A 60,948-nucleotide genomic window follows, 5' to 3' on the forward strand; every position below is an offset into this window, starting at 1 on the left:
CTTTACGCTATTTTCTGTTTTGATAGTTTTATCGTCAATTGTTAAATCTATGTCACTATTATTATTTTTGTTCTGTGTGATTATAATGGATTGAAATTTTCCAGAATTAGCTATCATTTTGTTATATTTCAGCCACTCTAAAGCTGTGTTTGATTCACTTTCTAACAGTTTTATTAAGTTTGTAATCGAGTTAGAGTAAGCGGAAAGGGAATTGTCATCAGCATAATTGAGAACACTAGCTTTTTTAATAAAATAAATAAAGTCGTCAATAAAAATATTGAAAAGAATAGGTCCTAGAATCGACCCTTGCGGTACACCAGATAAAATTAATTGAAACAAGCTTAAACTGTTATTTATTCGAGTAGCTTGTTTTCTATCCGAAAGGTAAGAAAAGTAGAGATTCATTACTAAAACCATAAGCACTAAGTTTAGCCAGAAGTAAATCATGTGGAACACAATCAAAAGCCTTTGACAGATCCATTAAAACTGCACCTGGGGCTATTTTTTTATTAAAAAAGTGTCGGACGGAAAAATCGATGAGGATTCGGAGTGTGAATCGGACTTTCTTGGACCAAAATCAAAAGTAGAACACTGTTCACACTGACTAGACGCACATTTCTTTAAAGAGAGGTTACATGCAAACTTCTCGACTAAATCGTGGGGATTTGAAGGGATTGGGTTTTCCAAAACTTTATTCAATGCCTTAGCTAGGAGAGTTGCATTCTCGCATATCTCACACAGGCAAGAGCCGTGTGGAAATTTTTATTAAAGGCGTATTCTTTGTGAGCTTTTAAAAAAAAGCTGTGAGAATGTTAATTCTTTTTCAAATTTATGAAAGAAAGTGTCCGGGACTTTGATTTTACCGGATCCATTAGCGATATTAAGAACGTCTTTCATGTTCCATAGTAAGTAAAGCTTCTGCTTGAACACTTTCTCGCCGTCGACTTTACCTATGTATACATTGTCCTTTCGTCCAGGATTAGTGTAGGTGAGATCTGCGCGGGAGAGAAAGTCAATCAACCATTGCTTTTCTTCTTCATCCAAGTCCTTTCGAGGTCTACCACGTGAAGTTTTCTTGAATTGAAATTTCACCTGATATTTCTTAGCTAATTTCTCGATGACTTCAGCTTTTTTATGTGGGCTTTTTGGTAGGAGGTTGTTCACACGCGATACGCTACGGTGAAGCGATTGCTTTGTGGTGAAGGAGCTTGGGGAACTTGAGGTAGATGACGACGATGGTGATGAGGAACGACATGATTGGGAGCTTGTGGGACTTTCTGAGTCGATACCATTTGTGTTTTCGGTAGAATCGATGTCTTCTATAGAACTGGTGCTCAGGGTCGAATCGTTACTGCTGGTAGGTTCGATAGATGCGTCTTCAATTTGTTGGGCCGCTGTTGCTTGTGCTTTCTTTAGTTTGCGATGACGTTCCGATACTTTGTAACGTTCATAGTCTGAAGGATTGTTCTTGAGATTTTGGCGCCAAATCTTTTTTCGTAGCGCCTCGGTTTTCTTCTTTTCAATTGTGTTACTCTTTGCTCGATAATTTTTGCATTTTTGAGAGTTCGTCATGGGAAGCTCACCCTTTCTTGGACGACCTAGAAAAAAAATTAAATTTATGAAAAAGAGAACAATCGAATCGCGACAGATTCATTATGACACACATAATGGTATTTTAGTGTTGGACGGAATGAATAAGTCTTTTCATCATGTTCTGATAGTAAAACAGTTAAAAAGGATTATTTGGTTCAGCAATAAATAATATATAATACAAGAAATCTATGATATCTAAGAAAACTTAGGCTACGTGTTTAAAAAAAAACTTACCACGTTTTTTTATAATGGCTGGTGCATTTTCATTGGTCGTAGAAGAATGAGACATTGCTGACGAGACAGACGACGCATTTTCGGTTGGCTCCATTTTAAATGTCAGCAAAGACGTGAATGATTTAAAAAAATAAACATTCGATCATTCGAACGACGTTCGAAAGTTCTAAAATAGCTTAAAGAGCAATGGAGTGACATTATTTATTTTAGTGTCGGACGGAAAAAAAGGAATCGCTTTAAAATAGTCTTCACATTGAAAAATCTTGACAAGTTATGGATGTATTATCTGTGTTTCTTTTCTCCGAAAGGGTTTAATTGATACTTAGCAACAATTTCGGTTTTAATAAGCTTTCTTATAAACCGTGAAAAATATTCAAAGTTTTGTGTTTTTAGAAGTTCTTGAAAGTATTCATTTTTATTGGACGCACTTTAATTAAAACAGCTTTATTTCAATCTATTTTTTTAATTATTTATCTTTTTTGGACAGTTTTTTAATCCCTCCTCCAACTCAAACAGATTTGAGACGTTCAAAAACTTCTTTTTTAAAAAGAAACGCCGGTAAAAGGCTATAATGAAAATTTCCGTCCGACACTAAATTTTTCAAGAGAGTTGTACAAATGGTGCAAAATGTACGAAAAAGTAGGACCTGCCTTGGTATTAAATGATATTTTCCCATAGCATAAGCCTAATTAAAACTAAATCAAATGTTAACGGGTGTTTTTGTAGACTTTTTATTTTTGACCTAAATGATGACCAATTCTCAAATAGCCCCTCTTTTAGCTCCGTCTGGGAAAACAGAAAGACGAATGCTGCTGTTTATTGCATTTGTTATGGGTTTAATCAAATAAGGCTTTGACAATTTAACCATTTTTGCTGTAATTTTGTCTTCCCCAGAAGCCACGCCCACTTTGATGTCACTAAAAAGTTTAGAGACTTCTGATTCACTCACTTCTTTAAAATAAAATAAATCATCATTTTTGTCACTAGGATGAGAATTTTTGATTTCAACAATACTCGAATGATTTTTAAATTTTTCTTTTATATCATTGATAACTGTGAGCCTGCTTGCCAATCTCTTGTTGTTTAAGTGATCTGGTTTAATTCCACTACATTTTTCAACAATATTTATATACTCGTTGGTTAAAACTTCAACAAGTTCACTATCATCCGTTATTATCTTATCATTACGAACAATCATTATTTTCTTGTTACCTGTTCCAGATTTATTCGTAATAAAAAGTTTAACTGTTTTCCAAAAAGTTTTATTAGTTATTATTCCATTTTCCATTACGTTGTTAAAATGTTCTCTTATCGCTTTTCGACTCAAATTAACGCATTTGTTTCTTTGCTTTGTATACTTGGTGTTATTTTCCTTCGTTTTATTTTTATTAAAATTATTTTTTAGACGGGATCTTGAATAAATCGCTTTTCGTAATTCTTTATTCATAAAAGGAGCCTCGTTTCCGCGCACAAATTTAGTTTTTAATGGCGCGTGCTTGTCAATGACTTTTCGAAATATAAATACAAGTTCTTCGTAGTTTTTATTGGGATCTGTTTGATCACATTTAAAATCGACCATACTTAACTCTTCAAGAAAACTTTGCTCGTTAAAATTTTTAAAACACCTATATGATATCTCTTTTGCCTTAAGTCTCACTAAATGAGTCCTCATAAACGTGGATATCATATGGTGATGGTCACTCAGACCAGTTTTATCACATTGTTTATATCTTTGATGGGACCTTGCAATAGCATGGCGTCATACTTCGGTTGCGCACTAGGATAAGAAGGCATTGCATTGTATCCTTATCTAACGGTAAAATTCCGCATGAATTCTCATCCAAAAGTCGAATAGCTGCATTTAGCTTCCCCTACCGTCTAATGCCTTCCTCATGTCCTTCAAACCGTCCTCATGAGGAATACTGAGATAAAGTCCCACAACATCAATAGTACAGAAAATGGCATCGTGAGGCAGAGGTGGCAAATCTCTCAATTTACATAAAAAGTCATTCGTATCTTTGATGTAAGATTTAACTTTCCTAGAAAGAGGCTGTAGGTGAAAGTCAAGAAAAGAAGAAATTCTCTCTGTCAAATATCCACAGTTTGATATAACTGGCCTACCTGGAACAGAAGATAAACGTTTGTGTATTTTAGGTAATAAATAAAACCTACCTAACCGGGGTTATTTGACCATAAGATATTGAAGTGTCTTATCATCAATTTCCCTTTTAGCCTTTAGACTTGTAAGTGCATTAGAAATCAGTTTCTGCAGGCCAGGTAGAGGATCTTGGCTTCACTTTTCGTACACGTTCTCATTGAATAATTGACTCCCCGCCTCCTTAAGATAATCTTCCCTATCCCACCCCAGATCCTTTATCAGCTGGTTTGATAACGATAGACATGTCAGAACGCAGACTTCTAAGCGCTTCTTGTTCTGCTAATGAAAGATTACTATAATTTGATTTCTCAGCTTTTATAGACCTTAACTTCTCCTCAAGAACAGTTAGATAGATCTCAATAGCAGTATCCACATTTTTGGGAAGAAACTTAAAAGGTAACCTAAAGCATTTAGAAATTTTTTCACCCTCTTCCTCCGTAAAATGCCAACGCAACCTTGAGCGTCTACCGAATGCTTCTAAGTGTTGTTTTAAATGAGCTCTATCAAGTTCCTTCGGAGTGGATGAAAATTTAAGCCCTTTGATAAAATTTCGGCGTCTGAAAGTGCTCTTTTAGATAGGTTAAAAACATTAATAGACACAGATTTTCCTGTAATACGTCCATCACTCGAATGGTAGAGAGGTACTGCAGGCAGAGAGGCACTACTGAAGACATTTGTGTATTTATTTATTTATTTTTGCATATCTTTGGCCTATTAAATTAGGTTACTACGGTGAGTAATTCTTGTTCCGCTAACTAAGTTTCTTTTGGCAATGTTTTTTATTGTGTAATTAGGCTTTTTATTTTGTAATAAAGGTTTTTTATTGTATAAAAAGAACTTTTTGTTGAGAAAAATATACATAATTGTATTGTTTTAAACTTTGTAATTATTGTAAAGTAATAAACTGTAACCTTTTTTATATATATTCTGGAAGGAGACTCTTTTTGTACACCTGACGAAGAAATGATCGAAACGTAACATATTTAATAACAGAATAAGCACAACCGATCCCTGACACAGCGCCCAAATTTCTGGCTAATTAGTGTGTATAAATTGTCATACTGCAGTATTTAAATAATAAAATTATATAATAGATGGCTGAAAACTTTTAATGCCATGCCTGCAGCATTTAATCAACAAAGAACAATAGCGAAAACATGGCGTACTGAAGATTTGGTTGTTGAAGAGCTCCCATTTACTTTTCCCAATAAAGAAGTTAAGGGCTCATATGTAATTCAAGCAGCTCCATGGGGGTACCTAAAGTCACTTCCTTATCAAATTTTCAACCATCTTGACACTATGAAGGAGTAAGTACCATACAAAGTACAACACAAACTACAATAAGGCTACACATGGATAAAATATACATAATATCTGTATAAAACACAGAAATAATATCTACATATATCATTTATTACTCTCTATTTCCACAGTAACGATTTAATGGTTGGTCATTAAAAAATGAAATCCACGTCAAGTTGGGTGGGGACCATGGTGGCAAATCATTCAAAATGAACTACCAGCTATGCAACACAGCGAAACCAAATAGCAAGGACAACACTGTGGTATTTTCCATGTTTGAAACAAAGGATTACAGACCAAAATTAGTGCTAGCGTTAGTGGCGATAATGAACTTCTTGGTTCTATATATGGAATTACAGGAGAAAATGGTATGCAACTAATTTATCTTTTTTTTTTTATATTTTTTGTGACTAATTTTTGTTTTTACTCTTTCATTTTATTTTAAACAATGGCTGCTATTTTAATACCAATATCTCTGTTATGTGTGGAGATTTATTGCTGCGAAAGTTACTGGTACTTATTATTTTACAGGAAGACATAACTGCTTGTTTTGCCATAAAACATCACAAGAATTGAAAATTCCTCGACAAGAAAGATTAAGTATAGCACCGCGTACATTGGAATCATTATCTAATGATCTCCAGAGATTTAATGAGGATGGTGGCGATATAAAGTGGAAAAAGGAGTTTAACAATGTTATATGCGAGAGATCGTTCAATGTTCCTATTGACCAGGTACATTTTAGTTGATCAATTTACAAGGCTGAAAACCTTATATATGCACTTAGTTACACTTTCTAATATGCATTTTAATTTTTAGATAGCATTGCCTGCCTTACATATTTCCCTTGGTACATTTCTGAAATTTTTCAACATGTTGGAATCAGAATGTATCAATCTCGACATCAAATTAGCTGCCAGTACTGCTGTTTGGAAAATCAACACTAAGATTTTAAGCTTTAACGACTCTATTGCCATTTGCAATAAGATCAAGGATTGTGAGAGAACTGCGAAAGATTTTGAAGAAAAATTGGCCTTATTCACGAAGCAATTGCACTCAATATCCTGAAAAAACCTGAATTTGAGCATCATATTAAAGATATTTAATATCCACGCATTGACTTTCCATAAAGAAAAATGACTGAAAAAGTGAGTACACAATTTAATGCAAGTTAAAGCATTCAGAGAACTTTATAATGTGCATATCCTTCCGTGCAATCAGTTGTGTCAGTAACTCTTGATGACTATTTTTCTGTGTTTTTTATATTAGATATCTGAAGCAGAAGGACTACGAAAAGAACACAATTTAATGCAGTCAAGTGGGCCATGTTTTGGAAAACTTGACGATATATTGAAAAAATTAAACGTTGAACGACAAGCCTACCATGGAAAACGTTTTGTGGGCAACCATGTCCAAAAAATGTTGAAGGTATATACTTTAAATGTCGCAAGTCAAAGAAATCAAGTTATTTCTATTAAAGTAGAGATAACATACATATAAATATACCTGTTGGATGTTTGTTTATTGCCAGCTACACAACAAAACATGATCTATAATGAAAAATGCTTATACCAATAAAAAAGGAATATGTTCAACATATATCAACTTATATTTTTGTAGGATGGTAACATAATACAGCTATGCAATTCCATCCCGAAGCTAGTGTATGACATGGGACATTAGGGAAATGAAATTCACATGGAGTCTGTTGAAATTGGCAGAAAGTACAAGCAACTGTTCTCCTGTTGAGCAAAATGTCACAATTAGATGAACAGTAGAAACGATTTTGGCCCACAGTTAATTTCTGAATTAGGCACAGTTAAAAATATTTTTAACAATAACTGTCTAGTACTGGTAATTATTGACTTTTTCTGACTTTTTGTCACATCACTGCACCAAAGAGCTAATTTTTAAAATTTATGTACAGAGCAATCTATTGAGAAACTGATGGTCTTCCTGCGTACTAATTGGCCAGATGTTACGATAACGCCAAAGCTACACACGCTAGAGGACCATGCTGTAGATTTTATGAGAAAGTGGGGTACTGGCTTTGGATTTTATGGTGAGCAGGGTGCTCGAGAGCATACACCCTACCTTTAACAACTTAATGAGCGCATACCAACACATGAAGCCAGCAAGCAGACGTGTCGAGGCCATGCTTCGAGAGCACCTCACAAGGATCAACCCCAATGCCCAGAAGTTACGTCCTACAATAAGAAAGAGGAAACATGAGGAATAATGAAAGTCGTGTTGTGTAAATATATACTGTTTATATATAATCTATATAGTGTTTATATAAAAGTACTGTTGCATAAAGACAGTTTCTGTTATCTTTAATAAGAAAATAGTACCATTTTTGACGTCTCAGAAAGTTCAAATTTAAAAGACGATTCTCGTAATAAAAAAGTGGCAGCTACAAACCTTAAATGCAGTCTGGTACAACAATCCATCACCTTTAAGAAAATGTAATTTTTGAAGCATAACTTTGCGTACAGAAGGAGAAATCGTCTTCTTTAATTAGCAGCCAATTCTAGATAGTCAAAACACACACCCCTTTTTTGCTGCTATACAAGAAGAAAGCATGCGATCCAACAAGTCAATTTTGATTTTGTAAATGGTCCAAGGCCTACCCTATTAAAATAAAATGTATTCTGACAGAGATCTCTATCGCAAAGGCTTAAAAAAAGATTTTTTTTTTTTAGCACAGTAAAACTCATAAGTTCGTCGCCGCCATCATGAATTTACCACGCGGAGAAAAAAAAATTCACTACGTGGATTACCGTGTATCACGTATTGGGACTCTGAAAATAAGGAAGTGACTATTTTCCCGTATTAAAGCAAATGTGAATACTGGCGTATACGAGCATATCCTAATGCATACAGAAGTTAAGGGACTACACGCTTTCTCACAAATACGGGATACCCAATTCCGTATTTTCACTTATACCGCATAATGAAATCCGTATTCATATGGATGCGACAAAATAAGAACCGGTACTCTAACTAACACGGGATAATAAATGCCGTATTATTATTAATACGACAATAATAAATCCCGTATTACTTTTTATATGGCAACTTCGACTCTAGCTTTTTTCGTCTTGATGATAATTTAGGACAGCGAGAACAAGCCTTGGAGACAAAGTTGTACAACTACGACATAATATCTGTATTTCAGGAAATACTGACCAATCAGCCTGGGTTCCCCCTTTGTCTCAGCCTAGTTCATTATGTGTAAATATAACTGATGTATGTGCATGGGTTAAGGATGTATTAACAATCATGAAAGAATAACTTTATTTATTTATATCCGCTATGTACCATCGTTTTTCTCCCGGTTAAAAATATTAAAAAGAACTTAATAAAGAAAGACCACCGATCCATTAAAATACTCATTAAAACAAGCAAGAACTGTGCAACAACACTATTCTCAAACTATGAAAAAAAACTGAAGATTGCACCTATCAACAAATATTATAAAACATGTTAAAAATATGCCATTAAAATGGCACTATCCGCAGTCTATATTACTATCCTGCTTAACGCATATGTAACATATTAACATATCAAAAAATGTTGTGCAATGTAGTAAAAAAAAGATTTTTTCATTTTAAGACGTCAATGGTATAGCAATAAAACAAGCGGTATTTTGTACATGTCAATTTGTCACACGACGATGTCAATTTGTCACACGACGGATCATCTTCAAATAAAATAAGTCTCATATATAACAGACGTTAACTTTAGTGGAAAAACCTGCGTACTTATATATTTCAAAGAAATTTACTTCTAATGTAAAAAAAAACAAATAAAAATTAATAATAAATATTTACATTTAGAAGTAGATAAAAATATATAAATAGTTGCATATGCTAATATACTTATGCAGCCAAATTTTTATTTTCAATAAATCAAGCATTTGGCTGCATATTTTCATTATTGTTCAGGTTCTGGTTAACAAATTCCAAACAATGAATGTTAGGTTCCCTTCATGAGGGCTCTCCATAACGCCTAATAACACCAAGTGCAGTATCACATCTTCTAATTAAATCTGTTGCCAATACTTTCCCGTTTCGAAGAATAAAAAAAAATCATAATGGTAGCTTTTTGGAGGGTAAACAGAAAAAACAATGAACAATGAACAAAAAAGCAGTTTCCGCTGATGTTTTAATTTTTGAATTGGAAAGATCAAATTCCCACAAGCAATAATCTCCCTTATTTACATGAAGTTACAGACGAACTAAGAACTAGGATGGCAATAAAAACACCAGTTACTATTTTCAAATTGAAGGGCAAATAGGTTAACAGGCCGGTGTCACCGGGAAAGAATACTCCCTTAAAAAAGTACTCTCCAGTACTTATTTCCGGAAAATAAGAACTCCCCAGTATATATTTCCTACGTAAAAAGTACTACCAACAAGAGTAACATTTGGAAATATATCGTCGGGTGGCATTATTACAAACATTGAAAATTTTTGAAAATAAAGATAAAATTTGAATATTAAAAAATGAGCTTTTTTCCTATTGAATTTGAAAATGTCATTTTCATGGTAAAAAAGCTTTAAACAACGCTGAATTCGAGAGAGCAATTTATTTTTAACTTTTTTTTTAATTTATCTTTCATCAGATCATCAAAAACTCAACATTAAAATCTATTAAAAAACGCCACGTCAATCGTATAAAGCTAAAAAAATATAAAGTATACATAAAGCTTTACAAATTTTTAAAGTGGGCAAAATATAAGAAAATTATCGGTTTAGCAATGAAACAAAAAGAAAAAAAACAAAGTAAGAAAGACGAACATTCGATATAAATTGGATTTCGAGATACTACATACTACGTACTTATATGATAAACTAAATTAGTCCAAGTTAAAAGTCTTAAATTTTTTTTTCTTTTGATAATATATTTGTTGAAAAAAACCATCAACAAACAAATTTCGGTCTATTCGACCACAAGGAAAAACAAAAGTGAAAGTGTAAAATTAACAAATATCAACATAACAACAAATCATATTTCAGACACCTAAGGGAAGAGTCTTAGTTTTTGTTCCTCCAAACACGATATAACATGTGCTCGCATTTTGTCCACCACAAATATGACATAAGAGGATGACTTTCCTTCTAGAATCTCAGCTGCGAATGTTATCGCAAAAAGCCCACAATTATAGCTATCAAGTTGCCTTTTGCTTCAGTAGAAGATATCACCTCAGTTCCTAGGAAGTAATTTTTGTATAAAGACTGGATTGCTTTTCTAGAGGAATGTGTTAGAGTATCGTTTAAGCTGTCACAAACTTGAACTTGACTGTTGGAACAAAAGCTTAAGATCCATAAAATAATTGAAATTTTAGCTATTCTCCTTAATTTCTCCTTATTTCTTTATGTTTTCTGATCGTAACTTTTTTGGAAATGTGTTTATGGATTGGTCATCACCAGTGAAATAAGACATATTTCTCTTTTACCTGAAATCCTATATTTTTTTATATTTCAGGGCATAATTTATATGTATATTTGTATATGCATAATTTTCTTATCATAGAACATAGTATGTAACATTAAGATGGAGAACTTAAATTGGTTTTCCCCTTAATTATCCTTATTTTTTTATTTTCTTATTCTCGTTTGCAGCAAAATATCCTTAAAAAATGTCAATTTGTCTTCTTAATTCACCTAAATATCCTTACTTTTGTTCTTATTTTATTAGTGGTCACCCTGTTGTAGAGGTCCAGGCACACCGATGGCAAGACGCTATTCTTTTTTGGTTGGATGATTGCTCGGAATCTCGAACAAGTATTTTTAATGGATTCATAAGCAGCGACATCATTCTTTATTGATAGCTCTAAAATCATGAGGACTATCAAGGTCAAAATAATTTTTCTGTGCTTTTTGAGGAAATTGTACAATTTTTGGGGTGTGATGCAAGGTCTTCAGCGGTTGTTGCGGGTTGGCATGCGGGATGATCGGCAGTCGCTGTTGGTTTGCATGCAGGTTGTTCGGCGACCGTTGTTGTTTGTGATGCAGGATGTTTGGCGGTTGTTGTGATGGGGCATTTCAAACAGTGCGTCACTTTGCAAAAATGCAGCAAAATGGTAAATAACTACTCAAGGAGAGGAACATTTGGAACAGGTAGAAATAACTATGTGAAATAACTGGAAGACTATAAACAGAATTTATTAAATGTGCTTTCTTCTCGGTAAATTCTATTAGTGATGTAATCTGTAACTCCGTAACGTATTTCTCCTTTGCATTTTTAATGTGGAAACAGCAACTTGTAAAGGAGATTATATTTCATGTGAAGATTATATCTGAAGCATAACTGCCTTAGCTCTTTGCTTACAATTGCAACCCATATACAATTATTATGAATCAATTTATGTTTAAAATGGGAATCAGAATAAAATTTATTTGTAACTTCATCAATTTTGGTCTGAGTCACTGTTGCATAGTATTCCATTAATAATTTATGAAGTGGTTTCCAATGATGCTCGCCAGAGCTACTAGTGTCAAAATAAGTAGGTAAAACATGAAACTCCTTTAACATAAAAAAAACATAGTGCATCTAACTCCTTTTTACGCTCTCTCCAATATGTATTGGTGTTTGGTAGGTTTGCGGAGATACTGATGATCTTTCTTGGAACACTTTCATCCTGTTCTTCAAAGTTTTTGTAATTCCTCAACTGTTAAATGTGCATCATTGAGTTGCTGAGCATCAACAAAACTACCTTGAGTAAGTGCTTTTTTACGCAATCCAAGATTTAACAAGTGAAACTTTAAAAATGGGTGCTGTGTAACCTTGTTATCACCTGTAAAATATATATGTTCAACCCAATCAAAATAGTCTAATGAGTGTAATTGCTTAATTGTGATATCGCAAGTTCCATTCACAAATATCTGAGGGTAGGAAATTGTGAAAAATCAGGTGTACTTAACTCTCTAATAGGTGTATCTTATTTGTTTTGGTTACAGCAAGTGGAAGCAATATTTCCTTGTTTGATAACTTACTCTAGCATATCTTGATCATCACCTAAAAACTTTTTTAACATATTTTTAATTTTTTCCTCAAAATTTTGTAGTGCCAAAGGGGTAACTATGCCAGACCATGATGCTATCTCTTTATTTGGATCTAATTAATCAAACTGGTTTTTTGCAGGACCTTTATCTTGTTCATCACTGTTTGTTTCAGAAAGATGTACCACTGGAATCCCCTCTATCTCACTCCTTCCCATTGGCAAAATATCTAATCTATTTTGCTCTATCATGACATCACTATAATATGGATTGGGTGTCACTAAAAAGTACTTTCCATTTAATTTAATTCCTGAACAATGGTTAAAACCTTATACTTATTATAACCTGAGACCAGTGAATCTACACCATATGTGGGATAACCAAACACAAGTCCTTTTAATGCTGTCTCAATTTTTGTACCTGAGACAAAGTATTGTTTACTAGAAGTGTTCTTTTTCTTTAACAAGGATATGCTGATTTCTGATGGTAACAATGGATGTGAGGTTGCAATCTTCATATTGTGTGGTATAGCAACAGCATGACCTTTTGATGCTAACATACCATATTTTAATGAGTGAACATACATTGCTACCTGAATCTTTCGAATCAAGTTTCCATGAAGGTTAACGACTTTAAAAAAAATGGAACCTCTGAGAAATGCATGTTATTATGGTATATAGAATCTAAACAATCAAGGTGTGGTATGTCAAAAAATATACCAGAAAATTTGGCAGCAAAATTTGACTCTCCTTTTCTCTTTCGTGCAAGAAATATACTATGACAACGGGAACATTTATTATCTGCAAAGATTTTCCAATTTGAAATTATACGCCCAGTTCTGTGTTGAAACAAATCAGATGGCTCAGTTTCATAAAAAAATGGTCTAGTCTCCTTACAAGTTGCATATTTTCACCCTCCTGGAATCTCTCGGTCATGTGATAAACATTTGGGCCACTAATATCTTGACCTACCGATCATTAGTTTTTTTATCATGGGCTTGAATATCATTTTTTAATTTTCTTCTCCTAGCCTTTCTTTTTGTTTTGTTCTCATTCACATCACCTGCCAGTACAGAGGCTTTCTTAACATATTGTCTTTAACTTTCGTCTTCTGGCTTTCCTTTCTTCCTTACTTTCTGTAGAAGACGGATAGTTTATTTGACATTCATGTTTTAGCTTTTCTTCCACTTAATTCATTTCCAAAATATTACTTTGTCCAATTGTTTTCAAAACATTCTTTCTTTGTTTACCAGAATCAACATTAGAACCTACAGGAGCACTTGTAATATTATTTCTTTTGTCAGATTTAGCATTGCTGTTTGCTTTATTATTCTGTACTTCACTTTTAGGTTCGGTTTAACTTCTTATTGGAGATGAAGAAGTAATTTCAAAATAAATTTCCTGTTGATTTTCTTTTAATTGTTTTGACGGTGCAAGGACTTTTACCCGATTTACATACTCATTTGTATTTATGGAATTTATAGGATTATAGCTTTTTTCGACAAACCGTGGTAAGATGCTGTTTAGTCTTACAATTTTTGATTGACGTTGCCCAGAATTACTCGAAATAACCCTGCCACTAGACTCTAGAAGTTTACATCTGCATATGTTCGTTTTATATTATTAGGTTTATCAATTCTGTTTATGAATATTTGTTTTGCCAAGGTACTTCACAGGAAAAGAATAAAGATTGAAAAATTTTGTTTTCATGGCCCAACAAAATATATCGACCAGTGTATTCGTTTAAATCGGGCGCTATGTCCATAGAAGATAATAATGGCCAAAATATGCTATAAGGATACTTAGGTGTACTGTCTGCTTTAGTAACACTAATCACTGTATTGAGCATGATTGCAGTTGCATGGATAAATAGTTCATTTGCATGCACACCTAAGTTAAACTGATCAAAAGTTGACTGATTGGCACTCTCACTTGTGTGTGTTTTGTCCCAGGTTAAAACAAAATCGTCATAACGGTATTGACGCACAAAACTTGATATTTCAACTCGTAAGTCTTTATGGGTTCCAGCAAAATTTGGTTCAAAATTTTTATAAATTATTTCCAAAACTGCATGATAAAAACATCTCCAGCAGTTAGCCTTTCATAGTACACATTCAGTCCAATAGATCGTGCCTTAAACACATTTTTTTGCAGCATTCTGACGATGCAAACTTGCAAACGCATTCACAATCGAGATCACCATGATGTCTAATTATTACTGTTAAAAAATATATGAAAGTAAACTTGCATTTCTGGTGCCTAATAAATACACTTTTCCAGACCCTGGACATAGCTAGTATTCTAAGTTCCTGCTATTAGTTAATTGACTGGAAGACATTAAAAAACATATTTTTCATGGTTACCTCAAGCACCAAAGAATAGTTTAGGTAGCAAGGTACATTAAACCACAACATGTAAAAATAAAAATTAGGTCACCCAGACCGTCACAAGTCACTATTCTTCTGTTGCATGAAAAGGATTCCACGTAAATATACCAATGTAAGCTGATAATTTAATTTTTTTTAAATCTTTTTATTAATCAGCCGATAAGTACAACACGTTTTGGCGCGTTATAAACGTTCAAATTAAAAAAGTGCACCTTCCAAGAAAAGGTGCAAGCTTTACAACTCAAAATTTTAAGCGAAAAGAATAACAACAAAAAAGCGGGAAGATTTAAACGCTTATTGATTATTATCAGGACTTGCTAAAAACTATATGAAAAATTGAAGAAGAAAAATTATTACAATCATTTTGTATGCAAATACAATCCCACATCATGATACAAATATAAATACACCAGAACTAACAAGATATGTGTGTTTTTAATTACCTAAAATATGTATTTGGGTTAGGTCTGTAAAATACACGATAATTAAAATTAGCCGATAGCTGTTTGATGATTGCTCAAGTGATCCTCCTAGTCTTTCGCTTTCGGCAAACGGAAAATCGGAATATAAGGGGGGGGGGGGGTGGTACAAAGCCAACTTATTGGCATTTTTAGCTTACTTTTATTACAGTTGCTCGATCCAAACTTATGTATTCTAGTAGACAAAAAATAAGCTACCTTTTCGTGAAAAAATATCACTCATATTTCCTTACGCTGATTTTATATGATTTTTTTTCTATCGAAATTTTGAGAATCTCAATAATTCTCTTGGTATACTCCGCGTAGCAAACGTGCTTCACAATTTCGTTTCTCTCGCGAAGCTCAATTGCTTCGCAAAAATGGCTAGAGTGTAAACCTTAAAGACTTGTCTCAAAATCCCAAAGGTTATTCTGATATTATTATAAACCATGGTTATCAGGTCTAATTCATGAAAACAATATTGAATATATCATTAAAACCTTACTCACTAGCATTGTCACTTGTCGTATATGTTACTTAAATGAATTCAGAAAGGGACTCCAGGTTTTTAAAGTTAGTACTTGTCCACACCTTTTCGCTCCTATGTTAATGACACAGATATCTGAAAGATAAATGAAACATTCATTGCGTCGTCATTAAGGCCAATATATTAAGAGAAATAATCAAGAAAACTCTAAATTGAGGAAATGATAATGGACTTAGTTAAGGATCTTTTTTCAAAGTAGACACAAAAGAAATTAAGACTGCTGGTTCTACAGTTGCATTCAGTGTCAACAGAGTTGATGATATTGAAGAAGACACTAAACAATTTAAAAACTCACTACTACTTTGTTTTAATGTTGGTTTAAAAATGTTCTTTCTCTGCCCCTTGATTAAGATGTCCGATTTTGCTAAGCAAAATATCTTGCCCCCCCCCTCCCCATCCCCTTTTCCTCCCCCACCCTATTTTTATCAAAATTATTTCTTACACACTTGTGAAAACCATTTTCTTGATCCATTAAATTCTTCTACTTTAATTCTATTATGCATTTCATTTTAAATAGAAAATGTAAACAGAGTATGTGTACGTGACTTAGTTGTTTCGTTTACAGCAAAAGTCCTTTATTATTAATCACACTTTTCATATTGTTGTACAGTTTGCCACAAAGTGTTGGTTGTTTGAACATGACGATCCTAAACTTTTGGTGGATTTCCTTGGTCGTTTTAGTTAATTTTGTCAAATGGTATAATTGTGCATATTATCTCAAGTCACTCAAAAATATAAAATACAAAATAACAACAGTGATACCTTCCTGCAGTTCGTTGTTAACATGCGTCCAAAAATGCAGTTTCAAAAATTTGGATGCTGTTTATAAGGGTGAGATATGTAACTGCGTTATTGTTGATACAAAGAAAGATGAAATTGATGAAATTGAAGAAAAACTGACAGAAGTTTATTTGGCGATAAAGGATGTAAGTTATCTACTTTGTTTTTCTTTCTCCTTCTTCTTTTTCTGCTCCTCCTTTCTTTTCTTTTTTTCTTTTTTTTTTCTCCTACGGTTATTTTATTTATTTATTTAGCCTTCGAGTCATTTGGAGAAAAGGCATCAACCAGGTATGACATTATTTCTGTACTTTCTGATGTACCATTTGTCAATTTTGTATTGATTTAAATATTTAGGGCAATAATTCGACAAGTAACCATGACTTTGTCAGCATTTTCAAATAAGCATGAACATTTGTATGTTTAGCCTCAATTAATCTCTCGCGTGGAAAACCAGCAAGACAAATAAGCGTAGAAAATCACTTTTGGAACTTAGACGCATCACTTGGAGTGGACGGAAATACAAATGGTGATTTTAATGCCAAATCATGTTTTCAAACAATTAATAATAATGAACTAAACCCATGGTGGGAGGTCAACCTCCTTCAAAACGCTGTTATAACAAATATTGTTTTATATCCTCGCACTGATTGATGCCACCTCAGAGCAAATAATTTAAAACTGCTGGTGAAATCTGCTGATCAGAATTCCTAGAGTTTATGTGCATTTATCGAACAACTGGGTCCGACACCATATGATCAAAAATGCGATCATCATGTGGTTGGACGTTTTGTTCGACTTGTACAACACAACACAGACGTTTTGCACTTGTGTGAAGTGGAGGTATTTGGGTATTTCTTGTAACTAACAAACTGCCTGAAAATGAATTTTACCTAGCTTAGTTACGAAGTAGATCATTTTTGTTGTTTATTGATTTGAATTTTTGTACATAAGAATGTATTGAACTCCCTCATGTAAGAAATTTTGCGCATTTGCACTACCAAATTTAACTGAACAAAAAGTACAAAAAAAGAAAAAAAAAGAAACTATTGGATTTTGTTTTGGAACAAAAAAGTCTAAAAATAAAATAAAAGATTCCAGCAAACATTGAACTACTAAGATTCTTAAACAGCTTTAAAAATTTATTATTTTATCTCATTTTTCTTAAACATCTCAAATTTCAGCGCGTCTGAAAAGCACTATTACTTTATTTAGTAGGATAAAAATAATAATTCTCAAAAATGAAACTCAGCGGTTGGTATTTTTATTTTTTCATTTTTGCCGTTCATCTTATAGAACTGATTCAAAAAATGTTATTTCCTTACAAAAGGCTTCTTCTATTGAGAAACCAATAGACCTCTGTTTTATAAAGTTTTTAAAATGTTGGTTGAAGATACATCTCAGTATATCTTATATGTGAATACAATTTAGATATCATCTGGTTGAGTTTTTCTCGTATTTTGATTAATAATCTACACGAATTATATGCTATGATTTTATTGTCTATTGAGAAACGAGTGCAATTTTCACTTATTTTTCAATTCCACAGTGCATTATAAATTGTGAAATTTCTTACACGATCCACATGCATTATCTTGTAATAACTTTATTGACTGTAGAACAAAGAACTTTATGAAACATGCCTGGAACTGAGTAATAATCTACAGAGTATACAATGATTTTACTCGGTTTATATAATAAACTAGCTATTTGCCTCAAGGCTCGTGAAATATGTAAACGGGGACATAAAACGCTCAAGAAATAATTTTCGAAATTTTTTTTTCGGCACTGTGCTATGACTAATACTATATCTTCTCCGTAAAACATTTGTAAACTTTAAAATATAATGAATAAAATAAACATTACACTTTTTAAATTTATTCCACGTCTCTCTGCGTTCTATTTGTAATTATTAATTTGTTTATTCAGAAGTAGCCACAAAAACGTATGTGTTATAATTTCGTTCGACAAGTATCTTTGCATGACGCAAAACCAACCTTAGGTTCAGGGCTTGTTGCGTGTTTTTTTATATGAGGATGCAACGAAAAAAAGCAAGCTCTCACGTGATAAACTAACGTTCGCGCGTAAGTGCTTGCTTAATTATTTAATTATTTTCAATACATCAGATCCACTTCGCAGAGTATTTATATGTGCTAATATATCTTTATTTCAGGGAAACCGGTAACAACAATGCAATTCAATATCAAGGGCGAGCATTCATGTGGCCTTAATTCATTATTACGTAGATGAAACATTGGTGTCTAGAACCTTGTAGTAACTTAGTTAAAAATACGTTTTTAAGTTAAAGGTTTTTTGATGACGCCATTAAACCGTCCAATCCGAAACGGATTCGGCGACCCAGGTTTGTGAAAGTTACCCAATTCGCTCCCAGGGTGTCCCCAGTTACCTGCGCGTTAAAAAAATGTCTGGCGTCACCACCTCGTTTTCAAGTTATTTGGCCTCAAAAGTTTTAAGTGCATTGTAATGGCTTCATTAATTTAAAGTAGGATATTGGCGTTGCATTGAAGTTATAGCGTCGCGCCGTAGCGTTAGAAATTTTAACATTTGAGACATAGCTTTTTCAGCTAGATCATAGGAAGATGAACACATTCACTTTGCCTATTACAGACAATGGCTAGAAAACGCGACAATATTTTCATCTTAACATGCAAAATATTAAAAACCATAATACTAAGATTTTAGAAAACAAGAAGGTCAAAAAACAAACTACAAACTTTCAAACTGATTACATTATATCGTCAACTAAGTACGCCGTCATCGTCAGAACTTTGAAGCATACGGGGACAACCTCGTTCCCAGCGCCTGTTGTCTCTCTTTTTATCCCGGGACGGCGAGACAAACATGGTCCTGGAGGAGGCCTCGTCACGTGACCCTCCAATACATATTTGTCTCAATGAACCAAAGTTTTATACTGCTCGTATATTGCCCTTGAGTGTTTTCTAAATACATAAATATACAATCATGTTATTTAGGCTTTTGTTTACTTGTGTTTACTTGTAGACTTTCATGCAATTTAGTTATGTGTATTTTACTGAATTGGTTGGCTAGCAGGCACTGGGTTGCAAAACTAACTTTTGTAGCTACGGGTGGAAATTGGTGAATGATTTGCCCACCTGACCATAGCACTTCGTTGGTTCTCTAAGGTGCAAATATGGCTACATAATTTTCAAATGGTGTCATTCTAGGTGCCTGACTGAAGGTAGCTAGGCAGAAATTTAACTTTATATTAACATTTCATTTTTTATTCATTTTGGCGGATTTGGCTCATTTACTGTAAGTTTATATCTGTGTCTGCATTACTGCTTTTATATGATGACCAAGATTTTGCTGTATGAATCCCAAAGTTGCTTTTTTATTATTGTTTTGCACGAAATTTATTTAAACAATAGTTAACTGAAACTGAGTTCGAGCCACCCATTACTGATAAATTCTGCTTTTTCTCTTCTTAATGACATGTTTTTAAAACGCCATACAGCTTTTTTATTTTTCACTCAACAAGCGCACATTTTATTGCACACACAGTTATACAAAAACAAGTTTTTTTATCTAAAACATAAATAATCCAAAAATTTGATCAAAAGCATTATGCAGGTTTGAAAACTGAAATCGACAAGTCCACATGTGATCTGTTTTGTCGATTCAAATAATGTATCATTATCAGTTTAGAAAGAATTGGTATACGACTTTACCAACAGCGAAGTATTGTTAACCTTAATAGAAAAAAGTGTTTGGGAAATAATTTTTTGAGGATAATATTTTGGGGATTTTGGACCAAAGTTAAGTTCCACATAGTCGCACTTTTTAGAGCTTATCAAAATTCTGTTGCTGTTCAAAAAACGCTTTTTAATTGATACATACTTCTATGTTCATTGTTATCATTCTGCTTGGAAAATATTCAAAATGCCAAACTAGCTAACCGTAAAGATTAATTCAGTATTCTCATAAGAGCATCCAATCACAAAAAGATATTTCTTGCAAATTATTTTTTTGTTTACTGGCATCATTTTAGGTTGAATCTTAGCTGACCTACTTCTAAGGTTAGAATAGCTTTTAAAATTTTATCTTAATCAAAATTGATATGTTGTCACAAACAGCTTATCGGCGTCTCTGAAAAGGGCTAAATTCTGAAACTCAGAAAGTATGATGATAATAGAACTATTTTTTGACTCAATTTCATCAAACCAATCTAAAACCATATCATACCAAATCTTAAGTCAATATTTTAATTCTTACTGAAATTAGGGGACACTATATATACTACCCGGTTTAGACCTTTTTTGTTATTTTTTTATGTTCACTGCTTTATAATTAGTATTAAAACTCTTGAGATAAGATATCATAGTGTTGAGCTGTTCAATATCTACCACTATCTTTAGTACATCTTGGATTTAACCATATGCCAGATTGAGCTCTCAATCAAAGTGTGACTCAAAATTTGATTGGGTTCGATTTTCTGAAATTTCTTCATATTCATGTTAAAAAAGGCTTAGCCAGAATCAGTTTAAGAAATTCCTCCTACCTTTTCTCTTTTTTTATGCCTCGTGTAAAATTATCGTTTATCGGATTGGTCTGAAAGTACTCCATAACAAGTTTCAAGTCAATAACTTTATTTTTTAACGAAGTTATTGTAAATTTTCTTGAAGTAGACCGGGTAAATGATAAAATGGCTCCGACGGTTAATCTACTGGCTTTTTATATTTTTTTATGGTAACCAAAGCATATAAAGTAATAAAATATGCCCACTAATAACAACCTGATATAATTTAAAACGTAACGGTACATATATTTTGTAAAAAAAACATTTTCGATACTTTGTGCAAAATTATTTTGTCTATAAAGGGCATGGACGACACTAGGTCTCCTTCAGCTAGTAATTTTATGTAACGTCATTCTTTGCATAAAGCTGCAAGTTAAACCTGGCCCCTTTAAAACAAGTTGAGTTTCTTTTTTTTCTTTCTTATCTTGATAGTTTGCTAGGTATAGTGTGCTAGCAAGCTACTTTTCTAGCTTAAACTTTCCCAGCTATTGAAATATTGTCATGTAAGCTGTATTACTTTATGATGTCTTATTTTATACTCTCATTACTTAGTGATGCTTTTTATTAAATTTTTCACTTTAAAAAAACATGATACTGATACAGCTCCTCCGCCATTTTAATACGAACAGCTTTCTCCTGTTCGTCACAGACTCGCCGCCTCGCCAAAATGTTTTGTATGACTCAATAATTATGTGACATATCCGCGCCAATCAGGTATCATATCAGACCAGCCTCCTCCAGGGCCATGTTCGTATCGTTGTCCTGGGGTCAGAAAAGATACAAGATGCTATGGGGACGAGGTTGGGAGGGGCCGTGAATTAGATGGAAGAGTATTTAATGCACATTTTGAGCTACGCAGACCCACAGCCCACGAGGTCTACTTTCTCCCAATTTCCCTCATGGCTTGGGTTAACCCGGGGCTATGGTAGCATTCACTCGCCCATATTAATTCGCCACCGCTGGGGGATCCGAATCCCGTTCAAAGTGCCAGAGTTATAACCACTAAGCTAACGGTTCCATTGAAAACAGCTAACTATTCTGTTACTGGCTAATTATCAGTTCAACCTGAATGCACAATTTGCTTGAAAATCTTTCTTGAACTCACCCAAAGTATCACAAAATATTTTTCTAAGACCTGATTTTTACAAATCTCACGAAAATCTCACCATAATTTTATCTTAAAGTGACAACTAACATTTCCTCTAGACTAATTGGGGAAACGTAAGGTTTTTTTAGTTATTACAGGATATAGAACGAGATATAGCACTTCCTAAATAAAGATTTGGGTGTAAAGCAACGTTTGTTTACTTCTTTTACTAATAACCTAATACTTTGAATGAGTCTTTGTTCATACGCAAATATGTTTTATATTCTTGTGCGGCTTTCATTCTCAATTCATTTAAAATTGCATTGTATGCACTGCTTTCTTCTTTGCCCCATGACTTCTTCCAAACAGACCGTTTCCGGTTTTTTTCCTTTCTTTAATCCCCCTCTTCCTCAATAAAAAAGCGGCCATTGGCATAAACACAACCTTTCTCTTTTGATTCATGATTTAACATGCTGAGAGATTTTACGAATAGGCACTTCGGGTCATTTTATTGACTTCGATATAATCGTTCAATTTATTACCGTCGTAAAGGTATGAAAAGAGAGAAAAAATTTCAATAAACTTTTGATAACGAAGTCAGATTTTATCTTTGATTAAAGCGTTGGGACAAAGCGGTGATGAACGGGTTAACACATAAAAAGATGACATTAGACTGTCCCGTTTATGAACTGTACGAAGTTAAAAGATGAGTCAAAAAAATTATAATTATCTATTTACATTGATGCAATCCTAACAATTAGGAATGTTATTTAAATTAGATCATTTGGATGCGAACCAATTGCTTTCTCGGCCTTGTTTAACCAAATATTGTATGAGGATATGTCGGTGAATGCGTACCTTCTGGATTCGAAACACGTTATTCGAAATGTCGTGCGTTTCTTGTTCTGATAAAGACAATGTGCCAAATATAACCAGCTCGGACCCAATCACCGCCGCATTTGCTTTAAATACGGTGCATAAAAAAACACAGACAAAAAGAAGTCCAACAGACTAAATAGATATAAAAAAATATTTTTTTGACACAGAGTATAGGGTGGCACAGCTAGGTTTATTTTCGCTTATGGAGGGGATTTCGGTTTTACATGTAAATTTATAGCTTATATGAAAGAATATTATGTAAAAAAAGCCTTGACACCGGCATTTTTATATATTAAGAAAATTCCTATTTCAAAAACACAAACAAAACCAAATCAAAGAGATTGCATCAAAGGTAGGAACAAGACATGATGTTAGAAAATCCTAAAGCTGTTTTCCAATTCAAGAAATTTTTAAAGGTCTGTTCATGCGTACTAAATGGTTAACACGATTTGAATGGAGATTTTCCTCTTTATTCCGTCCCAGCGGTTACGCAAGTTAATATAATAAGAAAAGCTTTGAGCGGAATAATAAAAAAAGTCCCCGGTGACAGTGCCGCAACGACAATTTTAATATCTGGGAGCCTATATAGAAAAATAACATATATGAATTTCAATTTATATAGTAACAATCCGTGGCGCCCTCATGGTGGGCGTCGAATGAAAACAATTAACATCTCTAGATTGGCGGAAAATGCCCTTCCAAATGTTAACGATCTCATGGTTCAATGTTAAAAATCACCATGAATCTTCCATATTTTTATAATTTAGAAAAGCTGCATTGTTTAATTGGCATTAGATTTAGATAATAATTTCCATCAGATTTACATTACACGACTACAAAAAAATTAGCCTGTGGAAAATCCACGAGTTCACCCGTCCTTTTTATACCGCATTGCGTGCTTCTCGCTATTGCGCAGCTAAGCTACCATTTTGCGTGACAGACAGACAGACAGACAGACAGATACGGGCATTATAATATAGTTGATAACAACACTAAAAAATTTTTGAAAATATACATCGCATTTGAACTTTTTAAAATGTGTCCCCATTCAGTGATTTTTATAATAATGATTTATGGGAAGGATCCTAATATTCCTGGACAGACAACTTTCTCTCTGCTTTTTTTCAAAAACAAACCAGGTGTATTGGAGCGCTTAACATTTGTTTAACTAAATATCTAGCATATCTAACGACTTTTCCTATGAAACTGTTTTTTAAGTGAAAGAGCAAAAACTATAATTTCACTTAATACTTTCGAAGCTATGAGCAACTTCTGAGTGTCACAAAAGGAGCTATTTTGGGTAATATCATGATGACTCTTTGTTTTCTGAAATAATGATTCACGTCGCATCACATCAATTTGCGAAAGCAAAAAACTACCAATTCACTAGAAAATATTAATATTAACGAAGCGTTTGACGAAATGGATTAATAGTACAATGGCATTAGTTGTTAAAAAAAGCTCTATACTTTGATAATGATTTCCCCATTACTTTGTGACGTCTAAAGATAAATTGCAATGCTTTACGCACTTGTTAACACTATTAGCTAAAGGCTGTTTTTGATCGATTAACCCCCACAAGATATTTCAGGCTTCGTCACATAAAAATTAGTAGAATGAAACTTCAATTCAACGTGAGTTTTAAGTAAAAAATTGAAATTTTGGTCACGTGACTATGATGTCATTTTATTGCGTGTATCATTTTTTATGATACATAAGAATGGTTTTGCAATAATTATTTGCTTGAACTTATTGTATTCAAAATGGTGTAATTAAAAAGGATAGCCAATAGTAATACAAATTTTTAGATTTTATGGCTGAAAGAAAATGGGCTTTGATCATTTAAAATATGAGAAAACAATCGGCGAACTTTAATAATAGTTATAGATACTAAAACAATATAGTGAAAATATTATTTTAACGTTTTAAATTGTACTCACGATAAATTTGCGACAATAAAACTTTTATATTTTCTGTTAACAATATCAGATTTTGTCGAATCAGATAAATCTGTCAAATAAAATCTTATAATGCAAACGCTGCTTAATACTCTTTTGCAAATGGTCATGCCTCTTTTAAAAAGTTGTAAAAAAGAAAAAAAAATGTTTATGTTAGGAGAATTTAATAGTGATCAGTATTTAAATAATTTAAAAAATCTTGTCTGTAAATTACACATATTCGGGTCTGCAAAATAGACGTGCTAGGAATAAGTCTAAATAATGAATAAATAATAATTACAACAAATAAAGGGGAGAAAGTAATTATTTCATTTGAAATTTTTTTAGAAAAAACTTCTCATTATACTCCCTGTCAACAAACTAACCACCCCAAAAAGCAAAAGCAAAAATTAAACTAAGACTTTTTTTACCGTGCCAAGTTATAAAAATTTAGAAAAAGTCACAAAAAATATTTGTTCAAATGATGTGGAAAGTTAAAAAGAAGTCTAATTACCATGCCATCAGATAAAAGCAATTATTGTAAAAAAGCAAAAAGAAATATGGTTTGTGATTGCAAGGTAATATGAAATATATTTATTAATCAAAGATTTAATATTCTTAACGCGGCGAAATGTATAAAAGTGTAAACCAAACACGTTCGTGATGATGATGACAATGGCGAGAAAGGAAAAGATTGTAACATAAAAAAGTGTTAAAGACTGTTCAAAAATCATAGCAAACAGTGTACTTCAATGTTTATTAGAATTTTCTGCATACGACTTATTGCTCTAAAAGATAGGTCGGTCTTTGTCGACAGCTGTGGAATTTTTTGTTCTAATTATTTCTACATTTTTTTAGTAATTTCAATGGTTAAATTGCAAAAAATCACCAAGTAAAAGGTATTAACATTTTCGAGCTTTTAAAATTTAAATCAATTAATAATGAACAATAATAAAAAAAAATCCACTTCCTAACAGAGCTAAGTGAAGTTTAATTTCGTGCAGTTTGTTACTTATAAAAAGTACCCGAATACCTCAACTTCACACAAATGAAAGGGTTCTGTATTATGTTGTACAATTCGAAAAATACCACCAACCACATGTTGACCGCATTTTTGATCAAGTGGTGTAGTACCCAGTTGTTCAATAGACGCACACAAATTCCAGGAATCCTCGTAAGCAATCCTCACAAGCAGTTTCAAATTATTTGCTCTGAGGTGGCAACATTCAGTGCGAGGATATAGAACAACATTTGTTATAACAGCATTTTGAAGGAGGTTGACTTCCCACCAAGGGTATGTTTCATTATTAGTGTGAAAACACGATTTGACTTCGAAATCACCATTTTTGTTTCCATCCACTCCAAGTGATGCGTCTGGAATGAAACTGTGATTGTAGACGCTTGATTGTCTTGCTGGTTTTCCACGCGACAGATTAATTGAGACTAAACATACAAATTTGAATGTCTGTTTATGCTTCTTGGAGAAAGCGAATAAAATCATAGGTTTCCTATATTGACCTGTACAAGTAGTTTACAAGTACAGAAATAAAATATACCTGGTTGATGTCCGTTGTCCAAATAACTGGAAGGCTAAAAAATCAATCAATATATAAAGAGAAGCAGGAGAAGGAGGAGGAGGAGCAGAAGAGGAATATCTTTTGGATTAATGTTAACTGACAACTTACATCTTTTACTGCGGAATAAACTTTTGCCGCTTTTTCTTTATTCTCGTTTTTTTTGCCATCTGTGTTTCCAGCAACAATAATGCAGTAACATTTTCCGTCCTTATAAACAACATCCAAATTTTTCAATCGACATTTTTGAACGCATGTTAACAGTGAAGGACAAGAAGAAATCTCTGTTATCGTCTTGTATTTCATACTTTCGTGTGACTTTACGTAATGGATACAATTATACCATTTTGCCATGTTAATCGCAACAAAAAAATTTGACCAAAAGTTTAGGCTTGTCATGTTCAAATAACGAACCGTTTGTTGCAAACTGTGCAGCAATATAAAAGGTGTGAATAATAACAGAGGACGTTTGCTGCGACTACGTATTAAACAATGTTTGAAATATGAATAATTTAAAAGAAACACATTTATTTAATTATACATATATATTTATTATCGATATATATTCTAGATATATAGAGCTTTCACCAGTCATCTATTTATGTTTGAGTGCTGTTTGAAACATAATATTTTAAAAGAAACACATTTATTTAATTATACATATATATTTATTATCGATATATATTCTAGATATATAGAGCTTTCACCAGTCATCTATTTATGTTTGAGTGCTGTTTGAAACATAATATTTTAAAAGAAGCACATTTATTTAATTAAACATATATATTTATTATCGATATATATTCTAGATATGTAGAGCTTTCACCAGTCATCTATTTATGTTTGAGTGCTGTTTGAAACATAAATATTTTAAAAGAAGCACATTTATTTACAGTGCGGTGAAGTCCCGCGTCATGATGAACCACGAGTTCCTTGACGAAGTTTCTTTCATAAACAATACAATTTTGCAAGCTTAGGTTGTTTCATGTTTATTCTTTTGCTTAATCACGATCTAGAAACGCTCATAAAACTATATTAATTTCGTAAAATTAAGTGCACGCGTTAAGAAAGACTTTTTTCAATTGTTCGGCAAACTACACCAACATAATTTTCTTAAAACAAAGTTTAGGTAAAACCCCGAACAAAAATGTAAACAAATGTCAATAAAAAGTATTTTATTTTGAGGCACGTAAAATACTTAAAGAGTAAACAACGCTATACAAGCTCCAAAAGACTGCTAAATGTTTCCTTGAACTCTTCTTTAGCATGCCATAGCTAGGTAGCCTAAAAATTACTCTTATCGAAAGATATAACCTAACCAATAAAGGGCAAAAATAAACAAGTTCCTTTTATTAGGCTCTTCGGGAGCTTGTACACTCTGAGATATTCTTTCTATTTGTTGTTTTATAGTAACATTCCTCTGTTTCTTATGTAAATGAGTTGATCACAACAGGAGGCTATTTTACACCAGTTAAAGAAAATCCTAAATACGCCCCTACCACACAGGGGGGGGGATAATGAAACTTTCCCGAAGAGAATCTCAGCAAATACTAAAAGTGAGATAATGATTTGGGTAAATTAGTTAACATTAATTTACATTTTGTTGATTTTTCAAAAGTCAAAGTAAAATTCGGGGAAATTGTGCAAATACAATAAAAAAACTGAGCATTCATAATAAGGCAAACTGATTTTGACCCCTTCGCAGTAAGCGCATCGACGTCGCATTAACGTCCTCTGACGTTTGTTTTCCGACGTCGAATGACGGTTGTTTCATGGTTGTATGTGAAACGTCGTTTTGACGTCGGAATGGGACGTAGTTTCGACGAACAATACCGACCATAAGCAACGTCGAAACGACGTTGTTTGACCATCATGTCGTTCATTGACCATCATGGGATACCATCTTATAGCTTAACCAACAGTTGAATTTTTTATAATTTTCCTTAAAATCGCCAAGAGCTCAAAGATATGGAAAAACACACGAGATATTCTTTCACAAATACTTTCTTTAAATTATATAAAATATGTACAAGGTATTTATATGTCAGAAATAAACAAATCGTCCTCATTCTCATCTTATGCATTTTCAACGTTCACTACTTTATCATCTTCATGATCTTGTCCATTTTTGTTTCATCCTCATTTTCTTCCTCTGGAATGATACGTCGGCACTTAGGAAGTGGTTCAACTTGTCCCCCACCCGCTCCAACGCGATCGGGCACATACTTCAAAGTCTTACCAATAGTAGTCCAAACGGTGTTGTCAATACTATTATTGAAAAGCTTCTTTGTAGCTTCTGAAAGAAAAGATGTGTAATGATATTTAGCTTTGAATTTCAGACAAAAAGGACCAGAGTACACAATTCATATTGAAATACTTACTGAGGATCGCCTTGTAAGTGTTTGTCTCCCCAAATGCTTCTTTCTTCTGGATATTTCTTTTAACCGAGCCACTCATATTGAAATTAGCTTGGACAGCCGGCTTCATAATCCTTAATGACAAAACAAGTTATCCATTAAAAAAGAAGTTTAACCTTCTTTAAATCTTATCAATGGTTCGATTATCTACTTTATTAATACCTGTATATATAGATCAGGTAATACAGGATGCAGTGGTTACTTTTATAGGCATATTTTTTGATTAAGACGCAGGATGGTTTAGCCTGGTTTCTTCAAATTATTATTTTTTAATCATAGCCTGGTTTCCTCAAAAAATTACTTTTAAGCCATGTTGCCTCAAAAAATTATTTTTATGCTTTGTTGCATAAAAAAATATTTTTTAACTTGGCCTTGTTTCCCCACATTCAGTTTCATAGTAATTAACTCTGTTCATGTTAACAGGCGGACAAAATATGCATAATATATCGATGCGGGAAATAGGTATGACGGGCGCAAATTCTAGGTATATTACTACTAACCGATTTAAGATATGACGCACACATGATGATACTTGATTTTTTGCATTTCTTGATATATTCTTCTTCATTTAAGTTCTATATTTGAGGTTCGTACGTTACAAATACTTTGAACAAATTACGTTCCTCGCCCCAAACACCCATTTACGCCCCAGAATGTTAATGTTTTCATTTTGCGTCTATTTACAATTTACGTTTTTGGACGGCCTGTGAAATTATTTTTTTGATCCGAAAGAGTAAAAATTTCTTTCTATCTAAAAATACACGGATATATTTCACGGACTTTGCGTCTAACTGGCGCATCAATTTGTCATTCGGACTTTTTGTGTAGTTGGTGCCTTATCTAGTACCCCGACATTACTTTATTTACTTTATTAAAGAAGTAGTCGTAAACAAGGAAAAAATTACCTTTTTTGATGCTTTCGGCGAGGTAATTTAGAATTTGAGTAACAAAACGTTCTAAAAACTCCTCTTTATTCCTTTTATTTGATCGATTTTTTTTAGTCTTTGAGTTTTTTTGACAACGGACATCAACAAGGTAGATCATTATTTCAGTACTTGCTAATGTATTATTATTCATTTTTTTAATAGTACAGATTAATATGTTACACCTTTATTCACATCCTCAAAGAAAGATGAACCGACATTCAAAATTTGTATGTTTAGCCTCAAATAACCTGTCGCGTGGAAAACCAGCAAGGCAAATAAGCCTTTTCCCTTACAGTTTCAGTCCAGATGCATCACTTGGAGTGGATGAATATACAACTGGTGATTTCGTAGTCAAATCGTGTTTTCATACACGTCTCAAAAGTCAACCAGACCCTTGGTGGAAAGTCGATCTTCTTCAAAAGGCTGTTATAACAAATGTGGATCTATATCCTCGTACTTATGACTGTTGTCATTTCAGAGCAAATAATTTAAAATTTATGGTGAGGTCTGCTAATCAGCATTCCTGGAATTTGTGTGCGTCTATCGAACAACTTGGTACGAGACCATTTGATCAAAAATACGGTCAACATGTGGTTGGACGTATTTTTCGAATTGAACAACAGAATACAGAACCCCTTCATTTGTGTGAAGTTGAGGTATTCTGGCATTTTTTATAAATAACAAACTGCTCGAAATTTAATTTTCCTTAGCTCTGTTAGTAAGTGGTAAATTTTTCACTGTTCTATTTGCGCGAAGCGAAGATGATCTGGAATACCCTTGGTTTGGTTATGACTTCATTTAGTAATCATGACGTAAAATCATTGGTTATGCTGCAGCTGAAGTTGCCGTGACACAATTCATTCCGTCTTAAAACAAAGTTACAGCATTCGGTGCCCCCCTTAGTTTTCTTATGCGGAGCAATAGAGTGTCGGGTTTGGACATTCCATAGCTGAATCTCTGTATACCCTTGAAATGTTCAAAGTAAGCTCAAAGTTGTAGTATAAGCAGTACGTTAAATTTTTCATCAGCTGGTATTATCTAAAGCTTTGTCATTCTAGCTAAGGTATGTACCCAGCTGGAATAATCGCATTATTTGATTGATATAATACACTTCAATTTTGTCATAACTTTCTACATAGTTAACAATTAGCTAAGTAGTAAAGCATGTGATAAGTTACAATTGGAATGAGTACTTTTTTCAGCTTTAAACACATTTTACACTTTCTGAACTTATTTTTTTATTGTAAATTTTGGCATACAGAGTTGGGAGCTAGAATGAAGAAATGTGATAATGCTTCTCTTCCAATACCCATTACTCAATATTATTGTTGTTTATTGTTCCCGCCGTTTCAACATAGGTGCTTAATATGGCGCATGCACACATTGTTGACTGCATGCAATATTTTGGAGTTTTTAAGATTTTATTTGCTGACAGACTGACCCTGTTTTTAGGGGTCAAATGACTCTAACGCCGTATGTATGTGACATTCGCCTTAATAGAAATTTATCTAACCTAATCACGAAGATATGTTCCTCAGGAAGTAAGTGTGGCCGTCGAAAATGGACTCATAATTTGCGAAAAGCCTTCGCAGATGGTTCAAGGCGAATGTCCTTTTCGTTTATATCAAGGAGGTTTTAAAAAATCCTCCTTGTTTATATTGCTTTGTACACAAAACTTAGAATATATTTAATCACCTTCTTTGCATTGCATCGAGCCATCACTTAACAGTTTTTTACACGCATTTTATTTTAGTTAATTTTCCTAAAAAGTTTACCGAAAGATTTACCTCGTCTCAGAGAAGCTACCGAATAGGTAAAACTATTATGGTAAGAAACTTTATAGAATAGTTAAACTTAAATAAGTAATTCATAAAAGTGGAAATCAGCGTTTCTTTTTTTTCTTTTTTTCCCTGATAACCTTGCAGAGTCTGTTAAATAATGCTCAATTTCGGAAGCATTCCCTGCATAGGAATTTTCGCATAGGAATTTTTTTCTGCTTGCTTGCTGGAAAAAGAGAGGAAAGGATGAAAACTCAAACACACAGCACAACACACCAGCAATTTTTTCTGCCGAAATTTTAAAATCTTTTTATTTTTCGCGAAAAGGTAGTTAGCAGGACAGGTATGCTTTGTTTTTAATGTTCCCTAGCATCCGAGACAAACCTAGCAGAATTTTAACACCCGTGAAATTCGAAAATGTTGTTCGAATAATATACTATAGGAAAGCAAACCCAACACAAACTGTCGACTTCAATGTTTTGTTTCTAGCTAGCGCCATTGCCTCGTCCACACTGCATTTTTCGGTCGCAGTCAAACTTAAAATCAAGGAGATCAGGAGATCTGAAAGTCAATTGCGTACCTGAAAGTTGGCTAAAATGAAAACTAAACTGGAAAAATATATTTCAGTGATAATTATTAGGTGATGATATAAAGTTAATCAACATCGCTTCAGATTTTGTACTTTAACTCACTCGAGCACCAACTAGAATTCCGTAACTCCTACCTACTGCTTTGATTATAAAATCCTGAGTTACTTACTACTAAGATAAGTTCACTTCACATAATGCGTCAATATATCACATAAGGTACAAAGTTCATTTGTGCACACTTTTTTGATGGCAACTGCAGCGTTCTATGATGTCGATGAAAAACGAGTAATATATGTAAATAAAAAAATCAAGAGATTTAGACCAAGAAAAACAAGCAGCACGGGAAATTGAGAAAAAAATTGCGTGAAAAAAATATGCCGTTAAAATTTCCCTCTAACCAATGAGAAGCTATATAAATTCACAAATAATTTTAAGGATAATATAAAGTAAAAACAGTCAATGACCATTACTTTGTAATGACTGTCAGAAGCTTCAAAAACATCCAAACGGACAATCAAACCCAGTAAAAGCACGTGAAATATTCTAACATAACATAAAAAGAGATAAAACAAGGAATGAGCATCATTTTATCATTTTGTTTTACGAGGGAGAGGTTTGACATAGAAGTATTTAAATGTTGAGTTAAGACTGACGCTGCTGGTTTAAGGGGGAAATATTATGTTGCTACTTACATCTTTCAATGCCAAATAACTTATGTCGCTTCTTTTTTATTCTCCTTTCCTTCGCCATCCTTGTTTCCAGCAATAATAAGACAGTAACATTTTCCATCCTAATAAACAGCATCCAACTTTCTAAAACTGCATTTTTAGACGCATGTTAACAGAGAACCACAAGAGAAATTCTTTGATAGTATTTGATATTTTTGTATTTTTGATTGACTTAACGTAATGTGTATAATTATACCATTTTGCCATGTTAATCCGAGCAAGAAAATTGACCAAAAGTTTAGGTCCGCCATGTTTGAATAGCAAACCGTTCGTGAGAAGCTAAAATCAATTTGAGAGGTGTGACAATAAGGAATAATAATGGATTTGCTGCTAACAAAAAAATACATGTTCCACGCAACAATCGGTAAGCATACAAATTATTTAAGGTATGTCTTAAAAGAAGAACCAAAATTGAAAATTGAAAATATGAAAAGCATTTTATTTTCAGTCACATTTTTGTTCTTTTTATATTGGGGCGATGTGACAAAAGGTTGCTTATGCTTTTTTTCCTGACCTTGAACCATTGTCTCTTTCCACTTCAAAAGTCACGATCTTTCCACATAGTCTTGTATAGTGTAAAGAAAGGACTTGTCAACCTCGTCCCAGGGTCTTATGACCCCTCAGCCGTTATTACAAAGTGGCGAACGACGCCGCTACCAATTTGATTAACATGGGAAAATGCCCCAGGAACTAGGTTGAGGACTTGTGGCATATTCTGACATATATTGACAATTTAAAAATGGCCAAAATGGTCGGTCAGTTTAAACTTTTCAATTGGTTACTCTAAGTAACAAAATTTGCTTCATTCATACAAACCAAAATTCGGGTCGGCATTTTGAGATAGATAACAAAGTTTTGGTCAAGAAAAATTTCTACCCCCGCGGATGCGTATTATTTTAGTCTCGTTTCCGGCGGGGGGTATTTTTCGCCTCTGATGGCTGGCCTAACGCGAAAAAATTCTTGGATCAATAAGTCAATACATCTTCGGGTAGCCATCTTTTCAAAAGTAAGCATTTGCTTCAGTTGCTATGACAACTTTTACATTCTGTTCGATTGAAGCGTGCCAAAGTCAAAACAAACAGGGTAATTCTTCAGCCTCTTTTGCTGGTAAAGTGCTCTCAGTACTTGCACTTACTATCAAACACCATGCCCTCTGAAACTTACGATGATGATGACGATGAACAAGAAGGGCCAAAAAGTTCTTTTGGCACTTATTTAGCTGAAGGAGATGCTCTTTTTAAGCAAGGTGAATACAAAAAAGCCTTGGAGAGTTATAGTTTGGTAAGTTTGTTAATTCTACCAGTATACACGAATTCACAGTTTCAGCTAACCATTGTTTTGATAAATCTTTCTTTTGTTATAACACTCTTATTGAGAATTAAAAAAGGAAATAAACTTGTATAAATAAGAAGGCTCTGACCATAAAGAAAAGTGAAACAATTTTTAAGTGAAATATTTTGAAAAGAAAAGTTACAATTCCTTTACTTTACATATGTTTAAGTGGGATTACTAATAAACATTGAATATTTCTAACATACTATTAATTAGCATGATAGATCTATCTATCCATCTATCATGCTAATTAATAGTATGTTAGAAATATTCAATGTTTATGTTCTGGTCCATTAGGCGATTCGATTTGACGTCATACAATTTTTTGGAGGTAAAAAGTTTTCGTATTTTAGGTGAAGAGAGTGGAGAGCTAGACACATTTTGAAGTTTTAAGAACAACGTTAGGAAGTTTGAGCACAGATAATTTTTTAGAGCAAAATCTAGATAGCTAAGCATCATTTCCAGACAGATTTTTATTGTGGTTACTTTTCGTTAGCTAATTATTCTTTTATTTCCACATTTTTTACCTTTCTTCCCCCTGCGAACTAGGTTTGTTTTCACCTTATGTAATTTTTAAAACGGCGGATGTAGCACAAATGTGATTCGTCAATTAAGAATATTGTCAATCGTCACTACATCAACAAAGCTGAACTGAATCGCCGAATAGTCATAGGAAAGAGAAATAGTCTGGTAACCATGGCTGTATCCAGGTCGTGTTATGCAATATTAGCGTCCTGAATTGAGGGGCATGGTTAAAAATAAAAGGCTTGGAAATTCTTAAAATGTTTGTGGCACAGGATGATTTTCTCTTTGAAGATGACATTGATGTCATTTTAGTAGCAATTTATGTTGTTATGTTGAGAATATTGAAGTGGTGTTTAATCTTATTAATGATGATGATGCAACTGAAGTTCAAAATACTAATTTTAGTTGTGAAAGGTGTAAAAAAGTCTGTATTTCCAAAAGAGGACTGACTAGAGACACACACAAGCCAAACACTACGAAGCTGCAGTTGCTGAAACAGAAGAGTAGTAAGACAGCAGAAGAGTTATTGCATCCACTGTATTTCAAAATCTTCCTTGAAAATACATAAAGTTTGGAACAAGGTCATTGAAAAAAAACAAACATAAAACAGCTATTTTTATAGCTAGCGTATACCGTCCTAACTACTTGATTATCTACACAAACAGCCCTAGTGATTATCTGGCAACTCTAATCACCACATAACCTCATGGTTTTGATTTCGATGCTAATAAAAGACAATAACGTATTATCATGGGATGTTAACGAACACCATTTTTAGAAGCTGCTATGTATTTTTGTTGTTTTCCTAGAAAAATTTCATAAATAGCGATAAGTTGGATTAGTCAGCATTGGGCATTATTAATAATAAATCAGAATTTAGTAAAGAATGTTCTAAAATTGATGCTGTTTTAAGTTTGTTTTGTAACTATGTTACTTGCAACTTCAATTCCTTATTTTCTGAATTCAATGCCTTATTTTCCCCACGAATGTCTTGCATAGACAACAAAAATGTTTAGGTGAAGTGAATGAAAATGGTGCATATATAGACTTGCTGGAGTGTTTAAAGTTGAATGCGACCTGTTTAGTGCTTTTCGTGCCTTTTGTTGTTGTGTTGAAAACAATTGGCAGATACCATCTCCATTATTCAATACCTGACATTCTTGGGGGTGATGTAAATTTGTCTGGTGTAGTGGTCCTTTATCTTAGAAAAAATAAAACCCTTTTGAGGTCGTAGCAGTCTTTGTCAGAAGGTGAGGGACGAGCTGCGCGCCTATACTTTAATTTACGAAGGCAAGGTGTGTGATTTACAGCATGTCTAAATTATTAAGGTGTGCAATCTCAAAGAAGATAATGCGGCTTGTACACGATGTCGATAATATTTCTGGTGAAACTTTTCTTTTTCTGCTCTTCTTGCTCATGTAAATATCTAGCGCTGTCTTAATTATTTCTTCTGGTTTTATTTCACTCCAGTTTTTTTCATTGATGTTGATTGTGAGGCACATATTCATTAACTTGTGCGAGGTTTTTAGCCGTTGATCCAATAACATCATTTTAAGCACACTAAATGCATGCTCAACAGCCCAGTTTGAATCTGATAAACACAAAATCAACTCTACCAACAAGCACAGATTTGGGTATTCCTTTTGCTTATAAACCACGATGCTTTTCCAAAGTTGATTTGCTTATTTTCCTAGCATGTACATCTTCGCAAAGCACTGAAGGTCATCTGTTCCTCCCCAGTCAGCCATTTCCAACAACGAAGCAACAAAATAAGTTGGAATACCTGAAGAACATCGCATTTAAATTAGCAAAGAAAAAACTAAAAAAAAAACAGAAATGAACGTTATACGCAAATGACTACAAGCAAGTACCATTTCGTTCAACGCGTACCATGACCATTTCTTTATCACTGCCTGTTTTTCGAGCTTGGCTGCCATCTGACAGAAGAGCAAAAATGTTTTTACTGACCATCACTACTGTAACTTTTTTATTTATAGCTTCAGTTATCGAAGAAAGGTATTCACGGACTGATCGAGAGTCGTCTTTTCCTGAAATCAAAGAAAAGTTTACAGGAATTAATTTCGTCAACACGCCTTGTATTTTGTGTTTACCTTCTATTAATCAAAGTTTTGAATTGATTTGACGGTAATGTTGGTTGGAGTCCAAAAGTGTATGCGGTTCTAATCATTTCTAAGTAAGCTTCTTCGCTTGACCTTTTTATTGAAGAGATTATTTTAGGTTGTGTTTTTGTGGAAGGATTTTGAATAACGAGAATAGGCTGGCCCTAAGCTTTCCAACGTCAAAGCAAACCGATGACACCTACCATCAATGTGTCTAAAGATCTAAATATAAGAAATTTAATTTCAACAATTAAAAATTTTTAGTAATAGAAACTTGTTAGTAGCTTGTCGATGAATCACCCTTTTATGTCGAGTCTTTTGTTTCCGTGAAAATTTTTTCTCACGCGCAAGAAGACAACATTTATTATTAAAGAGACGGACAAGCAACTTAATTTTGCACTTTTCTTGAAGACAAAAAACGAGGTAATAAATTCAAAATGTATATAATAATCAAAAAAATTAAGATTATAAACACTTTTTGCTTAGTAAACAATTACACTGTGTTTGTCCCATTTATAAAGGCCATAGGAGAAACTTTTGTCGATCCCTTAACAGCCAAAGAACAGACAATTTTATCTTTAAGTTTACTGCACAATTTACACTAAAGAAAATTAACCATAGGACTGCCATCCTTTTCCATAACTTTGTGGCCTATAACCTTACTTGCATTATAATTTAAAAATGTTGAAAGTCCTAAGGAGTTTTCTTTTGTGAAAGCCATTCTTAAAGTATATGAACACGTTGAAGTATACAATACGTTAAAGCAATGTTTTTCCTTGGAATGACAAAGAAACCGTCATGGCACATAAATGGAACAAAGTGATGCACGTGGTTTGCACGCTATCAAAAGAAGAAAGAAATCGACAACTGTTTTTTTCTTTTAATAAATTTATTAGTTTAACAAGTTGCTGCATGTATCCATTTTATTATTTTTGTTATCCCGAAAGTAAGAGCACGTGCTGCACAACTTTATTATAACAATTTTTTTAATATAATATTTTCACGATATGTATTAGCTGTCGGTCTACTAAATTCTAAACGCAAGTAATCTAATAATTATAAGCTCCATTTTCGTTCTCCACCGTGCTTGATTTTTTTACTAAAGCAACCTCAAACGATCGCTGTTTTGTTACCGATGATACACTTTCTTCACGAACAGAAAAATTTAATCATTTACGAAAAAAATTATTTAAAAAAGAGAAAGAGAAAAAAAAATGATTAACTTGGGCGTGCCTTCTTTCGCCTGTCTATGATAAAAATGAACACTTTAGAAGTGTGAATTTCGCATGTCTAAATTAAACCAGGCGTGTGCAGAGGCGTGCCCGTGCGGGCACGCCTTACATGATGAAGCCTGTCGTAGGCTTCCCCGACATGCATAGACTCTGATACTGTGTGTTAGACTGATATCTACCTGTATTTCAAATTGTAGTGCTGGGTGATTATAATCATTCTTTGTAATTTCTATGTGGTCATCCCAGGACTCAAATTTCCAACATTCAGGAAGCTTAAGTGATTTGAATCTCTCTGTGAAATTTGAAACACTACTGTAAAAAGCATATAATGTTGGTTTTGTTGTTAAAATATGATTTGCAACACTTTGGAAGCAATGTTTGCAGCAGAAAATCTTGGTTTTTGAGTGTACTGAAAGGGAAGGAGAATATATATATATAAATTGTAAGATTAGTGTGATATATGTGCATATTAACTCGATTTTCCTGATTGACGCAAAAGTCTTTTGTGGTAAATTAAACGAGGTACCATTTTTTCTATCTATAGAAAAAAAAAAGAAGAAAACTTCTAATTTTTATGCTTATTGCTTTGTCATCTAGAATTAGTTCTCTGTAAGCTTAACTTACTTTGAACGATTGGCTCCTCAAAAAAATGTTTTTCACAAATATTAAGGGTGTAATTTTCAAATTGTGTCTTCAGAAGATTGTTCACCACTGTATCTTCCGTGATGGCAGCTACAAGTTTTTCCCTCCAGGAGAAGCTATATTTGTCATTTCTTTTTTACCAAATATCGTACAATTTTTACGTCCTAAACTTGAGCAACCATACATATAAAGAACAATTTGTCCCAGGAATAACATTGCATTCAATCTCTATTTTTAGAGTATAGCACAGTAATGATGTAATGTCAACAAACGAATGTTAAATTTTGCCACCAAAAAGTTTTATTTTGTGAACTCTAACATAGACTTGTTACGAGAAAATCCCGGAACACGACCTCTATCCGGGGAGCGGAGCGTGTTTGCTGCAGTGCCCAGGCTATCTCTCTTGACTAAGTCTTGACTAATTAAATTCACTCTGCTTACTTCATTTTTTCAATAACAAAACATTAACGAGCAACTTAAGCTGTGAAAAATGTATTGCCAAAAAAAATAGGAGTCTTTAATTAAGCTAAAATTATAAGATATTCCAGGCGAAACAAGCACACATTGCTTTATTATTTTCAGTTTACTACAAAGTTTGAGATAAATTTTTTAAAAGTAATATTTGTAGACATTTTCGTTAAGTAGACATTTTCGTTATGCAAATTTCTGAAAAAAGATATTTGTATATAGGTGGACATTGCTTACATCAGTAAAATTTTTAAATTTTTATATTTTCTGAACCATTGATCAAAACAGTGCAATCCTATGTGTTATTTTTATCGGCATTACAAGCTCCACACAATTCAGGTAACGGCTAAATTTTGTTAATAAAATCTTTGTGTATCGACATGTCCTTGCTTATGTCAACCAAATTCAAATGACGATTCTTTGTCATTTCTTTTTTGCCTAAGTGGATTTTTCCACGGGCTTTATTGACTTGTAAATAATAAAGGGAAAAATATTTAATTGTCAAAAATAACAGCATTTTAATTTAAAAAAATAAATATCGTTTTTTAGCCTTGCAACTGTTTTTAAATGATTCAGGTAAAGTTTGGTGTAAATATTGTTTGTTTGTGCGCATACAAGGAGCGTAGTGTTTTTATTATTTTAAAGGATGCAAGTTAAAATCCAAATTTCAGCCTTGAAAACAAGAAAACAGCTTGTATACCTCCCAGGCTGGGTTTCTATAAAAGTGTACATACATACATAAAATATTTGTTTATAAACTTATTCTATTTATTCAGTTTATATTATTGTAACCTTGGGGGAGTAATTTATGGATGTTATTTTCTTATTGATAGGCCTGTGTATGACAGTTTTAATGCTTAACTTGGCATGCCTTTGTGTTTTTTATTTAGAATATTTTCAACTCATTTGGATAACCACTTATATAGGATTCACAATTCTTTGTCCATTGACATTCTTTTCAGAAATTAATCTATATGGTGCTATATAACTTTGATCTTTGTAATTTAATCACCAAAACCTTATTCTTAATCTTGTTGGAAATGTTGGATTTTGAAAGATCAGGATCATGTCATGATGAGGAAGTGTCAATTAGCAAGAGTTACTGGTGATGATACAGCTGTCATACAAATAGTTGATAAAGCCTGTGGAAAAATCCACTGAGGCAGGATAAAAATGAAAAAGAAGCGTCGTTTGAATTTTGATGATGTCAGCAACCCATCTATGAAAAAACTAGAACCTTGGTTACACATTGCCTCTATTGTGTAGAGCTTAAAGCGCTGCTCAAGAAAATGTAAAGGATCATGTGCTTTTGAAGAATAGTTAATGAGATATAAGGGTTTAAAAATTTTGCTGACGTCAGTAATGGCCTGTCAAAACCAAAAATTTTTTTTTAGAAATTTATACCTGTAGCATACCTGTTGCCTTCATCGTATAGATCTTGAAAGGCTGACCAAGAATATGTATGGGATCATATATTTTTGACAAACGGTTTGTAGAGGTATTAGGGTTTGAAGGTTTTTTTATGAGGTCATCAACCCATCCATTCCGAAACGGATTTGGGGACCTAGGTTTGGAAAAATTACCCAAATTGTTCCTAGTTACCCACGCAGGAGATGACATCAATTATTTCCACCCGTGTCCAAGTTATTTAGCCTTAAATTTAAAAGTCCAATGCAATGGCTTCACTTATCTTAATATGCTTTCCTTTGACATCAATATTGCTCTAGCGTGAAAGTTTGCTAATTTACAGAACAAATTTATAGCCAATGTTTTGTAGACTTTATCAAAGAAATTTTATCCAACTTGCAAAAGTCACAGACAGAAGATTTTTGATTTCCACTTTAATGTTAGTCTCCATTACTCATATGTTGATCCATATTAGACCTTTTGACCTTCCTTTCTTAACCCATTTCATCACTGTTGCAGGACTCTTTCAAGTGTTATCTAGTGTTTAATTTATACTTTACCACCTGTTGATAATCCACACCACATTGAATCTGGGCTTCAATGGCAGATCATTTATTTTTATATAATTTGGATTAACAATAAACACTAGTTGATTTGGTAAGAATCCCTAACACGCTGAAATTTGGTTAATTTCAACAATTACTTGTTAGTTTCACAACAAGCACTCAGACAAATGCAAATTTTAGAACTTTCAGAATAGAAAAAGAATATTATTATTGTATTCGAAAAGAAATTCTTTTCCTTTGATTAATCGAACATTTATATTATTGTAAGGCATGGTTTCTACATACATAACATTTTGAATTTTATTTTACATTAAAGTTCCAATATTTTTTTGACTTAGATCTACTGTAGATCACTTCAATTCCCATATTTGTCACAATCTCGGTTGCTATTATGCCGAACCCGGCTAAACAGTTTATAAGCCATTAATTGTAACAATGTTTAATTTATCACATGCTATGGTCCTTTTTCACCATCAGTCGGTAGAGCACTCAAATTAGCGTAGCTAACCATATAAAAAATAAATCACTGCACTATATCTTTACACTCTCCAGAATGTTGTGGTAAAACGTTTTAGCAAAACAAAATACAAAAATTAAGATCCTAAGTTTTCAGTTCATATTGACTTCTTTTGAACTAAACATGGCCTAGTGATTAACGAGATGTGACAACCAAATTTTATCATCATAGGACTACTACTTCAAATCCACGCCAACACATTTATTTAATAATGTTGCATGTTGTAACACAACAACTAGTTGTGTTTTTTTTAAACTTGATGCAAATGTCGCAAGTATCTGAGCCAATTGTGTAAACTGTTTAATTACTTTTACATTTTTGATTATCAGCCAAAGTATTTATAATGAAGCATATATTTTCGCACAGTTTTGATACCCTCTCTTTATAAATGGTAGTGCAGTAATACCCAGTGGAACTTAATTGGATCTAGTGTCTGTGTCGGAAAATTTATACTTTGCATTTTCAAAATGTATAATTTTTTTTGCATTATTGAGAACTTGCTTGCCAAAATAGCGATGGGTAGTCTTAATAAAGAACTTCTGTTGTGTAAAAAAATTTTTTACTGAGTTAAGAGCAGGTGTTGTGGCAAGTTTTGATATTTTGATTTCTTTACCTTCTCCAAGATTTCATTATTGATGATGGTTCTCTTGTGAGATAGGCAGATAGATGTGCATATTTTACATGACTAGCCTCACAACTCGTCTTTGATAAATCTTCCTCCAAAAACTTTATCAAAGTTTTCATTATTTTTTTCATATGGGACTTACAACAACTAATATTGTTGTGCAAGCCAGAATTTTTTATAGATAAGATGATAATGCATCCAGTGATATAACTACATACACAAGCCTAAAACACACAAACAGGCATCTCATAAAGTTCACTTAATAGCCCTCTTACTCAACAGACAAGTTTACTGTATTGCAATGAAATGTCTTTTTCATTGGCTCTGGAAGCATAATTTTTTCACGGGTAATTGGCTCTGGAAGCATAATTTTTTCACGGGTAATAATTATGTTGTTTTTCAAAGATTCCAATAAACGCACTGCATACAGTTTTTTTACTAGATAAATTCATAGACCGAGGGAGTATGTTTTATGCTGTAAGCCCAATATTTTCACACAAAATGTAATCTTGTTTAAAAAATAAAAGGCACCACAACACTGATTTTTACCTGCATCCAAATAAAAATATGTTATTTTTATTTAAACTGTTGCCACTCTTTAAACTGCTTTTTCAAAAAAATAATAAATAGAATTTGACCCATTTTTAACACTGGGGAAATGTTACAATTTGAGTTAAGGACAAAAATTACATAACTGTCAAGTTTTGTGTCACTGCAATCATTTTAAAAAAGTTCTTTTAACAGATGTTTTTCTATTTTATGAATTGCTATTAAGGAGATGGTTAAATATAGATGCTTGCCACATGTGCAATTTTTTGTGCTATTCTTTTTAATTAAAATTTCAAATTGTGGCTAGGAGGGGCTAAAAAAATCGTAAAACATGTTCAAAGTATAAAATATATTCTAATAGTTTTACCAGTAGTATCCTTTTGCAGAAGATATTAGTAAAATTAAAACATTCTTTCTTTTGTCAATGTATCAATCTCATTTTTAGGCATTAGAACTACAACCGGAAGATAAAATATGTTTAGTTGCACGCTCTAAGTGTCATTTAAAGCTTGGCGATCCTCAGAAAGCATTACAAGATGCTGAAGAAGCCCTAGCAGAGGACAAAGATTTTAACAAGGTAAAATTCAAAAAGTTGCTATCATAGTTTTTTTTAAAGCTGCTTTCATATTAGTGTAATCTTACGTATAACGTTTATTTGCTTATCAAATTTATACCTTCTGCTTCCTGACCTGTTTCATATTAAGGGGTTGTATCGAAAAGCTGAAGCCCTATATTGCATGGGAGATTTTGAGTATGCACTTATGTATTACCACAGAGGACATAAGTTGCGTCCCGAACTGGATGAGTTTCGATTAGGAATACAGAAAGCACAGGAAGCCATTGATAACTCTATTGGAAGTAAGTTACTTTGTAGCATTTATTTAAAAAACAAAGTTAAGGAGTTTTTTTAACCTTATTAAGCCCAGAATTTTTTGGCCTCGGTAAAGGCCGAGGGAGGAAGACATTGTGATCCCCACCTGTTTTTTGGAGAATGTCTGAAAGTTAGAATTTTAAACTTGGCCAGTGGTTAGTTTCATCCTTTTCCAACAAAACTTGCACAAGTAAAAAAATTAGCTGTGACGTCACCATTTCAATATAATGTCATAGATGAAAGGTGGTACTTTTTCTCAAATTCCATTCTGCAAAATATACCACACGTTTATTGCACCAATTAATAAATACAATACTTCGTACATTCCACCAAATTTTAATTAATGTATATAAAAATTAAATAAAATATGGTATGTAAAAGAAAAAATTTCAGTCTTTATAAACTGATCATTATAACTGATTTTTTTCCAACAAATTTTTGTGAGCAGTTGGGAATCAGAAAAAAATTTAATTTCTTAGCTTGAAGTATTAGCGACCCTACTTTGTGATAAAATTCCCAAGAAGAACGAATCCTGGGAAAGTGCTTCATATATAAGACCAAAAAATCTTTCTTTTTTGTATAAATTTATTTTGCCAGTAACAATTCAATTTTGACTTGTCTTAAGTTAAGAATTTATCAAATTTTTAGGTGCTGCTAAAATTAAGTTGGAGAACAAAGGAGACTTATCATTTTTTACAAAACAAGACGACCTTGTAAGTTACAATGAATTTTGTTTGAAGTCATATCCTATTTAACATAAATGTTCAAATGAATCACCTACCCAAGCTTGTTAATTGATTTTTAAGAAAAATTTTTTAACAAGTAATTTTCCAGCAATAAAAGCTTGTCGAATGTTGTATAACATTAGTACGCAAAATTTGGTGCAATAAAAACTTGTCGAGTGTCGTATTACATTAGTACGCATAATTTGGCGCAATAAAAACTTTTATTTTCATTTGTGTGAAGGTTAATAATAAAATACAAACATCTTAAATTCACTGAGTGTCAAAACATGTCTAATTCTAATTAAGAAAAACACAAGGAACTATATATATATATATAAAATAATAATGTTGATAAGAATAAACATGTTAAAGGTTGTTAAATACAATGCTCAAAAATTGGTCCTATACTTTTTTTTGTTACTAGAAAGTAATTTGCATGCTATCCCGAAATATTGATGAATTTAATCTATTATAATTTTTCTAATGTAGTTATGAGATAATTTTTCCTTGGGCATTTGTCATTAAGAGCAACAGAATCTTTTTCTTATATCTCTAATTGAATGATAGAAAAGAACGACACCCAAAACTAAATGTGTTAATTTTTTTATTTGTAATTTTACCATAACAAGTTACTTTTTCACCATATTTAGCAATTTAAAAATAAAAACCATGTATGTACCTTCTATATATGCCTAATATCTAATTTATCAATGGCGTGATTTGCAACATATTCTCAAAAATGTGCCAGTTTCTCTTGAATATGTTATAATATTTGTCAGTTCTTACATGAATAAACGATAAAGGCTTATAAATGAAGAAATCGTTTGGTATCAAGTAGGTATTGCATTTTCATGTTATGCAAACAGAACAGGGAGCTAAACATAATATCTAAAAAGAAGTGAAGATATGCACCTTAACAAATGTATTGCAAACAGTCTTCTCTTTAAATAATAGTTTTGGTATCAGAATGAATTGTAAATTTAGGGTAATAAAAAACGAGGGTACACGAAACCTACTAGAAACAAGTTAAAACCAACTATTGCTCACCGCAATAAGGAAGCAAAGACACCTCCTCCATCAAAAAAGACAGTGAAACAACTACTTGGAGAGCTATATGCTGATAGGGAATATCTGGAAAAGCTTATGAAGGATGGAGGTAAGTCACTCGCTCTGAAATGTGATTGGCGCTACAAGTAGCTAATAATTAACCAAACAATATTCATAGTTTTCTGTTAAGTATCATTGTTTTGCAAATGATTTTAGAATTTATCAACAGCAATCCAAACCGCCCCATATATGAACTTGTGCAGGGCGGCCTGAATTATCTTGACACTAGAACAGAGTTTTGGCGACAACAAAAACCACTGTATGCTCGAAAGACAGACCAGAGTAAGCCTCGTAAAAAGAAATCCAAACCGTCTGTTGGAAAGTATGTGTTGAAGCAGCTCGAAGAAATTGATGAAGGTCAGTGGATGTTCAGAGCTTATCTCGCTTGAAAAAAGCAAGTTAATTTCGTATGAAAGAGTTTAAAAAATGTTGTATGGGAATTTATGTATTTTTTGTAAAATTGGTAAAATCTTGATTTGTTCATATGATTGTAAGAAGTTCCACTAATTATGCATAACACCATGAACTAGCTCCAAGTGAGGTGTTTATACTTATAGTTTTGCCAAGCCACACTTGGACATTCAGTTTGGTCTTTTAATTGTTATATTTCTTTACTACAATCATGGGAGCTGGTTGATGATGTCATGATGTTGCATAATTAGCCAAAAATTTAAGACCCATATATAACTTAGGAACCAAGAAAGATTTTTTTTCAAAAAAATAACGATTTCTAGGCAATTTTCTAAGGCTTGACTTGTTTTTCGTAGGAGATAGCTTTAAGTAATTTGGTCTAAATGTGTGTGAATTGGTAAATTTGGTTATTGTCCAGGTTTTCATATTTTTTATTTTCGAAACGATTTCTTGTCAGAAACAGTTTTTTTTGTGTGACTGCTATGTTATCCGAAAAAAAATTGGGGTGCATGCTTTGTTATAGAAATACATTTTAAGAAAAACTGGGTGAGGTTCAGGTTGAGCTTTCTGCTTTAAATTTTGTTTTCCTATAAATATCGTATTTTATAAATCAGAATTTCTCTATGTTTCTTTTAGCTTTGTCATCTGGTGACCCACATCGAAGCATTCGACTTGCCAACGCACTTCTCAAGCATGTCAACAGTATAAAGAAACACGACCTTCCGAATAAAGAGGAAGTGATCGCCAATATTCATTCGTGTATTGGAAATGCACATGTCGAGCTGGTGCAATTACCGAAAGCACTTAAACACCATCAGAAGGATTTGGAGATTTCTACCAAGAGGTATACAGAATGTACTGCTTGATTGCAAATCATGATAATATATTTATTTTCCATTAATTTGTTTTTGTTTGTCTTTATTGTCTTATATATGCTTTATTCTTAATATTTTTCTGAATCAGAATTAGGCATGTTTTTGGCACCTGTTGAGTTTGTATTTGATGCAGTTTTTTATTGGACTATTCTCTATGTCATTTTTATTTTAAAGCATATATCTTTACTACAAATCAGTATCAGCTTATATCTTGCCATGAATGCTAATTCGAATGCAGTCTAATTGCAACGTTCGCTTTAACTAGTTGTCTTTTTGAGAATTTGTGGAGCGTTTTTTTTTTAAAGTTCTCTCAAAATCTGTGTTAAATTTTTCATCAGAGTTTGTAAAAGAGTAAGTCCCGTTTTTTATATGAAAGATGCATTTCATGATTTTATTGATGGTATCCATATATTGATTCTGAGGATATGCTGATGATACGTTACTGTTACCTCACAGAATATCTGACCACCATACGCAACGGAATATTTGAAGGGTTTAGGCATTGAAAGGACCTAAAAAAGAGTCGGAATCTCCTGTTTAAAAATTTGTCACGTTACCATTTTAAAAGATGTGGCAAGAAGTTGGAAAAACTAATTTTATGGAAAACAGTATGTTATACCAATGACGTTACGTCAACTGACGTTAGATCTGTGAAGCCGAATGATGTCAGATGTGGAACACCGATTGATGTCAAATATAAAACACTTAATGACGTCAAATATATAACACCGATTGCGGTCAGATATGGAACACGGATTGACGTTAAATACATAACACCGATTGATGCCAGATATGGAACACGGATTGGTGTCAAATATATAACTCCAATTGACGTTAGATATGGAACACGGATTGACGTCAAATATATAAGACCGATTGATGTCAGATATGGAACGCGGATAGATATCAAATATATAACTCCAGTTGACGTTAGATATGGAACACGGATTGACGTTAAATACATAACACCGATTGATGCCTGATATGGAACACGGATTGGTGTCGAATATATAACTCCAATTGACGTTAGATATGGAACACGGATTGACGTCAAATATATAAGACCGATTGATGTCAGATATGGAACGCGGATAGATATCAAATATATAACTCCAATTGACGTTAGATATGGAACACGGATTGACGTCAAATATATAAGACCGATTGATGTCAGATATGGAACGCGGATAGATATCAAATATATAACTCCAGTTGACGTTAGATATGGAACACGGATTGACGTCAAATATATAAGACCGATTGATGTCAGATATGGAACGCGGATAGATATCAAATATATAACTCCAGTTGACGTTAGATATGGAACACGGATTGACGTCAAATATATAAGACCGATTGATGTCAGATATGGAACGCGGATAGATATCAAATATATAACTCCAGTTGACGTTAGATATGGAACATGGATTGACGTCAAATATATAAGACCGATTGATGTCAGATATGGAACGCGGATAGATATCAAATATATAACTCCAGTTGACGTTAGATATGGAACACGGATTGACGTCAAATATATAAGACCGATTGATGTCAGATATGGAACGCGGATAGATATCAAATATATAACTCCAATTGACGTTAGATATGGAACATCGATTAACGTTAGATTGAAAACCGACTGACGCCCATAACACCGAGTCACGTCACACACGTAACCCGAATTCGCGTCAGATATAGAACACTGCTTTGCGTCAGATTAACCAAAGAGAAGTACATTAACAACACATTTAAAATATTTTTTTATTTGCCATAAGAAATAGAACTTTCCCGTATTCTCGAGTGTTAAAGTATACGCTGATATAGTCGTCGTGTTTGAAGGATGAATAAGAAAATTTGACACTGTTGCAAGAAAACCATTTGCGAGGCTATCATTACTATATTCAAAGCCTTTATTTTCTGTTTTACTACACCACCCTGGGGTATAGAATAAACAAAACCACAAACAAACAATTTTTTCAGCACATAATATTACCATTTACATGAAGACATCGATTTCTTGATGTGAAAATTTAAAGGAAACATGCAACGCAGCAAAGAAATCGAATACGAGGAAGGTCTGTAAATGCCAAGAAATGCAATGCATTTCACAGGTTGTTTAAATTGGATGAGTTGACATCTGTTAACTCCAATTCTATTGGCTGGTTTTTAGCGTTGCACGTATTATTGGCGAATAGCCTACAAATTTAGTGATGCGAAGTAAGTCATCGTTTATTCTTTGTGGAATTCGAATTGTTGTGGGAAAATAGTAGCTTAACTTCTCAACCACAGATGTATAGTGGGACTGCTCACTGCTAATTTTATGGATCACCCATCAGTTATAGCGTGAATAAATGATTATCAAATGTACTTGCAATTGCATGACAATATAAATGAGTAATTATTAGTCTAATTTTTAAAGTTAATTTTTTAGTCATGTTTTAACACCTGTAGTTCTGGACGAAACGATTTTTGTATTTTTATTCAGGAGCGAAATAATTTTAGAAGTTACAGTGACCTCGATGTGAACTTTTAATATGAGTTAGTTTATTATTTATATTTTTGATAGTGTTTATATTTGATTATAATTAATTTGTAGGTTGTAGCCATAACATTTAAAGTTTGTTTGCTTTTAAAGTCTCCTACAATCTGTCACGCCTAAGAACTTACGGACGTTTTTGTTTTAGTAAGTTGCAAGATGGTAAATCACGTGCTCTTGACAATGTTGGCCGTGTATACGCAAGAATGGGACAATTCGAAAAAGCTGTAGAAAGGTAGGTGTTATTAATTTTTAATTTTTAAGGTAACTTACAAGCTGTCACGCAAAACTTTTTTATAAACAGCCTTTTGCTGTTTCTTCTTTTGCATGTATCACTTTTCTCCTTTTTAGACCTGCCTGGCACAGGTGAGGTCGTATAAAATGACCTTTGCCAGTCCGTCCGTTACCAGCTTTTCTTAGAATTGGATCATAAGTTTTTTAGAGAACAATGGACCCTCGAATGTGACAAATTCAGTTTTTTTTGAAAAAATCTTATTTGCCCAAATGGATTTATGCGCAAAATTACGACATTCTTAAGGCTTGGAGTTTTTTCTGATTTTTTTGCGCAATAGCAGAAAACAATTGACCCTCCAATGTGACGAAGTCAATTTTTGAAATTTTTATTCCCGACCCAATAATGGTGGATTCGTGGGCAAAATGAGTCAAAACGGTTCAAATATACGGATTTTCAAGCTTTTATGAGGATTGGAGTATTAGTTTTTTACAGGTAGGTCCATTGAAGTTTCTCCTGTTACCGTTATAATCATATTGAGGTTACATTGGCACTTAATTTTTAAACAGGATTAAACAAACTTATCCTTTTCGAATATTTAGGCGCATTGCCACATCTCAGTTGGAGACAGTTATCAATGCGAGACCTGTGTTCTGAATGTATACGCCATGTACACATTGATATTGCCTACCCAATTTTGCGTTGTAGTCGCAAGGTCAGGGGGCTTAGTTCACAGCGTGAGCATGGGTAGACTGTAAGTATTGTAACAGCACTTGCTCCTTATGGCCACTCAGCCACTCGATACTTTAGAGGACGTCAACCAGATCTTCATTTGAATACCTTGTTTATATCTATTATTCCCAAGGCGGTTGGCGTTTCAACTTTAAAAGTGAATGCGAGTTAACTAGAGAAGCGAGAATATATTTTTTTATTATGCAATGTTTTTAATGTTGAGGGATTAATTTTTTTGGATTCACCTGTTAATTACGTCACGAGTTACTCTATAATTTGTTGAAACAACAATTTGAGTTTAAAATTTAAAGTTCGTCAATCAAACATGGCCATCTTTTACCGTGTGTGTTTTTTCTGTAGTAACTTTTAAGTTAATTTTTTTTCGTTTTTTCGAGCTTTGCATATTTTAAACAAAACTTCCGTTCCTTTGCGATCCTGAGATAGAAAGGCAATTCCTTTCATAAAAACGTTATTTATGGTCCCTAGAAATCTATATTATAAAATAACCGTATTCCGTCTCTCTGTGCGCGAAAATAAAGTCCGTGTCTTTTTATGGATTTTATATTAACCTTTAAAATATCTATACCCACTTTCCTGTGAAGTTTATCATTATTATGTGGTTGTATTCAACGTATATACAGTGTTAGTGTTGTCTTGTTGTTAAAATCAGTTATTTTGGTGAAATTCCTCTCGCGAGACCATTTATCACTTAAGATTACCTACTATAGAATCTCTAATTCTTATTTTTTTCACTTTTACAGATTAACTGTTCAGAGTCTTTTTCTTCTCTGGCATATTTAAACAATGCTCTTAGTCTGGAAAGGAACATTTTTATTTTGTTTACACCAACTTAGACAGGACGTAATTTCACAGAATGACCTGCACTTAATAAAGAAGGCTTTCGAAGGAGGAGCGCAATCGCCATTTTTTGTGTCGCAATCTTTAATAATTCACATGTTTGATCCATGCATGTAATTTTGTTGGTCAACTCTGTCACGCCCTTCTTTCCACAGTGATTTCCTCTTTTGCGTCCACACATCAATCTTTCCATTAATGTCATTCCTGTCTATTACTGTCCGCTATATTTATTCTTGTTATTTAGAGACGGCTAATTAATCTGCTATATTTATTCTTGTTATTTGGAGACGGCCAATTAATCTGCTATATTTGGCTAATTAGTGGGCAGGGCCTGCAATAAGAAGGTGGTCAAGTTATTTAAACGTTCCTCTTTGTGGTTGAAGTCAATTATCAGATTACCAAACAGGACAGCCTTCGTAGGTTAGGTGGCCTGTCTATTATGGATCCAAAGAGGCATTTTAGTGGCAATATAATAAGCCATGGGTTGCCATGGTTCGCGTGAGTTGTTTATATCCTGTTGTTACAGAAGTCGTCTAAATTTCCACGAGGTGTTGTTAGCCAAGATGATTGTGTTTAATGAGTCTTCTTCAGCTAGAGTAATTTTATGTTGTCATGGCGGATTCTGAATTTATATAATGTGTATCTTAAATTTACTTTTTTAATTTTTTTGTATAAATATGAAAGGCCTGATTATTTTTAACAACCTGTCGTTCAAATAGTCAAACAAAATCTACAGGTCGTCAATTATTGGAAGGATAAAATCAAGTCTTTCTCAGTAGGCGCTCCAAAGTATTAAAAAGTGTGACATAAATCTAGATCATTTTCATCTATTATTTAATTTTGTTGTGTAAACCAGATAGTACGCAGGGGCGTAGTCAATAAAAGGGGGTTACCACCCCAGGGGTCAATCATTCGACGTTTAAATATTTTAGGTGAAATACCAATTTTAGGGAGAATAGAATGTCTTCAACTGATTTGTCGTTTACAGGGTCACCAGAACTTCTGTTTGAAGACTTGTGATTTCAAGGTATTGATAGTACTCCTGCATTTTGGGCTGAATATTTCTTGAAGCGATTTGTCTGTTCAAAATTGCTTCCCCGCAGCCTTATTGATTTCCGCCAGTGAAGGCGGAATCTTTAAAATCGCCTGAGGAGATAGATCGATAGAGACAGCGCAGCTAGGCTGGACGCCCGAAACTCATCCAGGCTAAAGCCTAAATCCTCGTTTCGACAGAGTTTTTTCTGAGAACGAGGCTAAAATGAGTTTTCAGCCAATAAGAATCCTAACGTGCAACAAATTGTTTTATTATCCAATGAACAATACTTTATTAAAGTTTATATGTTGTCGAAAGTTAAAGCTCGTGCAGTGTAGCATAATGAAGATCGTCTTATAATGCGCCATCTTTGATTTTATTAACCTTTCCCTTTAATAATTACGTCATTTCCTTCTGTACAATTTTGCAAGCACGTAGACTAAAGCTATATTCAACAGAACTAATTAATTATTCATGAATTTTAATTTAAAGAGGAACTGTTGAGGATGAATATTTTTGGTGAAAGATAATGTATGTAATGTAATCTATAAAATCGTGGCAATTTATAAAAGAAAAAATAAGAATACGTAGTCTGAAATTAACCTTTCGTAACTGATTATGTAGAAAAAAATTGCTGCCACCTTAAAAGATATTTTCCAAGTTGTTTTCATTTTGTTTTATTGTTCATCAATTTTCAGGTTTATTATTTTTCTTTTAAAATTGTTCTTATAGAGAAATGAAGTTTAAGTAAGTGAAGTTAGCTATGATTTACAGTTACAATAATAATCAAAAATTGAATTTTAAAATTTTAGAATATTGTTCCCCCATATTACTCAGTCCTCTTCAAAGTTCAGTAGCTACTTTTTCAGATTATTGCTAATGGCGGAAATCTTTAAGCTGCAGGGCTTCTTGTTTCAAACTCCCGTTAAGTTATTTCATTATTTCATGTTCACAGGCGGACAAATTCCACGAATATTGATTCCGACGGGTCTTAATCTGAGGACCGACAAACCCGTGGATTCTTCCACGGGGTAACGACTAATTGTTTGTTATAACTTTTAAAAAATGCGATAATTTTTGAAACATGGCTACCGTAAATGACGGAACAAGCGCCTTTTGCCGAATAACCGCCCCTGCCGAAATATAATACTTGTTTTTGTTTTAGTAAAGTTAATAAGCGCCCCTGCTTAAATAAGCGCTCCTAAGGAATAAGCGCCCCCCTCCCCAACCTAAACATAAACATTTTAAATGAGCGCCCCGGGCGCTTACTCCGTCATTTACGGTAAGCAAATTAAGAAAAGTTGATGTGAACGACTGGTTACATTGCAGTAACGACTGGTTACATTGCAGTAACGACTGGTTACATTGCAGTAATAACGACTTCACGAATCAAGGTCGTCTACGAAGAAGAAAATATTATTTTTTATGCATATGCATATCAGACGTTAAACTCCAGAAACAAACTTGCTTGAAATAATCAGCGTAATCAACTTCCTTTTCAGCTGGACCGAGAAACTACCTTTGGTGAAAACACCCCTTGAAAGCACGTGGCTGTTTCATGAAATTGGGCGATGTCATTTAGAATTAGGAGAATGTGAGGACGCAAAAAACTATGGCTTAAAATCTCTCGCCGCGGCGAAAGATTGCGACGACGAATTATGGCAACTCAATGCGTCCGTTCTTATCGCGCAGTCTGAAGGTTAGTCTTGCTATTCATTTAGAATGTTACTTGTGTTTACGTTGTGTTGGACCCAGGATGCTAAGATATTGTTCCCCTTAAATTAAATTAGAAAGTTACCATGTATCTGTGTATCTTAATTGAATTAATTGTCGTAAGAATTTTTGTGAAAATAAAATTCAATTTTTACTAAAATGAATATTCACGAGAGATAGATTTGGCGAATTTCGCAAAATTTTATACCCTTTTAAGAGCTTTTATGTAGCAGACATATAAGAATACTGATGGTGAAATTCACATATGTATTACATGTAGTTCGGAAGCAATTCAGAAGAAAAAGAATAGTGTAAATCGTTTTTAGAGCTAAAATAAAAAGTACAAATATACACGGGAATTAACTTTCGCGAATATTTTAAATAGCGAGTTTTCGAATAATTTTCTTGGAAACTTAAATTCGTAAAATTGGCTAAAATTATTTACATTATTTACTTCAAGTGTCGCCGTTTGTGCTGGTCTGAGAAACACTAGGATAATGGGACAAATAAAAGCCACTGTTTACTCGTTTTTTATTGTTGGTTGTGTACTTAAAAGGAGTAGTTTATTCTACCGTAAAATATGAGAAATATTTCAGGGAAATGAAATTACATGGTTGGAAAAACTCATTTAAATGATTAGCCATGCACGGCGCAAGCTAACTTCATGTAACTGGTGGCACGAATATGAATGTTTAATCCATTCACGATAGATAGATGGACTTTAGTTCATTAAATTAGACTTTTGATTTGACTTTAAGCTTTAACAAGGAACCACTAGGTGGATAGAAGCCGGAAAAAACTTTTGTATACACCCTAAAATTAACCAAGATCGACCAATCAGCTTTGAGATACAGCTGCGTAAGGTTTAAAAGATTTGAAACAATAAATTTACGCCGTTGTACAGAGAAATCTAGGAGCGTATATTTTTTTATGTTCCTATCTTTATGCATATATCCTTGGATATCTAAAAATACATGCTGGAATATTTTTAAAGTGACTGCGTTAAGTAATTGCGAACATTTTTTCGCCCGCCCGAAAGTTTATTTTTTTAAACTTTCCGAATCAAAAAAGCAAAAGCTTTTCTCGCAAAATATACCAATTCCCTATCTATTTTTGTTACCACCATAACTAATTTTGTTTTTATGATATTCTGCATTTTTGCATGCGTATTTTGCAGAACAAAAACGCATATGGAAATAGGTCTACAAATAATTCTCGATTTGCTTCATTTCTTTGTTTTTTGATGAAAGCCTCTCTCTTTAATCTCTCGCAATTTGAAGCTGCTAAGTTTCAAAAAAATGTCTCTCTTTTCTCCCAAACGTCTGAATCAAGGTTCGATGAGTGAGAAAAAGTCACTGCTTTCAGACAATTAATTGGTTCAAACATATTTACGAAAATCTAAAAATCTGAGAATGCATCAATATTTGAGTTTCCTTTTTCAATTTTTTTTTACCAAAAATAAAAAAAAAAATCGCTGTCACAAGTTTTTTCCCTGAAATTGGCTAAAAAATTTTTTCGCGAAAGGTTCTACCGTTGAAAGTACATTTTCGCGTAAATATTCTTCAGACACGCATTTTGTGCACCTGCAGCTTTTTTCGTCTAATTTTTAATTTTATTCTTAATAGTAAAGCACGACTTCAGTTGGTCTATTTTGATTCTGATTTATTGCATTTTCTTTCTTTGAGATTTAAATGTTTATATGAGAAATAGGTGTTTTTTGTTGCAAGTGGAGCTCTATAATTGTGTTTATGAAGAATCGAGCCGGTGAAAAGAAACGACCAAGCCATCGTTACCTTAAGAGAGTATAGCAAGAGAACATCGTAGATTGTTCTTATTTTATGGCATATTTAGACGCGTACTGTATTTAGTTACGAAACCAATAATTTAAGCCTGCACCTTTTTTTGTAGCTAATTTTTTGACAAATCCGTGTTCTTATAAAATTATTTTTGTACAGAAAAGGTATTGTACTGGAAAATTTAAAACACTTAAAACAATTTTATTTATTTTCTGCAAACGTAAACAAAATTAGGAACTTCCAGACGGACGTTTCAACTCATTATAAATTCTGTTCTACATACGATAAATTCCTTCCTCAGATAAGCTTTCAACTGTTTATACATTTTTTGAAGTTCTTGCTACCTGCCATAACATTCTAGAGAAGCGGGAGCAAATGATAGCGAGTAGTGTTATGACGCAAGCAGAGCTCTGGAGAATAGAGCTGCTCGTGTTAATCATCGCGCCACGTGAAGGCATCATACCGATTCTAATTAGCGTTGTTTTTCTCACGTTAATTAGAAGTAATCATCTACTTAACTTGCTCATGAAAATTAATTGTCACGTGATGACTAATAAAACGACTTCCATTTTGTATTATTATCAAGTTTTTTATTCGACTACCTAATATTAGCCAACGTAATATTGAACTTTCGTATGTCAGCACAATTTCCTTGATGTTATCGCACGTCGGTTTTATACGTCACAACACGGGAATGTTCTTGCGTCTACAGTTCACAACGAGTTAAATTTTTTAATTAAATTTAATTTTAGGCAGAAAAAAGGACAATATTAGGAAATTTCAGGACTGGCACGCCCTTAGGTTTTTGTGAAGCAGGAAAACGGTCTTCCGGTATTAAAAATTTTTACTGGGTTTATCAAGGTGTTTTCAGTTTACTTGGAAACCTTGCCGCACGTGACTATCACGTGATCATTTTTTTAAGAGTTGAGCACTTTATTATGTTTAACAGATAGGAGGCGCCTCTGTATGCAAAAATCACACGGCTGCTCGTACCGAACTAAATTTTCTGTTCACAGTAGGTAGCAAATAGGAGGTCGGGACATATTTACAAACGTTTGAATGGTTTTAGCAAGTTTCGCGATAAAAATCTTCACTTAATCATTTTTTTTTGTTTCCTTATCTTGACTCGATTAGTTTTCTGTGCGAAAGAAGCCTTGTTAATTAATCGATAGATTAGATGCATTATTCAGTTTATTGAACGAAATGTAATTAAAGTTTCCGTCCAACACAAGTTAATTTCAGTCACCATAGAGAGAGACACTGCAGCTAATATGTTTCTAAACATTGTTCAAACGACGAGGAGAAGGAAAAAGTCTCGTGCTGTAAAACGTAATAACCTAGAATTATCGCCCTGCAGAGATATTATGTCGCGTCAAATAAGTTAATTATTGCGCTGTTGTAGTAAAGTGCCCTCTGATTAACTTGTTTTTGTGCTGAAAGAACACTCACTTCAATTTTTATTACGTTTGTGTTTGACATCCTCTTATGCGATTAACACAGCTTGACCTTGTTCTACCAGGAATCAGAAAAATAGAATTACTACAGATCAGAAAAATTAAAAGGTCCGTTTAAACTGCTGTTACCACAAACTGGTAAAACCCATATACCTTAATTAACAAAATTTCCTTCTCACATCAAATTTTCGCGCATTGCTGCTGCGTGAAAATTTGATTTGTTAAATGTTTACAGCATCGTATTGTAACAAAAATTTAATTTTTTTTAGTCAAACTTGGTAACTTAAATGAAGGCGTGGATGCGTTTAACGATGCGTTGGTGTTAGCAACTTCGTTATCAGACCTCGCTGCCGAAGCTGCCATTACTAAAGCTCTAGACGATCTGAAAAAGAAATTACACGAGGGTACATTAGTTGTTACGATAATTTACTTGCGTTTCTCGAACAAGTTTTCATGAAGAAACTTAAGTCTCTTATCCCTTTTTAGATTCTGATGACCTCTCTGATAAAAGGGGAACAGATTCAGATAACGAATCAGATTTATCGCACAAGGATGGAGACCGCTCTGACGCTGAAAGCGAACACAGTGAAACTGAAGAGACGCGGCGAGGTAAAGTTACAGATGGTGTCAGATCTACGGATAGTAGCGATGAAGAAGAAACACATGTAGATATAGATGCAGAGGATACCCCAAGAGATGCAAGTGACGCTGATACTACTCCTCGCAATAAAAACGACGTAGATGAAGAAAGTGACGCAGAATATATCCTAAAAGATGCAAGTAAAAATAATGAGGATGAAAAAGCTGACGCAGAAGATACTCCGAGAGATGTGAGTGAATCTGATACTAGTCCTCGAGATAAAAACGGCGTAGATAAAGAAAGTGACGCAGAAGATACCCCAAGAGATGCAAGTGACACCGATAGCTCTCCTCGTGATAAAAACAATGAGATTGAAAAAGGTGACGCAGAAGATACCCCAAGAGGTGTAAGTGACGCCGATAGCACTCCTCACAATAAAAACAGTGATGATGAAAAAGCTAACGCAGAAGATACGCCAGGAGATGCAAGTGACACCGAAAGCACTCCTCGCGATAAAAACAACAAGGATGGAAAAGGTGACGAAGAAGATACGCCAAGAGTTGCAAGTGACGTCGATAGCTCTCCTCGTGATAAAAACAATGAGATTGAAAAAGGCGACGCAGAAGATACCCCAAGAGGTGTAACTGACGCCGATAGCACTCCTCACGATAAAAACAGTGATGATGAAAAAGCTAACGCAGAAGATACGCCAGGAGATGCAAGTGACATCGAAAGCACTCCTCGCGATAAAAACAACAAGGATGGAAAAGGTGACGAAGAAGATACGCCAAGAGTTGCAAGTGACGCCGATAGCACTCTTCACGATAAAAATGACGATGACGAAAAAGGTGACACAGAAGATACTCCGAGAGACGAACGTAAGGTCGATGGAAAACAGCGTGATGAAAAGGAAGAAGGGGATATGGAAGCCACTTTGAAAAAGGAGGATACACAAGATTCCCTGCGTGACGATGTGGTAGGTGAGGCAGAAGACACGCAAGGGGAAAAGAGGAAGGATACTTCGCATGATGGGAGTGATACTGAGATTAACTCCCGCATAAAAGACGCTGATCACGACAATAATGTTGATAGAAAGGAGAAAGAAACAGATGACAACGAGAAAGAAGATGAGAGAATCAAAAGTGAAGAAGCTGGCGATGAAGACAATAATGAGAATGTTGCAAATACTAAAGTGAAAGAAGTTTCGCGTCACGAAACGAGTAACGACGATACGCTGCTTAAAAAAGATAACAGCACAGTCAGCGGAAAGGCTGAAGATGACAAAGTTAACAACGAAGGGAGTAGTGACGGAAACAAGAATGACGAGAAGAAACAGGATAGTAGAGAAAACTCTACTTTTGAAGATGAAACATCTAAAAAAGATCTACCGATTGACGAACAGAATGGTAGAACGGACGGTGACCACGTTGAAGAAGATGCGGCTAAAGGAAAAAGCGAAAACGCGAAAGGAGATCTAGCGGCGTCAAATAACAAAGATAGCGATGAAGGTAAAGATGAAGAGGATGAACTTAACAACAACAAAGAAAAGAAAGGGGATTCAGATAGCACGAAGTTATCTCACGAGGATGCATCTGTTAGTAACGAAGAGAGTGCGAAGCAAGAAGGCGTTGACCAAGCTGGAAGTAACAATACTCACGTTGACGAAAAGGATGACGTGGAGAGCGCCAACAAAACTGATGATGAGACAGACGACGAAAAAGATGAATACAAAGTGTCGAAGGTTTCTGATGATAAACAAGGTGATGATAATGAGGAAGAAGTAAAGAATCTCACTCCGCAAGAGACATCACGAGTTGCTGAACAATCTGAGTCGTATTTGGATGACTCGCATTTGGATGACTCGAAAGTGAATGATATTACCTCTGATAAGAAAGATACTCAAGCTGAAGTGGAAGATACCTCTCACACAGATAAAAATGAGTCCATTTCTGATAAAGAAAGCAATAACTCTGTCGTTAATGAACAAAACTATGAGACGAACAAAATGAACAGTGATAACGGCGGTGATAACGAGATAGGTGACCAGACACAAGATGATAAGAGGCCTGAGTCAGGTCACAAGAAAACTGACGAAGAGTCCAATGTACAGGAGAAAAATAGTGACGCCCAAAAGAAAAATAGCGACGTGTTGTCACCTGATAAGGGGGATATTGACAGAACTCATAGTAAGAAGGATCGCAACGAGACCCTTGATGATAAAAATAGCGGTGACGAGACCTCTGGTGACAAAATTAGCGGGGACGAGACATCTGGTGACAAAAATAGCGGTGACGAGAACCCTGGTGAGAAAAATAACGGTGACGAGACCTCGGGCGACAAAAATAGTAGTAACGAGACCTCTGGTGACAAAAATAGAACTCCTGAGACATCTACCGACTATAAGAACAGTGTCGAATCTTCTTCGTGATGCAAACCAGAATTTAAAGTAATTTAAGTCAAACATTCCTATTCTTCGTTGGACGTAGATTGCGTAGCAGGAGCTGTATTTTTATGCGTAAAGCACACGCTTAATAAAGTGATTATAGAGATAATATATTTTTCAAGGGCTGTTCAGCCCGTTTTTTATTTTAGAGTACTGATGTAATTAAACATGTAGATATAATAATTCTAACACACCAACTTATGAAGCTACGTTTTTACACCTCCTGTTTTCTTATCTCTTTTAAATTTGCAACCATTATTTTAAAATTGCTTGATTTTGTTGGGGTTTTTTTGTTGTTGTTTGTTATTGTTGTTGTTTTAGTGTGTTTACTTTCCATGATGGTTCCTCATTTATTATTGTCTCTCATAATCAGCGTAGAAAATAATTCAAATTTTTGTATTCTCACGTCGCTGTGCGTAGTCCTCTAGAGAGAAAACGTCACCCATGTTTGGAATGTGACGTATTTAGCGTAACAAAACACTAGAATATAAACTGGTTAACCAAAGAAACCCAACTCGTGCCCAGTACAGATTTATTTGAAGCAAAGTTGACCAAAAAGAACTGACATCTAACATCGTTAGAATTTTTTTTCGCTGCATAGGTTGTTAACGTCATGTTGTGTATTAGAAGTGGTTGAATTTTTATTTCTAAAGGTATACT

At 33.7% G+C, this 60,948-nt stretch overlaps 2 protein-coding genes and 1 long non-coding RNA gene across 3 annotated transcripts; 1 reads left to right on the top strand and 2 right to left on the bottom strand.

Annotated features, from left to right (window-relative positions):
• Positions 1-6,784: 6,784 nt before the first annotated feature.
• On the bottom strand, positions 6,785-8,804 carry LOC130641738 (uncharacterized). The gene is made up of 3 exons (XR_008982500.1): positions 7,709-8,804; positions 7,407-7,494; positions 6,785-6,837 (listed from the first exon to the last, which is right to left on the bottom strand). It is a non-coding gene; the product is annotated as an uncharacterized LOC130641738 (long non-coding RNA).
• A 16,006-nt stretch (positions 8,805-24,810) lies between these two features.
• LOC130641739 (fucolectin-like) lies at positions 24,811-27,870 on the bottom strand. The gene is made up of 3 exons (XM_057448678.1): positions 26,609-27,870; positions 26,480-26,513; positions 24,811-26,366 (listed from the first exon to the last, which is right to left on the bottom strand). Exons 1-3 carry the CDS (start codon positions 26,894-26,896, stop codon positions 25,936-25,938), a joined length of 753 nt encoding a protein of 250 aa, XP_057304661.1. The 5' UTR covers positions 26,897-27,870; the 3' UTR covers positions 24,811-25,935.
• A 6,087-nt stretch (positions 27,871-33,957) lies between these two features.
• On the top strand, positions 33,958-60,485 carry LOC130641740 (dentin sialophosphoprotein-like). Its single transcript, XM_057448680.1, has 11 exons — positions 33,958-34,217; positions 43,365-43,496; positions 43,624-43,777; positions 44,439-44,503; positions 45,500-45,671; positions 45,779-45,979; positions 46,670-46,877; positions 49,596-49,682; positions 53,805-54,001; positions 57,535-57,669; positions 57,752-60,485. Exons 1-11 carry the CDS (start codon positions 34,083-34,085, stop codon positions 60,271-60,273), a joined length of 4,008 nt encoding a protein of 1,335 aa, XP_057304663.1. The 5' UTR covers positions 33,958-34,082; the 3' UTR covers positions 60,274-60,485.
• Positions 60,486-60,948: the final 463 nt, after the last annotated feature.

Source organism: Hydractinia symbiolongicarpus, chromosome 4 (genome assembly GCF_029227915.1).
Source record: "Hydractinia symbiolongicarpus strain clone_291-10 chromosome 4, HSymV2.1, whole genome shotgun sequence".
Taxonomy (NCBI): domain Eukaryota; kingdom Metazoa; phylum Cnidaria; class Hydrozoa; order Anthoathecata; family Hydractiniidae; genus Hydractinia; species Hydractinia symbiolongicarpus.

Bases quoted from the DNA above. Each gene is read 5' to 3' on its own strand.
- LOC130641739 (XM_057448678.1), bottom strand. From the start codon at position 26,896: ATGACAAGCCTAAACTTTTGGTCAAATTTTTTTGTTGCGATTAACATG. The intron at 26,514-26,608 runs GTAAGTTGTCAG...TTGATTTTTTAG, and splicing joins TTTATTCCGCAGTAAAAGAT to CCTTCCAGTTATTTGGACAA. The intron at 26,367-26,479 runs GTATATTTTATT...TTGTATGTTTAG, and splicing joins GGACAACGGACATCAACCAG to TCTCAATTAATCTGTCGCGT.
- LOC130641740 (XM_057448680.1), top strand. From the start codon at position 34,083: ATGCCCTCTGAAACTTACGATGATGATGACGATGAACAAGAAGGGCCA. The intron at 45,980-46,669 runs GTCAGTGGATGT...TGTTTCTTTTAG, and splicing joins GCTCGAAGAAATTGATGAAG to CTTTGTCATCTGGTGACCCA. The intron at 46,878-49,595 runs GTATACAGAATG...TTTTTGTTTTAG, and splicing joins TTGGAGATTTCTACCAAGAG to TAAGTTGCAAGATGGTAAAT.